At 55.1% G+C, this 70,105-nt stretch overlaps 3 protein-coding genes and 2 long non-coding RNA genes across 6 annotated transcripts in view; 4 read left to right on the forward strand and 1 right to left on the reverse strand.

Moving 5' to 3' along the window:
- Window positions 1–3,783, forward strand: part of DDX51 (DEAD-box helicase 51) — a 28,752-nt gene extending 24,969 nt beyond the window's left edge. The window contains exons 13-16 of the mRNA XM_078884223.1: window positions 394–495; window positions 1,025–1,088; window positions 2,397–2,531; window positions 2,958–3,783. Coding sequence (XP_078740349.1) covers window positions 394–495; window positions 1,025–1,088; window positions 2,397–2,531; window positions 2,958–2,987 — 331 coding nt within the window. The 3' untranslated portion in view covers window positions 2,988–3,783. The remainder of the gene's footprint in view (window positions 1–393; window positions 496–1,024; window positions 1,089–2,396; window positions 2,532–2,957) is intronic.
- Window positions 3,784–7,814: 4,031 nt separating this feature from the next.
- On the forward strand, window positions 7,815–29,870 carry LOC144953643 (uncharacterized). Of its 2 annotated transcripts, XR_013640868.1 has the most exons (4): window positions 7,815–8,583; window positions 9,447–9,523; window positions 11,071–11,134; window positions 27,783–29,870. It is a non-coding gene; the product is annotated as an uncharacterized LOC144953643 (long non-coding RNA). The 2 variants fall into 2 exon arrangements; XR_013640867.1 differs by lacking the exon at window positions 7,815–8,583 and having other exon boundaries at window positions 9,156–9,523.
- A 2,142-nt stretch (window positions 29,871–32,012) lies between these two features.
- On the reverse strand, window positions 32,013–47,797 carry RPL6 (ribosomal protein L6). Its single transcript, XM_078884231.1, has 7 exons — window positions 47,665–47,797; window positions 43,425–43,637; window positions 41,738–41,854; window positions 39,629–39,772; window positions 36,351–36,399; window positions 34,639–34,823; window positions 32,013–32,340 (listed from the first exon to the last, which is right to left on the reverse strand). Exons 2-7 carry the CDS (start codon window positions 43,629–43,631, stop codon window positions 32,188–32,190), a joined length of 855 nt encoding a protein of 284 aa, XP_078740357.1. The 5' UTR covers window positions 43,632–43,637; window positions 47,665–47,797; the 3' UTR covers window positions 32,013–32,187.
- A 4,151-nt stretch (window positions 47,798–51,948) lies between these two features.
- LOC144953636 (uncharacterized) lies at window positions 51,949–58,113 on the forward strand. Its single transcript, XM_078884225.1, has 3 exons — window positions 51,949–52,158; window positions 56,752–57,020; window positions 58,107–58,113. Exons 1-3 carry the CDS (start codon window positions 51,949–51,951, stop codon window positions 58,111–58,113), a joined length of 486 nt encoding a protein of 161 aa, XP_078740351.1.
- Window positions 58,114–65,680: 7,567 nt separating this feature from the next.
- On the forward strand, window positions 65,681–70,030 carry LOC144953620 (uncharacterized). The gene is made up of 3 exons (XR_013640862.1): window positions 65,681–65,788; window positions 68,256–68,288; window positions 69,937–70,030. It is a non-coding gene; the product is annotated as an uncharacterized LOC144953620 (long non-coding RNA).
- The last annotated feature ends 75 nt before the right edge of the window (window positions 70,031–70,105 follow it).

The raw sequence follows: 70,105 nt of genomic DNA on the forward strand, positions 1-70,105 counted from the left end.
GACGATGGTGGTGGTGGTGATGATGACGATGGTGGTGGTGGTGATGATGATGATGGTGGTGGTGATGATGATGGTGGTGATGATGATGGTGATGATGGTGGTGACGACGGTGGTGGTGACGACGGTGATGATGGTGATGGTGTTGATGATGATGTTGTTGATGTTGTTGATGTTGTTGTTGATGTTGTTGTCCACCACCAGGCTGGTGATGTTGTTGTTGATGATGTTGTTGATGTTGTTGATGTTGTTTATAATGTTGTTGATGATGTTGTTGATGTTGTTGTTGTTGTTGTTGTCCACCACCAGGCTGGTGATGTTGTTGTTGATGATGTTGTTGATGTTGTTTATAATGTTGTTGATGATGTTGTTGTTGATGTTGTTGTTGACCACCAGGCTGGTGAGCTCTGACGCTGCTGCTCGCGGCATCGACGTTCGCTCCGTCACCTGCGTCCTCAGCTACGACTGCCCCGACTTCATTCACAACTACGTCCATCGGTGTGAATCATTCACTCTGATTCATTCACTCTGATTCATTCACTCTGATTCATTCACTCTGATTCATTCACCTACTTCATTCACAACTACGTCCATCGGTGTGATTCATTCACTCTGATTCATTCACTCGCTTCATTCACTCACTTCATTCACAACTACGTCCATCGGTGTGATTCATTCACTCTGATTCATTCACTCGCTTCATTCACAACTACGTCCATCAGTGTGATTCATTCACTCTGATTCATTCCCCCGCTTCATTCCCTCTCACCCACCTCATTCTCTCACTTCATTCATTCACCCAGCTCATTCCCTCACTTCATTCATTCACCCACCTCATTCATTCACCCACCTCATTCTCTCACTTCATTCATTCACCCACCTCATTCCCTCACTTCATTCATTCACCCAGCTCATTCCCTCGCTCCCGACCCAGCCGACAGCACTTGCCCCCCCCCAGCGCGTGGCGTTGCGTGGAGCTACCTGGGTGTGTGACGGCCGCTTTGCCTCGCCGTGTTCCCACCCGCAGAGTGGGGCGGACCGCGCGGGCCGGAGCAGTGGGACTGGCTTACACCCTCGTGACGTCATCACAGGTGAGGGGGGGGGTGAGGGGGGTGGTGACGTCATCACATGTGAGGGGGGGTGAGGGGGGTGGTGACGTCATCACATGTGAGGGGGGGTGAGGGGGGTGGTGACGTCATCACATGTGAGGGGGGGGTGAGGGGGTGGTGACGTCATCACATGTGAGGGGGGGTGAGGGGGGTGGTGACGTCATCACAGGTGAGGGGGGGGTGAGGGGGGGCGACGTCATCACAGGTGAGGGGGGTGGTGAGGGGGGTGGTGACGTCATCACAGGTGAGGGGAGGGTGAGGGGGGTGGTGACGTCATCACAGGTGAGGGGGGTGGTGAGGGGGGTGGTGAGGGGGGTGATGACGTCATCACAGGTGAGGGGGGTGGTGAGGGGGGTGATGACGTCATCACAGGTGAGGGGGGTGGTGGTGGTGAGTGGGGTAGTGAGTGGGGTGGTGGTGGTGAGTGGGGTGGTGAGTGGGGGGTGGTGGTGGTGAGTGGGGTGGTGAGTGGGGTGGTGAGTGGGGTGGTGAGTGGGGGGTGGTGGTGGTGAGTGGGGTGGTGAGTGGGGGTGGTGGTGGTGAGTGGGGGTGGTGGTGGTGAGTGGGGGTAGTGGTGGTGAGTGGGGGTGGTGGTGGTGAGTGTGGTGGTGAGTGGGGTGGTGAGTGGGGTGGTGAGTGGGGTGGTGGTGAGTGGGGGTGGTGGTGGTGAGTGTGGTGGTGAGTGGGGTGGTGAGTGGGGTGGTGAGTGGGGTGGTGAGTGGGGGGTGGTGGTGGTGAGTGGGGTGGTGAGTGGGGTGGTGAGTGGGGTGGTGAGTGGGGTGGTGAGTGGGGGGTGGTGGTGGTGAGTGGGGTGGTGTGTGGGGTGGTGAGTGGGGGTGGTGGTGGTGAGTGGGGGTAGTGGTGGTGAGTGGGGGTGGTGGTGGTGAGTGTGGTGAGTGGGGTGGTGAGTGGGGTGGTGGTGAGTGGGGGTGGTGGTGGTGAGTGTGGTGAGTGAGCGTGGTGGTGAGTGGGGGTGGTGGTGAGTGGGAGGTGGTGGTGAGTGGGGGTGGTGGTGAGTGGGGGTGGTGGTGAGCGTGGTGGTGAGTGGGGGTGGTGAGTGGGGGTGGTGAGTGAGCGTGGTGGTGAGTGGTGGTGGTGAGCGTGGTGAGTGAGTGGTGGTGGTGAGTGGGGGGGCTGTGGCTCTGGATCTTGTCTACAACCGTGTCTCCATCTCTCCCCGTGTCTCCCTGCCTCTCCCAATGCCCCCTCCCCTCCACCTTCCCCGTGACCCCCCACGTGACCCCCCCCCACGTGCCCCCCCCCCCCCCCCCACGTGACCCCCCCCCCCAGGTGCCGGGCTTTGTGAAGATGCGGGTTGGTGCAGGACGCAGCTCCCTGCACTGCCACACGCTGGGAGCCTCCCGGCTGCAACAGCTGGTGCCCAGACTCCGCACGGCACTCACAGAGCTCAAGCAGCTGCTCAAGGTGGGGGGTGGTGGTGGGTGAGTGAGTGGGTGAGTAGGTGGGTGGGTGGGTGAGTGGGTGGGTGAGTAGGTGAGTGGCTGGGTGAGTGGCTGGGTGAGTGAGTGGGTGAGTGGGTGAGTGAGTGAGTGAGTGGGTGAGTGGGTGGGTGAGTAGGTGGGTGGGTGAGTGAGTGGGTGGGTGAGTGGGTGGGTGAGTAGGTGGGTGGGTGAGTGGGTGGGTGAGTGGGTAGGTGGCTGAGTAGGTGAGTGGGTGAGTGAGTGGCTGAGTGAGTGGCTGAGTAGGTGAGTGAGTAGGTGAGTGAGTGGCTGAGTAGGTGAGTGAGTAGGTGAGTGAGTGGCTGAGTAGGTGAGTGAGTGGCTGAGTGAGTGGCTGAGTAGGTGAGTGAGTAGGTGAGTGATACCATCTCAACCCCCCCTCCCCCAACAGGAAGAAGCTGAGACGAGGAGGACTCTGTGAAGGGTGAAGCCCACGTGGACGCTCGTGCCAGGCTAGGTGCACCCTTTGAGGCGGTCGCGTTCAGTGTGGAAGTGCTCGTAGGTGCAGGAGGTCACGTGACAGACCCAGCAGGTGTCGTGGGTTGACTGCTGTGCCAGGCTAGGTGCAGGAGGAGGTCACGTGACAGACCCAGCAGGTGCCGTGGGTTGACTGTCCCGTGACCTCCTCCTCCTGCACCTAGCCTGGCACAGCAGACCCAGCAGGTGCCATGGGTTGACTGCTGTGCCAGGCTAGGTGCAGGTGAAGGAGGTCACGGGACAGACCCAGCAGGTGCCATGGGTTGACTGCTGTGCCAGGCTAGGTGCAGGTGAAGGAGGTCACGGGACAGACCCAGCAGGTGCCATGGGTTGACTGCTGTGCCAGGCTAGGTGCAGGAGGAGGAGGTCACGGGACAGACCCAGCAGGTGCCATGGGTTGACTGCTGTGCCAGGCTAGGTGCAGGAGGAGGTCATGGGACAGACCCAGCAGGTGCCGTGGGTTGACTGCTGCTGTGCCAGGCTAGGTGCACGATGTCACGTTACTCTGGCAGGCAATCCCACGGTCTTTCAGTAACCAGTGTTGGTCGTCGTCACAAAGTGGTCCCTATTTTACCGGCCCCAGTGATGATGATGTCGGTGATGAATAAACCCCTCCAGCCCGCTTTTGAACTTTACTGCACTACATTATACACTACTACACTGTACACTACACTATACACTACTACACTATACGTTACACTATACACTACTACACTATACACTACTACACTATACGTTACACTACTACACTATACGTTACACTATACACTACTACACTATACGTTACACTATACACTACTACACTATACACTACTACTATACAATTTTGATTTAAAGCTTTCATGACTGCAGGGATTCATCTTCTTGGTTCTTTCGGTAAAGTCACGTAGAAGGGAAATAATAAAATAATAAAAATAAAACATAATAAAATTATTCTCACGACGTTTCGGCCACAACGCAAGCAGCCATCCTCAGGTAAAAACCAGGTCCGTCGAGGCGACAGAGTCTGAATGAAACAGCGCACGAGCTTGGAGCGTATATAAGCTGGGCGCCTTGACAAAGGAATTTGCATATCAAGAGGAATTTAGCATATTTATGGGAAATGCAGGAATGTGATTAGTACTACATATGCATGTGCATTATGCAGGATTAACAGCATCAAAGGGAGCTGCAGTTGCTGCTGCTGCTGCAGTTGCTGCTGCTGCAGTTGCTGCTGCTGCTGCAGTTGCTGCCTTATCCATTTTAATATAACACTATGTATTATTCTACCCACCCTAATGTGTATCACACTGCTATATATTTACTATACAATTACGACACCATACATTACTCTGCACACTGCACCATGCCAGTGAGTGGAACGCGGTCTGAAAGTCACCGTAAACGTGAACACAATCAGTTAAGATCCGAAATGGTTTATTACGTCCTTCCAATGGTTGCTAAGCCAGAATCCATCTTCTCGGTTGAAATTGTCTCTGTGTTTGTATATGTGGATCGCCTCATGAACGAATCTCTCATGATAGCCAGATGGCTTGCAGAGAACCTCTGTCTTGGAGAAGTCAATGTCATGTGAGCCCACTGAATTGTAACAGTGATCTGCCACGGCTGAGGTGTTTGTCCTACCGTGTTTCAGGTCAGCTTTATGTTCACGGATGCGGTCTGAGACATGTCGTTTGGTTTTTCCAATGTAACTGCTACCACAGAGGCAACTTAGTTTGTAGACGCCAGGGTACTGTATGTCTGGAACCACATCTTTTACAGACGGGACCAGATCACGGATTTTATGTACTGTGTTGAATCGGACCTGGATCTTGTGTTTAATCAGGATTTTGGAGATCTTTTTTTGTGACCCCAGCAATGTAGGGTAAGGTGATGGTCTTGAAAGGCTCCTCAACAGGATCCTTCTTGATGGTTGGAGTGATGGCCTTGCGGATTGTGTAGTCAGAGTAACCATTAGCCTTAAGAGCTTGGCGTATGTGTTTGAGTTCACTGCCAATGTGTTCCTGGTCGGAAATGCATTGGGCTCTATGGTATAGAGTCTTGATGAGGGAATTCTTCTGGGATGGATGGTGGTGGGAATCCGGTTTTAGGCAAGCAATCCGTATGGGTGGCTTTCCTGTAGACAGAGTGGCTCATTGAACCATCAGGTCTCCTTTTAATTAGGACATCCAAAAAGGGTAGCTTGCCATCTTTTTCGACTTCCATGGTGAATCTGATGGCTGGGTGTATGGAATTGATGTGGTCGAGAAATTGGTCTAGAGCATGCCGGCCATGTGGCCAGATGACAAAAGTGTCATCTACGTACCTCTTCCATAAGGTCGGGCGTAGAGTGGCAGTCTTGATGGCGTCAGTCTCAAATTTCTCCATGAAGATGTTGGCTACAACCGGAGATAGGGGGGGGGGGGCCATTGGGGTGCCCTCGGTTTGCTTGTAGAAAGTTCCATTCCAGGTGAAGTATGTATTGGTTAAGCAGTGTCTCACCAGGGGGGGTACCCCAGCATTCAGTCCTTGATGAACCAAGTCTTCAATGATTGCGATGGTGTCAGGTACAGGAACTTTGGTGAATAAGGAAACCACATCAAAACTGACAAGCAGGTCGTCTGGGGACAGGGCAATCCCCTTGATTGTCGATACCAGGTCAGTAGAGTTTAGTACCGCAGCGGTGGTTTTTCCAGTGAAAGGCCGTAAGATTTCAGACAAAAAACGAGCCAGTTTATAGGTGGGGGAGTTGATAGTAAAGACAATGGGACGAAGAGGTGTATCTTTATGTATCTTTGGCAAGCCGTATAATCTTGGTGGCCTGGCTGCACCACGACACTGTGCACCACGACACTGTGCACCACGACACTGTGCACCACGACACTGTGCACCACGACACTGTGCACCACGACACTGTGCACCACGACACTGTGCACCACGACACTGTGCACCACGACACTGTGCACCACGACACTGTGCACCACGACACTGTGCACCACGACACTGTGCACCACGACACTGTGCACCACGACACTGTGCACCACGACACTGTGCACCACGACACTGTGCACCACGACACTGTGCACCACGACACTGCACCACGACACTGTGCACCACGACACTGTGCACCACGACACTGTGCACCACGACACTGTGCACCACGACACTGTGCACCACGACACTGTGCACCACGACACTGTGCACCACGACACTGTGCACCACGACACTGTGCACCACGACACTGTGCACCACGACACTGTGCACCACGACACTGTGCACCACGACACTGTGCACCACGACACTGTGCACCACGACACTGTGCACCACGACACTGTGCACCACGACACTGTGCACCACGACACTGTGCACCACGACACTGTGCACCACGACACTGTGCACCACGACACTGTGCACCACGACACTGTGCACCACGACACTGTGCACCACGACACTGTGCACCACGACACTGTGCACCACGACACTGTGCACCACGACACTGTGCACCACGACACTGTGCACCACGACACTGTGCACCACGACACTGTGCACCACGACACTGTGCACCACGACACTGTGCACCACGACACTGTGCACCACGACACTGTGCACCACGACACTGTGCACCACGACACTGTGCACCACGACACTGTGCACCACGACACTGTGCACCACGACACTGTGCACCACGACACTGTGCACCACGACACTGTGCACCACGACACTGTGCACCACGACACTGTGCACCACGACACTGTGCACCACGACACTGTGCACCACGATGGTGAGTGAGGTGGGTGAGTGGGTGGCTGTGGGTGAGTGAGTGGTGGGTGAGTGAGTGATGTGGGTAAGTGAGAATGTGGTGAGTGGGTGAGTGAGTGGGTGAGTGAGTGGGTGAGTGAGTGGGTGAGTGAGTGGTAGTGGTGAGTGGTAGTGGTGAGTGATGTGGGTGAGTGTGTGGGTGAGTGAGTGGTAGTGGTGAGTGATGTGGGTGAGAATGTGGTGAGTGAGTGGTAGTGGTGAGCGAAAATGTGAGTGGTGAGTGAGTGGTAGTGGTGAGCGAAAATGTGGTGAGTGGTGAGTGAGAATGTGGTGAGTGGGTGAGAGTGGTAGTGGTGAGTGAGGTGAGTGAGTGAGAATGTGGTGAGTGAGTGGCTGCGGGTGAGTGAGTGGTAGTGGTGAGTGAGGTGAGTTAGTATGTAGTGAGTGGGTGAGTGAGTGAGTGGTACTGGTGAGTGAGGTGGGTGAGAATGTGGTGAGTGGTAGTGGTGAGGTGAGTGAGAATGTGGTGAGTGAGTGAGTGGCTGTGGGTGGGTGAGTGGTAGTGGTGAGTGGGTGAGTGAGTGGCTGTGGGTGGGTGAGTGGTATTGGTGAGGTGAGTGAGAATGTGGTGAGTGTGTGGCTGTGGGTGAGTGAGTGGTAGTGGTGAGTGATGTGGGTGAGTAGGAATGTGGTGAGTGAGTGGTAGTGGTGAGCGAAAATGTGGTGAGTGAGTGGCTGTAGGTGAGTGAGAATGTGGTGAGTGGGTGAGAGTTAGTGGTAGTGGTGAGTGAGAATGTGGTGAGTGAGGCGAGTGAGTATGTAGTGAGTGAGTGAGGTGGGTGGGTGAGTGAGAATGTGGTGAGTGGTGAGTGAGTGGCTGTGGGTGGGTGAGAATGTGGTGAGTGAGTGGCTGTGGGTGGGTGAGTGGTAGTGGTGAGGTGAGTGAGAATGTGGTGAGTGGGTGAGTGAGTGAGTGGCTGTGGGTGGGTGAGTGGTATTGGTGAGGTGAGTGAGAATGTGGTGAGTGGGTGAGTGAGTGAGGTGGGTGAGTGGTGAGTGAGTGGCTGTGGGTGGGTGAGTGGTATTGGTGAGGTGAGTGAGAATGTGGTGAGTGAGTGGCTGTGGGTGGGTGAGTGAGAATGTGGTGAGTGAGTGGTATTGATGAGGTGAGTGGCTGTGGGAGGGTGAGTGGTAGTGGTGAGGTGAGTGAGAATGTGGTGAGTGGTGAGGTGAGTGAGACTGTGGTGAGTGGTATTGGTGAGTGAGGGACAACTCCTTACTAACAACCTCTATCATGTTTCATTACCCGAGGGCGTTGCCTCCCGTTTCCTGTAAACCTGGCTTCGCCGATTCCCACTTCTATTCCCAGGTCACGTTAGGTCAACATCCTAACGTAACCCATCTCCCTACGCCAGCCCGAAGTGGTGACGTAGTGGCATCTCCAGGTTGGGAGCCACGGGGAAGGAGGAGCAGGAGGGGGGGGAGCGATGCACATTGAGTGATTATTGTCGTCAATTGGGAAGCATTCGACAACTTTTTGAAAGAGCCACCCCCACCCCTGTATTGATTCGTTCTCACATCCCACTAACCCATCACCCCACCCACCCATCGCCCCGCCCACAACCACACCTGTCCACCCCCACCACACCTATAACCACCCCCACAGCACCGATCACTACCCCAGAGCACTTATCACCACTTTATAGCGGACTTCACTCTCAACACGAGCGCACCCGTGTGGACGTCTGCTTCGCCACCTCGTGGGACTTAAAGAAAAAGTATTCGCAGGGCAAGCAAAGCAGGTGGGTGGGTGCCGAACGATCGATTTTTTTTTTCTGATAAAAAAAAAATTTTACGATTACAATCTTTTTAAAGACAAACTTCATTCATACTCTGTTTTTTATCGATAAAGTCACGTATCTATATAATTAAGTAAATCACGACGTCGCGATGTCTCTTATGTTCTACCTGCATGACTTAGTCCGAAAGAAGCAAAGAGTATGGATTCCTGCACTCACAATAACTTCAGATCAAGATTGAACTTCATGCAGTTCAATATTCGCTGCGTAATCGATTTAAAACGTGTAACGGAGCATTAGCACACGATACCATCAACATATGAAACTGCTCTACATGCATGGATGAGGACTTGCCAGAGATTAATTGCTTTCGACATGTACTTATTAAAATGCTTTAATTGAAATAGAACAATCAAACGTAGAACGGTTAAGTTAAATATATAAAGTTGAAAAAATAATGAAATAAATATAATGGCAACAATTAATTGGAAATTATAAAAACAAAAAATACATTTTAATTAAATAAAAATGAAATTATTGGCAAAATAAACTCGCTTTCTAGCAAAGGCGTAATAAAAAATGGCGACGTGGTGGCATCCCTTGGGCTTGAAATATTCTCCAGGTTGGTCGACGAGGAGGGGGGGGGTGCGCATTTCACGTGGTGATTGTTGTGAATTCTGAAGTATTCAACTGTTTTAAAGAGCCTCCCCCTGTATCATGGCGGTCTCGCATCGCACTAACCAATCACCCCGTCCACCATCTTGTCCACCACCATCCCACCTGCCCAACGACCACACCCAAACCCTCCCCCCACCCATCACCCCGTCCACCATCTCGTCCACCACCACCCCCCACAACCCCCACAGCGGACTTAACTCTTGACACGAGCGCACCCGTGTGGACGTTTCGCTTCGCTGCCTCGTCACAGGACCAAGCAAAGCAGGTGGGTGCCAAACCAACGATTTTTTTTTCTGATAAAAAAAAATTGCGATTACAAATGTTTTTTTTTTAAGACAAACTTCATTCGTACTAACACGTAGGCTTCCGCGACCAATGTTATTCATAATCAACGTTTTTGGGTTTAGATCGCGTTATTTATAAATGTGTCGTAACCCTCCACCATCCGACACGGCCAATCAGTAAAAAAGTGTCACGTTGACAAAGACAAATACTTCACTGCTTTAGCCCCATACCGGTGTGTTGAAGCCACAACATTTACAATTTGAGTAGCACGACGTTTCGCTGGTAATTGCATCCAGCATCATCGGGCAATTCGCCAGAATGGTGAGGCTCTGCTCTGTCTCCCGTTCTTATATAGAGCAGCAGCAGAGTGACGTCATCATTAACTCATTAACTCATCAGGTGCAAAGATTCAAGGGGGGAGTGATTGTAATTATATACTAGATTAGTAATCAGGCTATTGTTACGATGCGAGTTGTAGATTAGTAATCATTTGGAATGTGTTTTATTGTGATTATGCTACATTAGTAATCAGTTAGTGGTTGTTTCCCTTATAAGGAATTGTAATGTATCTTATTTAATAATACGCTTCCAGGCTGCACTAAGCCTGTAGCTGTCTGAGCGATTAAAGTTATTTCTGTTTCTCTCAATTTCAATCGATTCTCTAATTAGTCTTTGCCAGTAGTAACTAGTTTTACACAACACTTCCACGTTGTCAAAATCAATTGAGTGTCCCTGTTGGCATGCATGTTCTGCTTCTGCCGACAGTTGTGTTTGTGATAGTTTAATATTTCTCTGGTGTTCTTTTAGTCTTACACTAACGTTACGCCCTGTCTGTCCAATATAGCATCTGCCACATACACAATTAATCCGATATACACCTTCTGTTGATAATTTAGGTAATTCGTCTTCAGTGCACGTTACTAGTTGTTGAATTTTGTGTACTGTACCAAATCTTACTGTAATGTTTTGCTTTTGCAAAACACGGGCTAATTTATCAGTTACTCCTGAGATAAATGGTATTTTTATTGTTTTAATAATCTGATCGCTTTCAGCAGTGTTGCTTTGCGATTGTGATTTGGCTTTTTAGTGCTCTGTTAATTTGAGCATTATTGTAGCCATTCTGTCTTAGTGCTTCTTTAACATGTTTAATCTCTCTCACTAGACTTTCACCATCTGACACTGTTTTAGCCCGATGTATGAGCGTCTTGATAAGAGAGGATTTCTGAGCTGGGTGATGATGCGAATCTGCATTCAGATAGGCATCCGTGTGCGTTTGCTTTCTGTAAACGCTGTGTGTTATTTTACCATTTAGGCCGTGCCCAAGTAAAATATCCAGGAATGGGAGTGTGTTATTCACCTCCATTTCCATGGTGAACTGAATGGCCGGGTTTTGTGCATTGAGATGATTTAGAAAATCGTTAAGTGTATCTTTACCATGTGGCCAGACAACCAAAGTGGATGGTTTTAATGTGCTCGAGGCAAGTGCTCTGGTTTCAAAGTTTTCCATGTACAAATTTGCTATTGCAGGAGATAAAGGAGAGCCCATTGCTGCTCCCTCCCTTTGTTTAAAGAATTCGCCTCTCCATAAGAAGTAAGTGTTATTTAAACAATGGTCTGCGAGTTTCGGAATATCTTTTGGTAAACCTGTATTCTTTACCAGTGTATCAAGTAATTTAAGCGACTCGCTCACTGGAACCTTAGTGAATAGCGAAATCACATCAAAACTCACCAAAATATCATTAGGGTTAAGTTTAATATCTTTGATCATATTCACAAGATGTTCTGAATTTCTTATGAATGATGATGTCCTACCCATGTAAGGCTGTATTTGTTTAGTTACATATTTTGCTAATTTATGTGGCAGAGCCAATTGTACTGACTATAGGTCGTAAAGGGATGCCGACTTTATGGATCTTTGGTAGCCCATACAGTCTAGGTGGTTTTGAAGCCCTTGGCTTAATTAGGAATTGCTCATTTTTGGGGATTAATGAATTTGCAATGATTGCAGTAGTCTTACGTTCCAAAGTATTAGTTGGGTCTCGTTTAATTTTAATGTAGGTACTTTCCTCTAATAAATCTTTAATTTTATTATCATAATCGGCTCGTGACATCACTAATGTAGTGCGGCCCTTGTCAGCTGCTAGGATTTGAATATCTTTGTTTAGGCGAAGCTCTCTTAAGGCTTTTGCCTCGTTCGAGCTAATATTTACTTTAGGTACTTTACTATTCTCAATAATTTTGGCAACCTCGTGTCTAGTCATCTCTGCCTCATTATGTGGAAGGAGTCTTACTGCTGATTCTACCTCAGCAATTATCTCATCCACTGGAATTGTGCGTAGGGTAACGGCAAAGTTAAGGCCTTTAGAAAGGACAGAAATCATGTCAGTGGTTAAATCAGTGTTAGTCAAGTTCATTACGGTTTTGTTTTTAAATTGTTCGTTTTTAAATAGGGATTTGTTTATTGTAAAGTCTAGAAAATTTGTTAATTTGGTTAGCATTTGTTAGATTAAACACATTATCAGCCGATTGTTGTGTTATAGTATCGATTATATTCCAATCATGCATGGACACACTTGCTTATATTTAAATGCTTTAGCGATTCAGAAATGTTGGATAATTCACTCCTGTTGTGTTGTATTCTCTCTATTAATAATAATTCGCTAGCTTTGTGTAGTATTTTTTTGTTAGCCTTAGAAGACTTTATGTGATGTGTTATTTTAACTGCGTTTGGTATTACCTTCGAATCTCTGCACCTTTTGAGGAACGCCAATGAAGATATCAATTTCATCCGCTTAATGTGGAGCTTCTCCAATTTTCTGGTTTTAAGAAAAGGATCCTCCCCAGAGGTTAGTCAGTTTAACACGTAGGCTTTGGCGACCAATGTTATTCATAATCAACGTTTTTGGGTTTAGATCGCGTTATTTATAAATGTGTCGTAACCCTCCACCACCCGACACGGCCAATCAGTAAAAATGTGTCACGTTGACAAAGACAAATAGTTCACTGCTTTAGCCCACCGGTGTGTTGAAGCCACAACATTTACAATTTGAGTAGCACGACGTTTCGCTGGTAATTGCGATTTAAGGTTTTTATTTCCTTCCAGCCAAAATAACAGCAAAAGACCGGAAAAACCACATGAACGTAACGGGAACAGGGGATCCTTTTTACAGCCGATGCACCGAGTACGCCGCGATAGAGTTTCCCTCTTTCACACCCTTTACTCAAAAAACAAGAAGTCACCGTCGCAACGGAGGAAGGGGGGGGTACGTTCATCCACCCATTCTCGTCGAAGGGGGGGGGGGGGGTCGTTTCGAATTCAGCCTATCCCGCACTTGGGTGGCGGCCATCGCCACTTCGCGTTTGTGGCTGCTCTGCCCGTTGTCGCCCGCTCCACCCGTTGTCGCCCGCTCCACCCGTTGTCGCCCGCTCCACCTCCACCACCCTCTCCAACAGCCCCCTGGCCAGTCGGCACACCTCGGGAGGCGACATATAGGCGCCCTTAATCAGCTTCTGGCGCGCCGTCCACAGGGCCTCTTTTACGGCACCTATGACGGCCCATGCCTGAGCCCAGACCCCACCCGCTCTCTGCCTGAACATCCCCCAAATCATATTAGGCGCTGTGGCCTTTACGGGGCAAAAATGGGACAGCAGGGGTCGGCTTAACTCCCACACCTCCTGGGCAAATGGGCACTGTACGAGGGCATGAGCAGCGCTCTCTCCCAGGCCGCAGCCTCTCGGGCAATCAGGTGAGCGGGCCAATCTGCGGGAGCACATAAATAGCCTGCACTCCAGCCTGTCCCATGCGGCCAGCCAGGATAAGTCCCGCTGCCTTTTCGTCAGGGCTGCCGATGCTACGTTTTCCCAAATTTGTCGTGCCCGGGTACCCCGAGCACCTGGCACCTCTGTGCAGACCTCCTTTTTCGACATTTCCGCCAGGACTTCCCTGGGAACCCACGACCCCCGTGCGGTCCGGCTCGTACTTCGTGATGTATTCATTTACCGCGGTGCACAACCACCCCTGAGGCCAAGCCAGGGGGGTGCCGCGCGGCAACGCCGCCATGCTTTGCCGTCTCAGGAGCCACGCCAGTCTGTACAGAACATAATACGAGGCTTTCACCTCGAGCCCGTTGGAGAAATATAGTCACAGCGTATTACAGACAAAAATCGTGTCGAGGATGCACGCGACATTCGGGGCCCCCCTCCCACCGTTCTAGGCACGTTTGTACATTGTTTCTCTCTTCACTCGGTCCATCCCTCCCCCCCCAGATGAACTTGAAGAACAGGCGCTCCAACCTTTTTGCCATTTGCGCCCCCGGCGGAAACACGTAGGCCAGGTAGATAAGCACCGGGAGGATTTCCACCCTCAAGACCAACATTCTACCTTCCATTGAAAGGCACCTGTCTGCCCAACCAGCCAGCCTGCCTCTCACCATGCACTCTTTTCCCCGCCAATTCTTAGCCGCAGAGTCCTCCCTGTAGAACGCGACTCCTAAGATTTGAATCCCCTCCACCAGGACCGTTATACCTGGCGGGCGGCCCTCAAATAACCTGGGGTCACCGAATATCAGCAGCTCACTTTTTCTTACATTCACCTTTAATCCTGAGGCCAAAAATAATCTATCCGCAAGTCTTAGGGCCTCCCATACTGAAGCAACATTCCCACATAAAATGACAACATCGTCCATATACGTTGCAATTTTTGCTGGTTCTGCACACCCTGGGCATGCTCACCCCTCTAATCAGCCGGCTTCCCCTGACAGCCTGGGCAAAAGGCTCCATGCACATTATGAATAACACCGGCGACATCGGGCACCCCTGCCGCACACCGGACCCAATTGGAAACCCTTCCGAGAGGACACCATTTATTAGCAGGCTACCTGTGAGCTTATGATATAGCTTCCCCATCCAGTCTATAAGCTGTTTCCCCACCCCCATTTGCCTCAAAACCGCGAACAAATAATCGTGCGAGATGCTATCAAATGCCTTCTCCTGATCCAAACTGAGTAGTCCCAATGAATTACCCCTCTCCACAGTGGTTTCCACCACCTCCCTCAACAGAACGAGGTTATCGGATATCCGCCTGCCCGGAACCGCACACTTCTGGTCAGACCCCACCACCTCCCCCACCACCTTCCCCAGTCGCGCCGCGATAACTTTGGCCAGGATTTTATAATCGGTGTTCAGCAGGGTGATCGGGCGCCAGCTCCCGAGGTCACTGCGCTGCCCCTTCCCCTTGTATACAAGGGTTATGACCCCTCTTGTCATTGAATCTGGCACAGGGCCTTCCTCCGTAATTTCCTTATACATCTGCCACATGTCGTCTCTGACGGTATCCCAAAACGTAACATAGAATTCAGCCGGTATCCCATCTAAACCTGGTGCACTGTGCCGACGTAATCCCCCCACCACCTCATCCAATTCTGCCCTCTGGATATGCTTGTTCATCTCCTCTGGAGTCCCAATAACCCTATCTACCCCCCCTAGCAGTGTGCGCCGCGCCCCTTCGTCTGACGGCCTACTCCTGTACAATTCCTTGAAGTAACCCCTGGCAGCCTCCGTTATCTCCTCTTTGTGCTTGAGTCTACCTAACCTGGGACATACCAATTCTCGGATTGTGTTGTCCGCTTTCCTGCATTTCTTAAAGAAAAAACGCGTGCAACGCTCACCCTCCTCGACCGCCTTCACCCGAGCCCTGAATGCAAGTTGCGCGGCCTGCTTCTCCCACACCGCAGAGATCCTATCTTTTAGTTGCTTTATTTCTCCCATGACGGGGAATCCCAGTTCCATCAGTTTATATGCTCCCTCCAATCTCTCATTCAATCCCCGCAACACAACCCCTACGCTCCTCCTTCTACTCTGGGACTGGAAAAAGGACTTAATTCGCCCCTTCACCATTCCCCACCATTCAGCTATCGTGCCAAAGCAGCACCGCAGGCTCCTCCATTCCTCGTACTGCCTGACAAATTCCTCCACCACCTTTTTGTCCTCCAGCAGTCCCGAGTTCATGCGCCAGATTCCCCTTCCCAACCTCAGCCCATCTGGGATTCTGAGCCCCCCAGCTATCATCTTATGGTCGGAAAAAGAGAAAGGTTCGTTTTCCACCCTCTCCACCTTAACCTTGGCAGAGACAAAGAGGAAATCAATCCTCGAGTGTGAGGTTCCCAAACAACTCGACCACGTGAACCCTGGTCGCTTTGGGTGTAACGACCGGTAAGAATCAATCAAAATCTTCAACCAAAGCCCCCAGCCTCCTAGAGGAGGGGTCCAACTTTCGACATCCGGCGACTGGCAGTGTGTCCGCCGGGGTTAGAGGGCAATTAAAATCACCCCCCATGACGATGTGTCTTCGTGTTAGCAGCAAGGCTGCCACGTTCTCTAGCAACTCCACACGTTCCGGAGAGCCTGTGGGGGCGTACACATTGATCAGCCGGACCGCCGCCCCACCATATGCAACATCGACATAGTGGAGTCGTCCCGGGACCACTTCTCGGGCCTCCTGCACCACTATGTTCTTTCTACCTAGGAGGATAACCACTCCTGAGCACCTATTAACATTGCTTCCGGACCAGAATCAGTGTCCCTCCCAGTCCCTAGCCAGATCCTCTCGACCAAGGGAGTATGGCAAGTGGCACTCCTGTAAAAAGTAAACGTCCTTTTTCAGGGACCGTAGGAAATGTAGAATGGCCCCCCCTCCTAGCCCTGCCCCACATTCCCCTCACGTTTACCGATGCTACCGTGAGGTCCATACCCAGAATTGCCTCTCCCTACCCAGGCTCGTCGTCCAATAGTTCGTACAGGTTTGTGTCAGCCAATCCCTGCAACTGTTCCGCTCTCCTAGGCTCCTTGGGCAGCCCTCTTCCCTGGTTGGCCTTAGCCACCACGGCACCATCTTCCGACGACCTCGCGTCCATCGAGGAGTCTGTTGCCTCCAGGTCCCGTTTGCGGGTCGTCCTCGCTGGGCCACGCAGCGCTTTCTGCTTCCTTTTCACCACCCTCTTGAATTTCTCCCTCCTGGTGCTCTCCCTCTGCTGCTCCTCTCCGTCCTCCCCCGCCTCCACCGCCTCCGCCCAGTCAACCATCGTTGGGTCGGGGGGGGTTTTCCCACGGGCTCCTCGTCCCCGGGGTGCTCCACCTGCCGGCCCGTGGGATCCGCGTCTTCCTCCGACGTCATCTCCCCCTCCTCCCTCCCGTCCTGCAGTGGCGTACCCCGCCTGCCCACCTCTCCACCCCCGTCCTCCATCTTCCCGCCGGGCTGCGTTGGCTTCAGCCCGTCCTCGGCCACCTCCCCTTCTCCATCCGCCACCCTGCTCCTATGTGCGCGGACCTTGTTTGCGTACGACAGCGGGCAGTCCCTGTACAGGTGGTCTTTAGTCCCGCATAGGTTGCACAATGCCAGGGCACAGCATTCTGTCACAACATGGTCCCGTGCCTTGCATCGGAAACATATCCGTGCCTTGCACGCTGCAGCCAGATGGCCGCTTCCCCCACATCGCCTGCAGAGCTTCGGCTGCCCCGCATACACCACGTAGCCCCTATTGCCACCAATGTTCAGGGCGCTCGGGATGTGTTGCAGAGCCCCTTCTGCCGTTCTCAACCTCACTCGCCATTGTCTGGTGCCCGTCCAGATCCCTAAAGAGTCTTGGACCCGTTTACTGTCCGAAAGCACCAGGCAGTGCTGCCTCAGCCACACCTCGACGTCGTGGTCTGGCAGAGTCTCATTATACAAAAACACGGTGACAATTTTTGTGTCTAGCTCGGAGAGCAGTTGGAGCTTAAGCAGTGACAGTGGCCTCTCCCCCGCCTTCTCCTCGAACAAAGTCATAAAGCGTTGCAGCAAGTTACTTGTCTTGAAGCTCACGTCAAAAGCCCGGCCACCTGGCAGGGCAATCAAACAAAACAGATCCGCAGGATCCACTCGCAGAGTTTCTATCATCACAGACCACACGAACCTCGGTCTGTCGATAGTGACTTCCTCTGGCACGTCCTCTTTGAAGGACATCCGTACACAATTGTGCCGCTTGGCGTGTATCGGGGTGAAGTTCCCCCCCGATCCTCCGCGCCACCGCCCTGCGCGCTCCTGGGGCCGCCCTGCCCCCACAGGTCCAGGACTTGCCTGGACAGCGTCGCTTTGGGCACCTTGCGCCTGTAGGCCCACCGAGCTCGGTGCTTCCTCCGCCTCCTCTCCTGGGCTGGCCGACACCATTCCACTCCTCGTCGGCTCCTCTCCCTTCCTCGCCCGCTGCCACCAGGCGTCCTCCTCCGCTCGCCTCGAGGTAGGCGCGCGCCTCGTCCCTCTCTTCTGCGGGTCTCCCTCCTCCAGGCAGTCCCACCTCACCATCCTCCGCCTCTGCAGCAGCCAACCCGGCCCGCTCACCTTGGCTCACCACCCCAGAGCGCTTGGTCGCCATGCCCCCGAGGGCCTGCGAGGCTGCTACTGGCCAGGCAGCCAGGGAGCCGAGACTTGGCACAACACCAGCAGAGATACAGAGGCACCACACCACCAACCCCCCCCCTCCTCATCGGGCAATTCGCCAGAATGGTGAGGCTCTGCTGTGTCTCCCGTTCTTATATAGAGCAGCAGCAGAGTGACGTCATCATTAACTCATCAGGTGCAAAGATTCAAGGGGGGAGTGATTGTAATTATATACTAGATTAGTAATCAGGCTATTGTTACGATGCGAGTTGTAGATTAGTAATCATTTGGAATGTGTTTTATTGTGATTATGCTACATTAGTCATCAGTTAGTGGTTGTTTCCCTTATAAGGAATTGTAATGTATCTTATTTAATAATACGCTTCCAGGCTGCACTAAGCCTGTAGCTGTCTGACACTTTGGTTGTCTGGCCACATGGTAAAGATACACTTAACGATTTTCTAAATCATCTCAATGCACAAAACCCGGCCATTCAGTTCACCATGGAAATGGAGGTGAATAACACACTCCCATTCCTGGATATTTTACTTGGGCATGGCCTAGATGGTAAAATAACACACAGCGTTTACAGAAAGCAAACGCACACGGATGCCTATCTGAATGCAGATTCGCATCATCACCCAGCTCAGAAATCCTCTCTTATCAAGACGCTCATACATCGGGCTAAAACAGTGTCAGATGGTGAAAGTCTAGTGAGAGAGATTAAACATGTTAAAGAAGCACTAAGACAGAATGGCTACAATAATGCTCAAATTAACAGAGCACTAAAAGCCAACTTACAATCGCAAGGCAACACTGCTGAAAGCGATCAGATTATTAAAACAATAAAAATACCATTTATCTCAGGAGTAACTGATAAATTAGCCCGTGTTTTGCAAAAGCAAAACATTACAGTAAGATTTGGTACAGTACACAAAATTCAACAACTAGTAACGTGCACTGAAGACGAATTACCTAAATTATCAACAGAAGGTGTATATCGGATTAATTGTGTATGTGGCAGATGCTATATTGGACAGACAGGGCGTAACGTTAGTGTAAGACTAAAAGAACACCAGAGAAATATTAAACTATCACAAACACAACTGTCGGCAGTAGCAGAACATGCATGCCAACAGGGACACTCAATTGATTTTGACAACGTGGAAGTGTTGTGTAAAACTAGTTACTACTGGCAAAGACTAATTAGAGAATAGATTGAAATTGAGAGAAACAGAAATAACTTTAATCGCTCAGACAGCTACAGGCTTAGTGCAGCCTGGAAGCGTATTATTAAATAAGATACATTACAATTCCTTATAAGGGAAACAACCACTAACTGATTACTAATGTAGCATAATCACAATAAAACACATTCCAAATGATTACTAATCTACAACTCGCATCGTAACAATAGCCTGATTACTAATCTAGTATATAATTACAATCACTCCCCCCTTGAATCTTTGCACCTGATGAGTTAATGAGTTAATGATGACGTCACTCTGCTGCTGCTCTATATAAGTGTAGTAATTACTCAGGAGGCTTGACGACGGGATCGGAGGCACACTTATTTATTAACACAACTTGTATACAGTTAGCGAGTATACACAGGACCTAAGGGGTAACGTCCCCTTACTCGGCTAACAGGGAGACACAACATCTAAGCCCCGCTAACCTAAGCCCAAGTCCTCCACTAGGGAGCTAGGGGAGGCTACCTGTCCCAGCCCTGGTCAAGCTGGGATCCGACCCCCTGAGTTCCCAGACCTGCTCGTCAGTCTGGGCTCTCGGGGCCACGCCACCGGCTTGCCCTGGTCGGCCCTGCTAAGGACAGCGAGCCAGGGGAGCTCCGGGGCCTATTCTAGCTGGTCTTCCGTCTTCGCTGGTTAAAGCTGATACCTCGACCTCGAGCCCTCCGGCTCACCCCCTCTTATAGTCCGCGGCCCCCCCGGGAGGGGCCCGTGGGGGATGCAGGTGCGGACGTCGGTGTGGCCACCTCCTATGTGTACGGCCCTAACCACGCCCCTTGTGTTTGTTTGCCATCCGCTCCCATACACAATTACACCTCTACATCACCCCCCCCCCGTACAGCTCGCAGCCGTCCCCGGCTGCAACAAAACCAGAATAAAGGTGCATGCCTCCCCAAAACCGTGTGTGCCTCGCGTAAATTTAACAAGAACGATAACAGTCATAACAACAACAACAGGAACAGGTAGAAGAAGAAAGAGAAAAAAATAACCCGGCGCACCCTCCCGAATAAATACCCCATTCCGCAAACCCAACATATATACACGCGCTCCGGATGCCCCTCCCCCACTGTCCGCAAGGGCCCCCCAACGGCCGACCTCACAATAGTCTGCGCGTTTTGGCGCGCGTTCTCGCGGCGGGCCCGTCACAAGGGCTCGACCCGGCACGCTCAGTGGTGGTTGGTGACGGTCCGGGTGCAAGAGAGTCTGGCGTCGCTGCCGAGTGACCCCCGACCCCTCCGGGAGGGGTTGGCGGGCGTGGACCCGTCACTCCTGTTGCACCTGGAGATGGAACAGTTGATGTCATGTTAGGCGAGAGCAGCGACGTCGGGGAGTCGGCGGACCCCTCACACGTTTGGCCATGCGTGTGTGTGTGTGAACCACGGGCCGGCGCAATGAACGGTTTCAACCTTGAGGGGTGCACGTACCACCGACGCCTCCCCCATTTGACGCGAACACATTGCGGCCGTAAGACCTGTACGACCTCCACTGGCCCCCGCCACGGCCGTACCAACTTTGACGAGGTTGCCAGTGGCACCTGGGGACAGTGCAACCATGCCCTGTCCCCTGGTTTCCATTTGAACACATGTACCCGCCCCAGCCGAAGCCTCTCGTTCGCCTTCTGGCGGAGTTCAGAATTTTGCACGGCCGCTTCCCGCGCCTCAGACAATTTGCTGATGTTAAATTTAACGTGTTCGGACAAGGTAGACTTCGCCTGAGGCGCCGAGAGCTTCAGCTGGGTCGTCACAGGGGGGTTAGCCTCGCGGCCATACATTAAAAAGAAAGGGGAAAATCCGGTGGCCGCATGGGGAGCCATCCTGTAGGCCTGCAACACACCGGCTATGCGAAGGTCCCAATCTGTCTGGGATTCGGACACCTGTTGGGACAGCATAGATGTGATGGTCCGATGTAGCCGTTCCACCATCCCGTCAGTTTGAGGGTGATACGGGGAGGTCCGAATTTTCTCCGTACCCAAGAGGTCGCACACCTCGCGGAGGAGTTTTCCCGAAAAATTCTTACCCTGGTCAGTAAGCAGCCGTTCCGGAGCACCTTTGTCGAGGACATAGCCCTGGACAAAGGCCTCCGCGATGGCTGCTGCCGACTGGTTGGCCAGGGGCCAGGCCATAGGCCATCTCGTGAAGTATTCGACCCCTGTCAATAAATACCTATTCCCCCTGGGTGTAGCGGGAAATGGCCCGAGTATGTCTAGCGCAACGAGCTCGTTAACCCGGGAAACCTTTATGGACTGCAGCGGAGGGTTGGACCCCCTAGCTGGTGGCTTTCGCTGCGCGCATTGCGTGCACGACCCCAGGAGATCCCCCACGTCCTTTGCCATGCCCGGCCAGAAGAAATCGAGCTGGAGCGTGGCAAAGGTCTTGTGAACCCCCAAGTGCAGAAGCCGCTCATGAACAGCCCATACCACCTTACCCCTCAATGCTGCAGGCACCACGAGCTGCTGGCGGCGGGTTTTTCCGTCCCAGTGCATTAAAAGACCCTGGAACAACCCCCACGAGTCAATGTTCGCCACCCCCTGCCCAACCCCCCCTGCGCGACGGCGCAGAGCGAGGAGGGAGGTGTCCTCCATTTGGAGGCGTCCCCATTCCGCGACCGACAACCCCAGCAACGAATCCCTCCCTTCTTGCTCGATAGGACCCGAAGCCAAAGGCGCATCGGCGGCGGCCACGAGGACCGAATCGGTGGTGACGTTCGGGGGCCTACAACGCCCCGAACCCAGGAGGCAAGCGCACTCCGAAGTGGGTGGCAACCGTGACAGGGCGTCAGCGTTCGTGTGGCGGACGCCCTTACGATATGTGGTGACAAAGTCGTAGTCCTGGAGAATCTCCAACCATCGAGACAACTGGCCCGATGGTTGTTGAACCCGCAGAGCGTACTGTAGGGCCGCATGATCTGTACGGACGGTGAAACGCCGACCGTACAGATATGGGCGGTACTGCTGAATGAAATAAACAATTGCCAATAATTCCCGACGGGTAACGCAGTACCGTTGTTCCGCTGGAGACAGTACCCGACTACCGTAAGCCACCACATGCTCTACGCCCCCAATGAGTTGGGACAGCACGCCCCCGATGCCCGTGTTACTTGCATCTGTATCGAGCAAGAAGGGTTGTGAGAAGTCGGGGTAATTCAACGGCGGAGCCCCCACCAGGGCATTCCGGAGGGCGTGAAAAGCAGCCTCCTCCTCCAGCCCCCAATGAAACCTGACTCCCTTGGACGTCAAGGCATGCAATGGTTTCGCGATCGTAGCGAAGTCAGCCACAAACCGTCGATAGTACGACGCGAACCCAATGAAACTCCTGACCTCTCCCACCGAGGTGGGAGTCGGCCAGGAGCTGACGCATTCCGTTTTGGCGGGATCAGTGGATATCCCCGAGCGCCCAACAATGTGACCCAAATACCGCACCGATTCGCGGAGCAAATGGCACTTCTGCGGTTTAAATTTTAAATTGGCAGCCCGCATTTTGAGAAAAACAGCACGCAGCCTCTGGAGGTGTTCCTCGAAGGATTTGCTAAAGACGATGACATCGTCCAAGTAAATTAAACACGAATCCCATTGCAAGCCTGCCAAGACCAGTTCCATTAACCGCTGAAAAGTTGCCGGCGCAGAATGTAAGCCCATCGGCAAGCGGTTAAATTGGAAGAGACCTTGCGGTGTCCGAAAAGCAGTTTTAGGTTTTGATTCGTCATCCAGAGGAAGCTGCCAGAATCCAGATAGTAAATCGAGGGTGGAAAAGAATCGCGCCCCCGCCAAGGCATCGAGCGACTCATCCATTCGAGGAAGCGGGTACGCATCTGCCACAGAAATTTTGTTCAATCGCCGAAAGTCGACACAAAACCGCAGTGAGCCGTCGTGTTTTTTCACCAAAACGATCGGTGCGCCCCACGGGCTGTTGGAAGGGGAAATGATATCGGCGGCTAGCATGTCATCAACAGCCGATTTGACATGATCCTTTTCGGCGGGACTGAGCCGAAAGAGATTTTGGCGGATTGGCGCGCTGTCACCCGTGTCAATATGGTGTCGCAGCAATTTAGTACAACCAATATCAAATTTGTGTTTACTAAAAACGTCGGCAAATTCTTTCAGGAGAACTCGCAGCTGCGCACGCTGCGTGTCGGACAGATCCACAGATCCCGCGCAAAGTGCATCCAGCCATCCGTCATCACAGTCCGAATGCGGTCGCGACGGAGGATCGGTGGTTACCTGACCCACGAGTGGTTCCTCATAGGGCGCCGGCGTTGCGTGTGCAAGCACGGTCCCTTGAGGAACCACGGCCGTTCGCGATCCTACATTAAGGACTGCAATGAAGGGGTCCCCATCCCCTTTCACCATGGTCTGAGCCGCTAGCAAATCGGGTCCATTGACCCCGGCCCGAGATGGTCCCAACAAGACCCCCCGATCCGCAACCCCTTTAGCAAACGGCCGACGCAACCTAAGAGGGACGAGCATCTGAGCCCCCGGGGGTACGCGCACAGTTTTTGTCACGAGCGCCTGCACGGTGGCAAACGCCCGACGCTCCGTGGTGGGGGAAGACAAAAATGTAACACGTCGGCCCGATGGGAGCTCGATGCACCCCTGGTCAATCAAGATACGGATGGGCATTTTGGCCAAGAAATCCGTCCCCAACAGGCACGGAACCGCGAGTGAGGAGGAAACCAAAACAGGCCCGGATAATTTAATGTCTCCAATGCAAATTTTGGCGCGGATTTGCCCAATAATGCCCAGCGAGCCCCCGTTAGCAGCATAGCATGGCACGTCAACAGGGAGCAAGGGACGACTTTGAACGGGAAGGATGTTATAAATCAAATCAGATATAATGGTCGCCGATGCCCCTGTGTCAATTAAAATCCGCACCTCTACCCCATCAATATGACCGACCACAACCGATGATCCCGCCGACGCAGCAACGACACGATGGGCGAGCTCCGACCACTGACCCGGTTGGAGCGCTCGCCGCATTTCAGAACAATCGCGCGCGATGGGCGGCGATTTTCGAACCCTGTTCAGTTGAGCGCGTGAGTGTGTGTCGGATGTGTGCATGGGCCAAACGTGTGAGGTGCCACGACTCGCCGTATTTCTCTGCTGGAGCTTGGGTGGAGACGGCGTGGCGTCCTGACGAGGTGTCGCTCCGCGCTGACGGGGAGCCCGGCATCCTGACGCAACGTGGCCTTGCAGGCCACAGTTGTAGCAGCGTGTGAGCGCCCCAGATGGCCTGGGCTGCTCCTGGCGGCTCGGTCCATTCCGAGCCTGCGGTGCCGCCGATCTCCATTCCCCCCGCCGCTCCACCCCGCAGACCTCCTCTGATGGGAGGGCGGTGGCCGCCATGGCATGGCCGGCCACCCCCTTGGCAGCCTTGCGACGCAGGGACCGCAAGCCCCCGTGGATGTGCCGCGCGACCAGCAGGGACGACATCTCTCCGTCGTCTTGAGCCAAGACGGCGATGTCCAGCTCATCGGCGAGTAGCAGCAGCTTTTCAGCCACCATGGCGTCCACTCCCTCCTCGTCCATCCGCGGGAAAGCTGCCTTTGCCAGGGCCAGGAGAGCCGTTCGGAAGGCCAGGGGCGATTCGTTGGCGCCCCGATGCCGATCGTGGAACAGCTGCCTGCAGTCCGAAGGCGGCCCATAGACGGCTGACAGCAGCTGCAGCGCCAGGTGCAGCGTGGCGCGCTTTTCCTTAGGCGCCGAGGTGAGGGTAGCCAGGGCGTCGTCGTCCAGCATCGCCGGCAGCGCGCATAGTGCCTCGGCGTCCGTCCAGTTCGCCATCTCTTGATGAGCGATGAACCGCCTTTTGAAGCCGCCCCAATCTCCAGCCGCTCCCACGAACTCCTTGAGAGGCGGCAGTCGCTGTTGTAAGGCGACGTCCGTGGCTGCGGATCTCGCTCCCTCGTTCCCAGCCGACGTTACAGTGTGGGCGGGCTGTGAGCATGGCATCGCCGGTCGCTCCGTTGTTGACGCGCTGGCCGGCGTTGATGATGTCACGGCTCGTGCTTGGCCCTCAGCAGTCACCTGACGCAGGCCGGCCCCGCCCTCTGCTCGCACTGTAGTGATGGCGGGAAATTTAACCGCGAGCCGCGTCGGGGTGGCGGGAAATGCCGGCGTGCGTCGGCTGCTGCCGTCTTCCCGCGCAGCCCCTCCAGCTCCCAGCCGCGTGATCTCCTCCAACACGGCGGCCGCGGCGTAGAGCAGCTCCGCCAGGCGGGAGTGAGCCAGCCGAAGTCCCTCGGCCGACGCATCCCCCCCCTCCTGTCGTAGCGGCGCGGGTGTACTTGGCCCCGGCTGCTCCGATCCGACCTCGGCCATCTCTGGTGGTGATTCGGCCGCGGTGTCCTCCCTCTCCGACTCCCTGGTACGTGTCGTCCCTCGTGTGTCCATCTTTGGACGTTTTACTTCTGACACCAGATGTAGTAATTACTCAGGAGGCTTGACGACGGGATCGGAGGCACACTTATTTATTAACACAACTTGTATACAGTTAGCGAGTATACACAGGACCTAAGGGGTAACGTCCCCTTACTCGGCTAACAGGGAGACACAACATCTAAGCCCCGCTAACCTAAGCCCAAGTCCTCCACTAGGGAGCTAGGGGAGGCTACCTGTCCCAGCCCTGGTCAAGCTGGGATCCGACCCCCTGAGTTCCCAGACCTGCTCGTCAGTCTGGGCTCTCGGGGCCACGCCACCGGCTTGCCCTGGTCGGCCCTGCTAAGGACAGCGAGCCAGGGGAGCTCCGGGGCCTATTCTAGCTGGTCTTCCGTCTTCGCTGGTTAAAGCTGATACCTCGACCTCGAGCCCTCCGGCTCACCCCCTCTTATAGTCCGCGGCCCCCCCGGGAGGGGCCCGTGGGGGATGCAGGTGCGGACGTCGGTGTGGCCACCTCCTATGTGTACGGCCCTAACCACGCCCCTTGTGTTTGTTTGCCATCCGCTCCCATACACAATTACACCTCTACATAAGAACGGGAGACAGAGCAGAGCCTCACCATTCTGGCGAATTGCCCGATGATGCTGGATGCAATTACCAGCGAAACGTCGTGCTACTCAAATTGTAAATGTTGTGGCTTCAACACACCGGTATGGGGCTAAAGCAGTGAACTATTTGTCTTTGTCAACGTGACACATTTTTACTGATTGGCCGTGTCGGATGGTGGAGGGTTACGACACATTTATAAATAACGCGATCTAAACCCAAAAACGTTGATTATGAATTCATTCGTACTCTCTGTTTTTTTTTCGCTAAAGTAACGTAGGTATCTAATTAAATAAAGCACGACGTCGCGATTTATTTTATGTTCTACCTGCATGACCATCTCACTCACCATCTCACTCTCTCACCATCTCACTCTCTCACCATCTCACTCACCATCTCACTCACCATCTCACTCACCATCTCACTCACCATCTCACTCTCTCACCATCTCACTCTCTCACCATCTCACTCACCATCTCACTCACCATCTCACTCACCATCTCACTCACCATCTCACTCTCTCACCATCTCACTCACCATCTCACTCACCATCTCACTCACCATCTCACTCACCATCTCACTCACCATCTCACCCACCCACCATCTCACCCACCCACCATCTCACCATCTCACTCACTCACCATCTCACTCACCATCTCACCCACCATCTCACTCACCATCTCACCATCTCACTCACTCACCATCTCACTCACCATCTCACTCACCATCTCACTCACCATCTCACCCACCCACCATCTCACCCACCCACCATCTCACCATCTCACTCACTCACCATCTCACTCACCATCTCACCCACCATCTCACTCACCATCTCACCATCTCACTCACTCACCATCTCACTCACCATCTCACTCACCCACCATCTCACCATCTCACTCTCTCACCATCTCACTCACCCACCATCTCACTCACCATCTCACTCACCCACCATCTCACTCACCATCTCACTCACCCACCATCTCACTCACCATCTCACTCACCCACCATCTCACTCACCATCTCACTCACCCACCATCTCACTCACCATCTCACCCACCATCTCACTCACCATCTCACTCACCATCTCACTCACCATCTCACTCACCCACCATCTCACCATCTCACCCACCCACCATCTCACTCACCATCTCACCCACCCACCATCTCACCCACCCACCATCTCACTCACTCACCATCTCACCCACCATCTCACCCAACATCTCACTCACCATCTCACCCACCATCTCACTCACCATCTCACTCACTCACCATCTCACTCACCATCTCACTCACCCACCATCTCACTCACCATCTCACCATCTCACTCACCATCTCACTCACCCACCATCTCACTCACCATCTCACTCACCATCTCACCATCTCACCCACCCACCATCTCACTCATCATCTCACTCACCCACCATCTCACTCACCATCTCGCTCAATCACCTACTCACCCACCATCTCACTCACCATCTCGCTCACCGATCCAAACGAGAGACGCCCTATCCCCCCCACCGCTCCCCCCCCACCTCCCCTCACCACAACCCCCCTCACCACCACCGCCCCCACCCTACTCTCACCCCCTCCCCATCAACAGAAGTACGAGCTGCCAAAGCAACACAAGCAAGACCAGAAGCTGGTGAACGCTGCTGCTGCTGCTGTCTGGTTCATCTGAGAATCTCTGATTATCATAATGGATATCTCTCTGTCTCGAATGCGTGTCTCTCTCGCTCCTATGGGTCTCTCCCTGTTTATCATGAGGGGTGACCTTTTCGCTCGTATATTTGTCTCTCTCGCTCATATACGTGTCTCTCTGTTTATCATGAGGGGTGACGATCTGGCTTATATAGATGTCTCTCTCGCTCATCAGTGTGCCTCTCTGTGTATCATGAGGGGTGACGATCTGGCTTATATAGATGTCTCTCTCGCTCATCAGCGTGCCTCTCTGTGTATCATGAGGGGTGACGATCTGGCTTGTATAGATGTCTCTCTCGCTCATCAGCGTGCCTCTCTGTGTATCATGAGGGGTGACGATCTGGCTTGTATAGATGTCTCTCTCGCTCATCAGCGTGCCTCTCTGTGTATCATGAGGGGTGACGATCTGGCTTATATAGATGCCTCTCTCGCTCATCAGCGTGCCTCTCTGTGTATCATGAGGGGTGACGATCTGGCTTATATAGATGCCTCTCTCGCTCATCAGCGTGCCTCTCTGTGTATCATGAGGGGTGACGATCTGGCTTGTATAGATGTCTCTCTCGCTCATCAGCGTGCCTCTCTGTGTATCATGAGGGGTGACGATCTGGCTTATATAGATGTCTCTCTCGCTTATCAGCGTGCCTCTCTGTGTATCATGAGGGGTGACGATCTGGCTTGTATAGATGTCTCTCTCGCTCATCAGCGTGCCTCTCTGTGTATCATGAGGGGTGACGATCTGGCTTGTATAGATGTCTCTCTCGCTCATCAGCGTGCCTCTCTGTGTATCATGAGGGGTGACGATCTGGCTTATATAGATGTCTCTCTCGCTCATCAGCGTGCCTCTCTGTGTATCATGAGGGGTGACGATCTGGCTTGTATAGATGTCTCTCTCGCTCATCAGCGTGCCTCTCTGTGTATCATGAGGGGTGACGATCTGGCTTATATAGATGTCTCTCTCGCTCATCAGCGTGCCTCTCTGTGTATCATGAGGGGTGACGATATGGCTTATATAGATGTCTCTCTCGCTCATCAGCGTGCCTCTCTGTGTATCATGAGGGGTGACGATCTGGCTTATATAGATGTCTCTCTCGCTCATCAGCGTGCCTCTCTGTTTATCATGAGGGGTGACGATCTGACTCGTATAAATGTCTCCCTCGTTCAACTGGGTGTCTTTCTGGCAATCATCAGGGGTGTCTATATGGTGGCTGCGTGTCACTTGGGCTAGCATCAGGGGTGTCTATCTGGCTACTCTGCGTGTCTCTCTGGGAAACATGAGGAGTGTCTATCTGGCGACTCTGCGTGTCTCTTGTCCGAGCATCAGGGATGTCTCAGCCTCGTCTGACTTTGTGTCTCGCCTGGGCGTCTCGCTGGTGAGCACGAGGGGTTTCTGTTTAACCTGGTCAAGCAGAGAGACCTGCAGTCTCACTGGCTAGCATGTGAATGATGATGGTTACAAACTGAGTAATCATTGGAAAGATGTGATTAACCATGCAAAAAAAGATTTAACTACACTTATTTGGCCAATCTTATTTGACAGACAACTATTACAGTTTATTGATAGACAGCCAGGCTTGTTTTACCATGTTTAGTTGTTTCTTTTTTCACACTTGTTATGTAGGTCAGGCTTAATCACAAACCGTACCTCTCCATAACAAAGGCTCACCCTCTTAAGCCTCACCTTACCATATGAATAAAAAGTGTGCTGTACTTGGCCCTTCCACCCTCTCCAACCATTATATATAAACGGAGTGGTAGCTCCTGAAATCTCTCATTTACTTGACACAGCTGTCGTGGCTGTGACGGTTCCACCTGAAGACGGAAGCTTGTGTTGCCTCCGAAACGTCGTGATTTTTATTTTATTTTACTTTTATTAATTGTAATGTTTTACCTACGTGACTTTACCGAAAAAACCTAAGAATATGAATCCTTGCAGTCACGAAAGCTTCAAATCTAGAATTAATGTGAAGTGGTCTCTGTGGCTCGCCGGGGCTTGACATGGAAATAAAGGCACACGAAATGTAGTGGTGTTGTGGGTGACTGCGTGCGGTGAGTGGTGTGGTTGGTGAGGTGGTTGAGTGGTGAGTGGGTGGGTGAGCGGGTGAGTGGTGTGGCTGTGGTTGAGTGGGGTGGAAGGTGCGTGAGCGGGTGGGTGAGTGGGGTGAGTGGTGTGGTTGGTGAGTGAGGTGGATGAGTGAAAATGTGGTTGAGTGGTGGGTGGGTGAGTGGGATGAATGGTGTGGGTGGTGAGTGAGAATGTGGTTGAGTGGTGAGTGGGTGAGTGGGGTGAGTGGTCGTGGTGAGGTGAGTGAGAATGTGGTGAGTGGTGAGTGAGTGGTAGTGGGTGGGTGAGTGGTAGTGGTGAGGTGAGTGAGAATGTGGTGAGTGGGTGGGTGAGTGGGGTGAGTGGTGTGGGTGGTGAGCGAGGTGGATGAGTGAGAATTTGGTTGAGTGGTGGGTGGGTGAGTGGTGTGGTTGAGTGGGGTGGAAGGTGGGTGAGTGGTGAGTGGGATGAGTGGTGTGGGTGGTGAGTGAGAATGTGGGTGAGTGGGGTGAGTGGAGTGGGGTGAGTGGAGTGGGGTGAGTGGTGTTGCTGTGGGTGAGTGGTGAGTGGGGTGAGTGGTGAGTGGGGTGAGTGGTGTGGGTGAGTGACACGGGCTGGAGAAGAGATTGATGCTGCACAGGAGCGTGTGCAGCTGAGTGGACTTGCCAACTGGGCAGTGCCAGGCTAGGTGCACGTTGAAGCTACCTGGGCAGTTGGAGGCAGTCGCCCTCCAGCAATGTGACATCGTGCACCTAGCCTGGCACAGCAGTCAACCCATGGCACCTGCTGGGTCTGACCCGTGACCTCCTCCTCCTGCACCTAGCCTGGCACAGCAGCAGTCAACCCATGGCACCTGCTGGGTCTGCTGTGCCAGGCTAGGTGCAGGAGGAGGAGGTCACGTGACAGACCCTGCAGGTGCCATGGGTTGACTGCTGCTGTGCCAGGCTAGGTGCAGGTCACGGGACAGACCTAGCATGTGCCATGGGTTGACTGCTGTGCCAGGCTAGGTGCAGGTCGAGGTCACGGGACAGACCCTGCAGGTGCCATGGGTTGACTGCTGTGCCAGGCTAGGTGCAGGAGGAGGTCACGGGACAGACCCTGCAGGTGCCATGGGTTGACTGCTGTGCCAGGCTAGGTGCAGGTCACGGGACAGACCCTGAAGGTGCCATGGGTTGACTGCTGCTGTGCCAGGCTAGGTGCAGGAGGAGGTCACGGGACAGACCCTGAAGGTGCCATGGGTTGACTGCTGCTGTGCCAGGCTAGGTGCACGATGTCATGTTACTCTGGCAGGCAATCCCACGGTCTTTCAGTAACCAGTGTTGGTCGTCGTCACAAAGTGGTCCCTATTTTACTGGCCCCAGTGATGATGATGTCGGTGATGAATAAACCCCTCCAGCCCGCTTTTGAACTTGAGTGCGTTTGTCTGTCTGTGTACTACACTACACACTACTACTATACACTACTACACTATAATATTACACTATACACTACTACTATACACTACTACACTATAATATTACACTATACACTACTACTATACACTACTACACTATAATATTACACTATACACTACTACTATACACTACTACACTATATTACACTATACACTACTACTATACACTACTACACTATAATATTACACTATACACTACTACACTATATTACACTATACACTACTACACACTACAGGTGGTTGTCAGCAGGCAGACCCTGCAGGTGCCATGGGTTGACTGCTGTGCCAGGCTAGGTGCACGATGTCACATTGCTTGAGGGCGACTGCCTCCACTCTTCACCACTCACCCACCCCACTCACCATTGATCCACTCACCCACACTCACCCACCCCCTCTCACCACTCACCCACCCCCTCTCACCACTCACCCACCCCCTCTCACCACTCACCCACCCCCTCTCACCACTCACCCACCCCCTCTCACCACTCACCCACCCCCTCTCACCACTCACCCACCCCCTCTCACCACTCACCCACCCCCTCTCACCACTCACCCACCCCCTCTCACCACTCGCCCACACCATTCACCGCACTCACTCGCCCACCCACCCACAGTAACCCACAACAGCACGCGCCATATCTTGTTTTTGTGCCTTTATTTCCAAGACAAGCCCAGGCTACCCAGAGAGACCCCCCACCCTAGGCTAACGAGAGAGAGAGACCCGCTCACGCTCGCCAGAGTAGACCCCCCGTGGTTAACCAGACACCACCCTCCTCACGCTAGCCGGTGTCACCCTGTCACCCCTCCCGCGCCTCAGAAGACGAGCTTGTGGGGGTAGACCCCCGAGCCGAGAGAAAAGCGGGAGCGCAGATACCCGCGCAGCTGCGGCACCGCCTTCAGCTGGGGCAGCAGCAGCCCGTCCACCAGCTTCTGGTCCTGCTTGCGCTGCTCCGACAGCTCGTACTTCTGGTGGGGGGGAGAGAGGGGCGGTGGGGGGGGTGAGATGGTGGGTGGGCGAGATGGTGGGTGGGTGGGTGAGATGGTGGGCGAGTGAGATGGTGGGCGGGCGAGATGGTGGGTGGGCGGGTGAGATGGTGGGTGGGTGAGATGGTGGGTGGGTGAGATGGTGTGTGGGTGGGTGAGATGGTGTGTGGGTGGGTGAGATGGTGTGTGGGTGGGTGAGATGGTGGGTGGGCGGGTGAGTGAGATGGTGGGTGGGTGGGCGAGATGGTGGGTGGGCGGGCGAGATGGTGGGTGGGTGAGATGGTGGGTGGGTGGGTGAGATGGTGGGTGGGTGAGATGGTGGGTGGGTGAGATGGTGGGTGAGTGAGATGGTGGGTGGGTGAGTGAGATGGTGGGTGGGTGAGTGAGCGAGACGGTGGGTGGGCGGGCGAGATGGAGGGTGGGCGAGATGGTGGGTGGGTGAGATGGTGGGTGGGCGGGTGAGTGAGATGGTGGATGGGTGGGCGAGTGAGATGGTGGGTGGGTGAGATGGTGGGGGGGTGAGATGGTGGGTGGGCGAGATGGTGGGGGGGTGAGTGAGATGGTGGGTGGGTGAGATGGTGGGTGGGTGAGATGGTGGGTGGGTGAGTGAGATGGTGGGTGGGTGAGTGAGCGAGACGGTGGGTGGGCGGGCGAGATGGAGGGTGGGCGAGATGGTGGGTGGGCGGGTGAGTGAGATGGTGGATGGGTGGGCAAGTGAGATGGTGGGTGGGTGAGATGGTGGGTGGGTGAGATGGTGGGTGGGTGAGATGGTGGGTGGGTGAGATGGTGGGTGGGCGAGTGAGCGAGACGGTGGGTGGGCGGGCGAGATGGTGGGTGGGTGAGATGGTGGGCGGGTGAGTGAGACGGTGGGTGGGTGAGATGGTGGGTGGGCGAGATGGTGGGGGGGTGAGATGGTGGGTGGGTGAGATGGTGGGTGAGTGAGATGGTGGGTGGGCGAGTGAGATGGTGGGTGGGTGAGTGAGCGAGACGGTGGGTGGGCGGGCGAGATGGAGGGTGGGCGAGATGGTGGGTGGGTGGGTGAGATGGTGGGTGGGTGAGATGGTGGGTGAGTGAGTGAGATGGTGGGTGGGTGAGTGAGATGGTGGGTGGGTGAGTGAGATGGTGGGTGGGTGAGTGAGCGAGACGGTGGGTGGGCGGGCGAGATGGAGGGTGGGCGAGATGGTGGGTGGGCAAGATGGTGGGTGGGTGAGATGGTGGGTGGGTGAGACGGTGGGTGGGCGGGTGAGTGAGATGGTGGATGGGTGGGCGAGTGAGATGGTGGGTGGGTGAGATGGTGGGGGGGTGAGATGGTGGGTGGGCGAGATGGTGGGGGGTGAGTGAGATGGTGGGTGGGTGAGATGGTGGGTGGGTGAGATGGTGGGTGGGTGAGATGGTGGGTGGGTGAGATGGTGGGTGGGTGAGTGAGATGGTGGGTGGGTGAGTGAGCGAGACGGTGGGTGGGCGGGCGAGATGGAGGGTGGGCGAGATGGTGGGTGGGCGGGTGAGTGAGATGGTGGATGGGTGGGCGAGTGAGATGGTGGGTGGGTGAGATGGTGGGGGGGTGAAATGGTGGGGTGAGATGGTGGGTGGGTGAGTGAGATGGTGGGTGGGTGAGATGGTGGGTGGGTGAGATGGTGGGTGGGCGAGTGAGCGAGACGGTGGGTGGGCTGGCGAGATGGTGGGTGGGTGAGATGGTGGGCGGGTGAGTGAGACGGTGGGTGGGTGAGATGGTGGGTGGGCGAGATGGTGGGGGGGTGAGATGGTGGGTGGGTGAGATGGTGGGTGAGTGAGATGGTGGGTGGGCGAGTGAGATGGTGGGTGGGTGAGTGAGCGAGACGGTGGGTGGGCGGGCGAGATGGAGGGTGGGCGAGATGGTGGTTGGGTGTGACGGTGGGCCAGCGAGTAGTAGTAGCAGTGAGGCGTGGTGGTGGTGGTGGCAGCGGTGACGACGGTGGTGGTGACAGTGGTGACGGTGGTGCCGGTTGTGGTGATGACAGTGACGACGGTGGTGGTGATGGTTGTGGTGGCGGCGGTGGTGACGGTTGTGGTGGTGGCGATGGTGGTGACGGTGATGGTGACGACGGTGATGGTTGTGATGGTGGTGACGGTGGTGGTTGTGGTGGTGGCGATAGTGGTGACGGTGATGGTGGTGGTAACGACGGTGACGGTTGTGGTGGTGGTGACGGTGGTGGTTGTGATGGTGGTGATGATGACGGTGGCGATGACGATGGTGGTAACAACGACGCTGCCAGCGGTCGCCCTCCGCCCCTTCCCCCGCACCTCCTTCTTGGTGTCGAAGATCTCTCCCTCCTGATGCTTGGGCCTGCGCAGACGCTTCTTCTTGAAGTAGGCGTCCGTGAGGTGACGGGGCAGCGACAGCGGAGACAGGTCCACGCGCGTGCTCGTGGCGATCACAAACTTCTGGTGGGCGCGGCGAAGGGGCACGCGGTTCACACGGAACGGACCTAGGGGGGGGGAGAGGGGCGGGGAGGAGGTTGAGGTGGTGTCGAGAGCCAAGTACGGGGTGGGTGGGTGGGTGGTGGGGTGAGGTGGGTGGTGTGGTGGGTGAGTGAGGTGGTGAGTGAGGTGGGTGGTAAGGTGGGGTGGGTGGTGTGGTGGATGAGATGGGTGGGTGGTGGGTGAGGTGGGTGGTGAGTGAGATGGGTAGGTGGGCGAGGTGGATGGGTGGGTGGTGGGGTGAGGTGGGTGGTGTGGTGGGTGAGTGAGGTGGTGAGTGAGGTGGGTGGTAAGGTGGGTGGGTAGTGGGGTGGGTGGTGTGGTGAGTGAGGTAGGTGGGTGGTGAGGTGGGTGGGTGAGGTGGGTGGGTGAGTGAGATGGGTGGGTGGTGGGTGAGGTGGGTGGTGGGTGAGGTGGGTGGTGTGGTCGATGGGTGGGTGGTGTGGTGAGTGAGGTGGGTGGGTAGTGGGGTGGGTGGTGTGGTGAGGTGGTGGGTGAGGTAGGTGGTGAGGTGGGTGGTGAGGTGGGTGGGTGGTGGGTGAGGTGGATGGGTGGGTAGTGAGGTGGGTGGTGAGTGAGGTGGTGGGTGAGGTGGGTGGTGAGGTGGGTGGTGGGTGAGGTGGATGGGTAGTGGGGTGGGTGGTGTGGTGAGGTGGGTGGTGAGGTGGGTGGTTGGTGGTGAGGTGGGTAGTGGGGTGGGTGGTATGGTGGGTGAGGTGGGTGGTGAGGTGGTTGGTGAGTGAGATGGGTGGGTGGTGGGTGAGGTGGATGGGTGGGTGGTGAGGTGGGTGGTGAGTGAGGTGGTGGGTGAGGTGGGTGGTGAGGTGGGTGGTGGGTGAGGTGGTGGGTGGTGTGGTGAGTGAGGTGGGTAGTGTGGTGGGTGGTGAGTGAGGTGGTTGGTGAGGTGGGTGGTGTGGTGGGTGGTGTGGTGGGTGGTGAGTGAGGTGGGTAGTGTGGTGGGTGGTGAGTGAGGTGGTTGGTGAGGTGGGTGGTGTGGTGAGTGAGGTGGGTAGTGGGGTGGGTGGTGTGGTGGGTGGTGAGTGAGTGAGGTGGTTGGTGAGGTGGGTGGTGTGGTGGGTGAGGTGGGTGGTGAGTGAGTGGTGTGGTGGGTGGTGAGTGAGGTGGTTGGTGAGGTGGGTGGTGTGGTGGGTGGTGAGTGAGGTGGTTGGTGAGGTGGGTGAGGTGGGTAGTGGGGTGGATGGTGGGTGAGGTGGATGGGTAGTGGGGTGGGTGGTGTGGTGAGGTGGTTGGTGAGTGAGGTGGTGGGTGAGGTGGGTGGTGAGGTGGGTGGTGGGTGGTGTGGTGAGGTGGGCGAGGGGTTTGGGTGGGTGAGTGAGGTGGTGGGGTGGATGGAATTGTGGTAGTTGGTGTTAGTTGGTGTTAGTTGGTGGTAGTTGTGGTGGTAGTGTTAGTGGTAGTGTTGGTTGTAGTTATAGTGGTAGTGTTAGTGGTAGTGTTAGTGGTAGTTATAGTGATAGTTAGTGTTGGTGATAGTGTTGTAGGCTCATGGCCGGCAGGCACTCTCCCTCCCTCACCTGTGACGAGCAGCAGCCCCGATGCCAACTGCTTCAGGAACACCACTCGCTACACAACAACAACACACACAACACAAACCATCAACACAAACAACAACACACAGCATAAACCATCAACACAAACAACAACACACAGCATAAACCATCAACACAAACAACAACACACAGCATAAACCATCAACACAAACAACAACACACAGCATAAACCATCAACACAAACAACAACACACAGCATAAACCATCAACACTAACAACAACACACAGCATAAACCATCAACACAAACTACAACACACAGCATAAACCATCAACACAAGCAACAACTACACACAGCATAAACCATCAACACAAGCAACAACTACACACAGCATAAACCATCAACACAAACAACAACACACAGCATAAACCATCAACACAAACAACAACACACAGCATAAACCATCAACACAAACAACAACACACAGCATAAACCATCAACACAAACAACAACACACAGCATAAACCATCAACACTAACAACAACACACAGCATAAACCATCAACACAAACAACAACACACAGCATAAACCATCAACACAAACAACAACACACAGCATAAACCATCAACACAAACAACAACACACAGCATAAACCATCAACACAAACAACAACACACAGCATAAACCATCAACACAAACAACAACACACAGCATAAACCATCAACACAAACAACAACACACAGCATAAACCATCAACACAAACTACAACACACAGCATAAACCATCAACACAAACAACAACACACAGCATAAACCATCAACACAAACAACAACACACAGCATAAACCATCAACACAACACACAGCATAAACCATCAACACAACACACAGCATAAGCCATCAACAAACAACAACACACAGCATAAGCAATCAACAAACAACAACACACAGCATAAGCCATCAACAAACAACAACACACAGCATAAACCATCAACAAACAACAACACACAGCATAAACCATCAACACAAACTACAACACACAGCATAAACCATCAACACAAGCAACAACTACACACAGCATAAACCATCAACACAACACACAGCATAAACCATCAACACAACACACAGCATAAGCCATCAACAAACAACACACAGCATAAGCCATCAACAAACAACAACACACAGCATAAACCATCAACAAACAACAACACACAGCATAAACCATCAACACAAACTACAACACACAGCATAAACCATCAACACAAGCAACAACTACACACAGCATAAACCATCAACACAACACACAGCATAAACCATCAACACAACACACAGCATAAGCCATCAACAAACAACAACACACAGCATAAGCCATCAACAAACAACAACACACAGCATAAACCATCAACAAACAACACACACAGCATAAGCCATCAACAAACAACAACACACAGCATAAGCCATCAACAAACAACAACACACAGCATAAACCATCAACAAACAACACACACACAGCATAAACCATCAACACAAATCACGGGTGGGTGAGTGATTAGGGTGCGCGTGCGAGTGGGCTTTGTGTGCGTGTGCCTGTGTGTGTAGCTGTGTGTGTGTGTGTGTAGCTGTGTGTGTGTGTAGCTGTGTGTGTGTGTGTGTAGCTGTGTGTGTGTGTGTAGCTGTGTGTGTGTGTAGCTGTGTGTGTGTGTAGCTGTGTGTGTGTGTAGCTGTGTGTGTGTGTAGCTGTGTGTGTGTGTAGCTGTGTGTGTGTGTAGCTGTGTGTGTGTGTAGCTGTGTGTGTGTGTAGCTGTGTGTGTGTGTAGCTGTGTGTGTGTGTAGCTGTGTGTGTGTGTAGCTGTGTGTGTGTGCGTGTGTACCTGTGTGTGTGGAGTGGTAGTGTAGCGGTTAGCGCCCAAGTGAATGTCCGTGTGCGTGAATGTGTGTACGTGAATGTGTGCACGTGAATGTCTGTGTACGTGTGTACGTGAATGTGTGTGCGTGAATGTGTGCGCGTGAATGTGTGCGCGTGAATGTCTGTGTACGTGTGTACGTGAATGTGTGTACGTGAATGTGTGCGCGTGAATGTCTGTGTACGTGTGTACGTGAATGTGTGTGCGTGAATGTGTGCGCGTGAATGTGTGCGCGTGAATGTCTGTGTACGTGTGTACGTGAATGTGTGTACGTGAATGTGTGCGCGTGAATGTGTGCGCGTGAATGTGTGCGCGTGAATGTGTGCACGTGAATGTCTGTGTGCGTGAATGTGTGCGCGTGAATGTCTGTGCGTGAATGTCTGTGTGCGTGAATGTGTGCGCGTGAATGTCTGTGCGTGAATGTCTGTGTGCGTGAATGTGTGCACGTGAATGTGTGCACGTGAATGTGTGTATGTGAATGTGTGCGCGTGAATGTCTGTGTACGTGAATGTGTGCGCGTGAATGTGTGCGCGTGAATGTCTGTGTGCGTGAATGTGTGCGCGTGAATGTGTGCACGTGAATGTGTGCGCGTGAATGTGTGCGCGTGAATGTCTGTGTACGTGAATGTGTGCGCGTGAATGTGTGTGCGTGAATGTGTGCGCGTGAATGTGTGCGCGTGAATGTCTGTGTACGTGAATGTGTGCGCGTGAATGTGTGCGCGTGAATGTCTGTGTGCGTGAATGTGTGCGCGTGAATGTGTGCTCGTGAATGTGTGCGCGTGAATGTGTGCGCGTGAATGTCTGTGTACGTGAATGTGTGCGCGTGAATGTGTGCGCGTGAATGTGTGCGCGTGAATGTGTGCACGTGAATGTGTGCACGTGAATGTGTGCGCGTGAATGTGTGTGCACGTGAATGTGTGCGCGTGAATGTGTGCGCGTGAATGTGTGCGCGTGAATGTGTGTACGTGAATGTGTGTACGTGAATGTGTGTACGTGAATGTGTGCGCGTGAATGTGTGCACGTGAATGTGTGTACGTGAATGTGTGTACGTGAATGTGTGTACGTGAATGTGTGCGCGTGAATGTCTGTGTACATGAATGTGTGTACGTGAATGTGTGTACGTGAATGTGTGCATGTGAATGTGTGCGCGTGAATGTGCGCGTTAATGTGTGCGTTAATGTGTGTACGTGAATGTCTGTGTACGTGTGTACGCGAGTACGTGAATGTGTGTGCGTGAATGTCTGTACGTGAATGTGTACGTGAATGTGTACGTGAATGTGTACGTCAATGTGTGTATGTCAATGTCCGTGTGTGCGACACTTGGGGGGGGGAGACAAAGGCGGCATGGAGTGGTGCTGCTGTGTGGAGCACTGGCGAGACCGCCGCGTGGTGGACAGAGTACCTTGCCACGATGCCTGCCCGTCAGCAGGATGAGCACGGTGCCGGGCACGATGGAGGAGCGGAGGGAGCGCTTGTGCTTGCTGAACGGCTTCTTGCCGTGGGACAGCAGCTTGCGAGGGACGTCCTCGGTTGGGTAGAAGCGCGGCTGGGGGGGGTGGTCGTGGGGGGACGAGAAGGGGGGGGGGAGAGACGCGGGGTGAGGAGACGTGGGGGAGAGGGAGAGAGACAGACGAGGGAGGAGACGCGGAGAGATGAGGGAGACACGGAGAGACGTGGGGGGAGAGACGCGGGGGGAGAGACGCGGGGAGGGTGAGGAGACGTGGGGAGAGGGAGAGAGACACACGAGGGAGGAGACGCGGAGACACGCGGAGAGACGAGGGAGACACGCGGAGAGACGCGGGGGGGGCAGGAGACGTGGGGAGAGAGACAGATGAGGGAGGGGACACGCGGAGAGACGAGGGAGACACGGAGAGACGCGGGGGGAGAGACGCGGGGAGAGAGACGCGGGGAGAGAGACGCGGGGAGAGAGACGCGGGGAGAGAGACGCGGGGAGAGAGACGCGGGGAGAGAGACGCGGGGAGAGAGACGCGGGGAGAGAGACGCGGGGAGAGAGACGCGGGGAGAGAGACGCGGGGAGAGAGAGACGCGGGGGGAGAGAGACGCGGGGGGAGAGAGACGCGGGGAGAGAGACGCGGGGAGAGAGACGCGGGGAGAGAGACGCGGGGAGAGAGACGCGGGGAGAGAGACGCGGGGAGAGAGACGCGGGGAGAGAGACGCGGGGAGAGAGACGCGGGGAGAGAGACGCGGGGAGAGAGACGCGGGGAGAGAGACGCGGGGAGCGAGACGCGGGGAGCGAGACGCGGGGAGAGAGACGCGGGGAGAGAGACGCGGGGAGAGAGACGCGGGGAGAGAGACGCGGGGAGAGTGACGCGGGGAGAGAGACGCGGGGAGAGAGACGCGGGGAGAGAGACGCGGGGAGAGAGACGCGGGGAGAGAGACGCGGGGAGAGAGACGCGGGGAGAGAGACGCGGGGAGAGAGACGCGGGGAGAGAGACGCGGGGAGAGAGACGCGGGGAGAGAGACGCGGGGAGAGAGACGCGGGGAGAGAGACGCGGGGAGAGAGACGCGGGGAGAGAGACGCGGGGAGCGAGACGCGGGTAGAGAGACGCGGGTAGAGAGACGCGGGGAGAGAGACGCGGGGAGAGACGCGGGGAGAGAGACGCGGGGAGAGTGACGCGGGGAGAGAGACGCGGGGAGAAAGACGCGGGGAGAAAGACGCGGGGAGAGAGACGCGGGGAGAGAGACGCGGGGAGAGAGACGCGGGGAGAGAGACGCGGGGAGAGAGACGCGGGGAGAGAGACGCGGGGGGGGGGGAGGAAACGTGAGGAGGGGGGTGAGGAGACGTGGGGAGAGGGAGAGAGACAGACGAGGGAGGAGACGCGGAGACACGAGGGAGACACGGAGAGACGCGGGGGGAGAGAGACAGATGAGGGAGGAGACACGCGGAGAGACGTGGGGGGAGACGCGGAGAGACGGGGTAGAAGAACGAGACACTGGGAGGAGGGAGACGCGGGGGGGAGATGTGGAGAGAGACACGGAGGGAGACACGGAGGGGAGATGTGGAGAGAGACACGGAGGGAGACACTGGGTGGAAGAACGAGACACTGGGAGGAGGGAGACGCGGGGGGGGGGGGAGATGTGGAGAGACACACGGAGGGGGAGACACACGGAGGGGGAGACACACACGGAGGGGGAGACACACACGGAGGGGGAGACACACACGGAGGGGGAGACACACACGGAGGGGGAGACACACACGGAGGGGGAGACACACACGGAGGGGGAGACACACACGGAGGGAGACACACACGGAGGGAGATGTAGAGAGACGCGGGGGGGGGGGAGATGTGGAGAGAGACGCGGGGGGAGACACGGAGGGAGACACGGAGGGAGACACGGGGTGGAAGAACGAGACACTGGGAGGAGGGAGACGCGGGGCGCAGGAGGGGGGTAATGAGGAGGGGGGGGGGTAACGAGAAGGGGGGGGTAACGAGAAGGGGGGGGGTAACAACGAGAAGGGGGGGGGTAACGATGAGGAGGAGGAGCTCACCATCTTGCGCAGCTTGACTTTGCGCGTGCCGCCGTTCTTGTCGCCGCCGATGGGCTTCACCACGACGGCCTCCACACGCTTCTTCTGCGGCCGCTCGCTCGACAGCTTCTTCTCGGCCTGGGGGGAGACGCGGCGCGGTGAGGAGAGCACGGAGCAGAGGTCGCAACCGGGTACACGATACCCGTAGCCTACCCGATACCCGGCAACCCGTACCCGGCCGGGTACGGGTTGCCGTTTGCGACCCTGGTGCGGCCGGGTACGGGTAGGCCGTGAGTCACTGGTGAGTCACCGTTTGTCACTCATTTTCCCAACGTCTTGTCTCTTCTCACAATTCAAGTTCCTGGAATCAACCCACCCGCGCCTGCAACGTGACTTCATCCCAGAGGTCGCAATCGGGTACCCGGGCGAGTGGCTGGGCGAGTGGCTGGGCGAGTGGCTGGGCGAGTGGCTGGGCGAGTGGCTGGGCGAGTGGCTGGGCGAGTGGCTGGGCGAGTGGCTGGGCGAGTGGCTGGGCGAGTGGCTGGGCGAGTGGCTGGGCGAGTGGCTGGGCGAGTGGCTGGGCAAGTGGCTGGGCGAGTGGCTGGGCGAGTGGCTGGGCGAGTGGCTGGGCGAGTGGCTCATTTTCCCAACGTCTTGTCTCTTCTCACAATTCAAGTTCCTGGAATCAACCCACCCGCGCCTGCAACGTGGCTTCATCCCAGAGGTCGCAATCAGGTACCCGATACCCGGCCGGGTACGGCTGGGTACGGGTACCCGTTTGCGACCCTGGTGCGGCCGGGTACGGGTAAGGAATCAAAACTCGTTTGCGACCTCTGGCACGGAGACAGCACGGTCTTGACGATGTGGACTCCCTCTTGTACACGGCCTTCCCCTACCTCTCCCCCCCATCTCCCGACCCCCCCCCCCCCCCCTCTTGTACACTGCCTTCCTCTCTCAGTGTGCCGATCTTCAAGGTGCATTGAAAAATTATAATACTCCGATTGATGCTCCTGCTGTTGTGGAGTGACTCATGCAGCCAGCTATGGCTGCAGGGTTTTGGTGGTACATGTTGTTTATGCCGTTTATTGTGAAAATTCCATCACAGTTCCTATGATCGCTTTTTCATTGCTTTCACGGCTTTATTTTGGTGATTTCAAAAAGTGTATTGGGTTTGGCCATGTTTGTGTTGTTGTAGTACGAAGTAAGACTGATGGCCTTAATCTAAGTTGTCTTGTGGTTGTTGTTGTTGTTGTTTGACTTGCATCCCACTGGGATTTTTGCACACAGCGTTGGTGTAACGGTGCTTTTTCTGCAATATTTTGCTGTCTTTTCTTGGATTTTCTGTTTGCACTCAGGCACATATATTCACTACAAGATGTTTTTTGTTCGTGTTTTTTGTTTGTTGCGGTTGCACCCGATTCAAGGGCTAGACCTAATACATGAACTTGAACTCTCTCCACCCCATCACCCCCCCGACCTCTCCCCCCTACCTCCCCCCCCCATCACTCCCCCCATACCTCTCCCCCCCATCTCCCCCCCTACCTCTCCCTCCCCCCATCTCCCCCCACCGCTCACCTTGGTCCTAACGCTGTGCATCTTCCTCTTGTACACGGCCTTCCTCTCCGCCACCCCATCTCCCCCCCCCCCCCATCTCCCCCCCTACATCTCCCCCCCTACCTCTCCCCCCCCATCTCCCCCCACCTCTCACCTTGGTCCTGACGCTGTGCATCTTCCTCTTGTACACGGCCTTCCTCTCCGCCATGGCCGTGCGCGAGTATCTGCCGATGCCTCGCGCCAGCTCGGGGTTGCGGCTGCAGTGGCGACGCTTCTTGGTGCCGGTGCCAGGGGCGGTGCCGGCGGGCGCCGCGGCGGCAGCGCCGCCGGTGGCAGCAGCCGGGGATTTGGCGTCTGACATCGCTACCTGGATGGGAGGGGAACACGCGGTGAGACGCGGTGAGACACGGTGGGACACTGTGAGATGAGACACGGTGAGACGCGGTGGGATGAGACACGGTAGGATGAGACACGGTGGGACGCGGTGAAACACGGTGGGACACGGTGAGAAACGGTGGGACACGGTGAGAAACGGTGGGACACGGTGGGACACGGAGAGACGAGACACACAGTGAGACGCGGTGGGACGCGGTGGGACACGGTGGGACACAGTGAGACACGGTGGGACACGGTGGGACATGACACACGGTGGGATAAGACACACGGTGGGATAAGACACACGGTGGGACGGTGGGGGGAGGTTTGAGACACAGTGGGATGAGACAAGGTGAGACGGGGGGGGGTGAGAGACACGGGAAGACGGGGGGAGGCGGGGGGGGGGGAGTGAGAGACACGAGGAGAGAGACACGTGGACGAGTGTAGAGGGAGACACGTGGGGAGACAACCACGTGGGAGACACAAGGCACGTAGAGGGGGTATAGGGGGAGACACAAGACACGTTGACGGAGTGTAGGGGGAGACACGCGGGGAGACAGACATGTTGACGGAGTGTAGAGGGAGACACGTGGGGAGACAACCACGTGGAGGGGGTGTAGGGGGAGACACGTGGTGAGTGGTGTTGGGGAGCTTCCGCGTGAATCGAGTCCCGAAAACCCGGCGGAGCAGGGATACCCCTAGGTCCGTTCGGTGTCAAATATAGTGAACACAGTGCACTACTATACACGTTAAACCCGCCACGGTCAATTTGGTAAGGTTTAGTGTCATGCTAACAGAACGTGGCCAATTCGTTACTAGTACAACACTAGTGTATAGTCTAGTGTATAGTAGTGGTGTAGTGGAAAGTAGTGGTGTAATGTATAGTCTAGTGTATAGTAGTGGTGTAGTGTATAGTAGTGTAGTGTATAGTAGTGTATAGTAGTAGTGTAGTGTATAGTCTAGTGTATAGTAGTGGTGTAGTGGAAAGTAGTGGTGTAGTGTATAGTCTAGTGTATAGTAGTGGTGTAGTGGAAAGTAGTGGTGTAGTGTATAGTCTAGTGTATAGTAGTGGTGTAGTGTATAGTAGTGTAGTGTATAGTAGTGTATAGTAGTGGTGTAGTGTATAGTCTAGTGTATAGTAGTGGTGTAGTGCAAAGTAGTGGTGTAGTGTATAGTCTAGTGTATAGTAGTGGTGTAGTGCAAAGTAGTGGTGTAGTGTATAGTCTAGTGTATAGCAGTGGTGTAGTGTATAGTAGTAGTGTAGTGTATAGTAGTGTATAGTAGTAGTGTAGTGTATAGTCTAGTGTATAGTCTAGTGTATAGTAGTGGTGTAGTGGAAAGTAGTGGTGTAGTGTATAGTCTAGTGTATAGTAGTGGTGTAGTGGAAAGTAGTGGTGTAGTGTATAGTGTAGTGTATAGTAGTGGTGTAGTGGTGTAGTGTATAGTCTAGTGTATAGTAGTGGTGTAGTGGAAAGTAGTGGTGTAGTGTATAGTGTAGTGTATAGTAGTGGTGTAGTGGTGTAGTGTATAGTCTAGTGTATAGTAGTGGTGTAGTGGTGTAGTGTATAGTCTAGTGACTAGACTATACACTACACCACTACTTTCCACTACACCGCTACACCACTACTATACACTAGACTATACACTACACCACTACTTTACACTGCACCACTACTTTACACTAGACTCTAGTGTATCGTAGTGGTGCAGTGTAAAGTAGTGGTGTAGTGTATAGTCTAGTGTATAGTAGTGGTGTAGTGTATCGTAGTGGTGTAGTGGAAAGTAGTCTAGTGTATAGTAGTGGTGCAGTGTAAAGTAGTGGTGTAGTGTATAGTCTAGTGTATAGTAGTGGTGTAGTGTATCGTAGTGGTGTAGTGTATAGTGTAGTGTATAGTAGTGGTGTAGTGGAAAGTAGTGTAGTGTATAGTCTAGTGTATAGTAGTGGTGCAGTGGAAAAGTGTATAGTGTAGTGTATAGTAGTGGTGTAGTGGAAAGTAGTGTAGTGTATAGTGTAGTGTATAGTAGTGGTGTAGTGCAAAGTAGTGGTGTAGTGTATAGTGTAGTGTATAGTAGTGGTGCAGTGTAAAGTAGTGGTGTAGTGTATAGTGTAGTGTATAGTAGTGGTGTAGTGGAAAGTAGTGTAGTGTATAGTCTAGTGTATAGTAGTGGTGCAGTGGAAAGTAGTGGTGTAGTGTAAAGAAGTGGTGTAGTGTATAGTCTAGTGTATAGTAGTGGTGTAGTGGAAAGTAGTGGTGTAGTGTATAGTCTAGTGTATAGTAGTGGTGTAGTGGAAAGTAGTGGTGTAGTGTATAGTAGTGTATAGTAGTGTATAGTAGTAGTGTAGTGTATAGTCTAGTGTATAGTAGTGGTGCAGTGTAAAGTAGTGGTGTAGTGTATAGTCTAGTGTATAGTAGTGGTGTAGTGGAAAGTAGTGGTGTAGTGTATAGTCTAGTGTATAGTAGTGGTGTAGTGGAAAGTAGTGGTGTAGTGTATAGTCTAGTGTATAGTAGTGGTGTAGTGGAAAGTAGTGGTGTAGTGTATAGTCTAGTGTATAGTAGTGGTGTAGTGGAAAGTAGTGGTGTAGTGTATAGTAGTGTATAGTAGTAGTGTAGTGTATAGTCTAGTGTATAGTAGTGGTGTAGTGGAAAGTAGTGGTGTAGTGTATAGTCTAGTGTATAGTAGTGGTGTAGTGGAAAGTAGTGGTGTAGTGTATAGTCTAGTGTATAGTAGTGGTGCAGTGTAAAGTAGTGGTGTATAGTCTAGTGTATAGTAGTGGTGTATAGTCTAGTGTATAGTAGTGGTGTAGTGTATAGTAGTAGTGTAGTGTATAGTAGTGGTGGTGTAAAGTAGTGGTGTAGTGTATAGTCTAGTGTATAGTAGTGGTGTAGTGTATAGTAGTGGTGTAGTGGAAAGTAGTGGTGTAGTGGAAAGTAGTGGTGTAGTGGAAAGTAGTGGTGTAGTGGAAAGTAGTGGTGTTTTTATAGTTTTATTTTTCTACCTACGTGACTTTACCGAAAGAACCAAAGAGTATGGATTCCGGCAGTCACGAAAGCTTCAAATCAAGATATAGTAGTGGTGTAGTGTATAGTGTAGTAGTGTATAATAGTGCAGTATAGTAGTGTATAGTAGTGGTGTAGTAAATAGTAGTGGAGTAGTGAATAGTGTAGTGTATAGTAGTGTAGTGTATAGTAGTGGTGTATAGTAGTTCAGTGTATTGTAGTGGTGTAGTGTATAGTAGTGCAGTATAATAGTATAGTGTATAGTAGTGCAGTGTATAGTAGTGCAGTGTATCGTAGTGTAATGTATCATAGTGCAGTGTATCAGTGTAGTGTATAGTAGTGCAGTGTATAGTAGTGCAGTATAGAGTAGTGGTGTATAGTAGTGCAGTATATAGTAGTGCAGTGTATAGTAGTGTAGTGCAGTATAATAGTGTAGTGTATCATAGTGTAGTGTATCATAGTGCAGTGTATCATAGTGCAGTGTATCATAGTGCAGTATAATAGTGCAGTATAATAGTGCAGTATAATAGTGTAATGTATCATAGTGCAGTGTTTAGTGTAGAACAGCACCAGTAGTGTTGTTGGGAAAAGCCAAATCCACGCAACATTTGACACCCGAGTCACTGACCACGCTTGCAACCATCACCAGGCGAAGGCCTTTCCTTAACGACGCTTTTATATATTTATACGCCATCTAACCACCCCTCAAACACTTATACTATCGATATTTGCTCGAGAAAGCCCCCACTACTAACGCGTTAAAAACTCGTCAAACCATCGCGCAATTAAGGCGGAGGGAGCGATTTTATCAACCGCGCGAGAGAGAGACGCGGACAAGGCCCCGACCCTAACGCCGCCTCACGAAATTTTCGAAACGTTTTATCTTAAAAACAAATCGCCCCGTAAACCTTTTTTCCACCCTCATCTACTCGCCCGAAGTGTCGGCTCGCCATCGATAGAGACCTTCGGGCTCGATGGCCGCGACTTCACCGTCGATGGAAGTAGATTGTCGGCGCTTACCCGGTGAGAGACGGACGCCAAAGCAATGGCGACCTCGGCCTCGGCGGGAAAAGGGAGAGGGAGGGAGGGGTGCCGCGGTGACGTCAATTTTCACGCGGTGGCCACGTGACGTCATGTCGTCCTCCACACCCCGTTGGTCAGTTGTCATCTCGGGCATGGCACCAAGGGGGAGGTAGGGAGGGGTGCCGCGGTGACGTCATTTTCACGCGGTGGCCGCGTGACGTCATGTCGTCCTCCACACCCCGTTGGTCAGTTGTCATCTCGGGCATGGCACCAAGAGGGTGGGGTACCGCGGTGACGTCAATTTTCACGCGGTGGCCGCATGACGTCATGTCGTCCTCCACACCCTGTTGGCCAGTTGTCATCTCAGGCATGGCACCGCCGTGGGGGCGTGGGGTGGAGGACGATATGACGTCAGGTGGCAGCAGCCGCCGCGTGACGTCATGTCGTCCTCCACATCCCCCGGCCAGTAGTTCATCTCGGTCTGAGTGAGTGGGTGAGTGACAGGGTGAGTGGGTTAGTGAGTGATTGGATGGGGTGAGTGGGTGGGTGAGTGGGTTAGTGAGTGATTGGATGGGGTGAGTGGGTGGGTGAGTGGGTGAGTGACTCGGTGAGTGATTTGGGGAGTGAGTGAGTGTATGGGTGAGTGGGTGAGTGGATGGGTGAGTGAGTAGATGAGTGAGTGGATGGGTGAATGAGTGGGTGAGTGAGTGAGTGAGTGGGTGAGTGGATGGGTGAGTGAGTGGGTGAGTAGATGAGTGGGTGAGTGAGTGGATGGGTGAGTGAGTGAGTAGATGAGTGGGTGAGTGGATGGGTGAGTGAGTGGGTGAGTAGATGAGTGGGTGAGTGAGTGGATGGGTGAGTGAGTGAGTGGGTGAGTGGGTGGGTGGGTGAGTCAGTGAGTAGATGATTGGGTGAGTGAGTGAGTAGATGAGTGAGTAGATGAGTGGGTGAGTGAGTGGATGGGTGAGTGAGTGGATGGGTGAGTGAGTGGGTGAGTGGGTGGGTGGGTGGGTGAGTGAGTGAGTAGATGAGTGGGTGAGTGGATGGGTGAGTGAGTGGGTGAGTAGATGAGTGGGTGAGTGAGTGGATGGGTGAGTGAGTGAGTGGGTGAGTGGGTGGGTGGGTGAGTGAGTGAGTAGATGAGTGGGTGAGTGAGTGAGTAGATGAGTGGGTGAGTGTGTGGGTGAGTGAGTGGATGGGTGAGTGAGTGGGTGAGTGAGTGAGTGGGTGAGTGGATGGGTGAGTGAGTGGGTGAGTAGATGAGTGAGTGAGTGAGTGAGTGGGTGAGTGAGTGAGTAGATGAGTGAGTAGATGAGTGGGTGAGTGAGTGGGTGAGTGAGTGGATGGGTGAGTGAGTGAGTAGATGAGTGGGTGAGTGAGTGAGTGGGTGAGTGGATGGGTGAGTGAGTAGATGAGTGGGTGAGTGAGTGGGTGAGTAGATGGGTGAGTGAGGGGATGGGTGAGTGAGTGAGTAGATGAGTGAGTGGATGGGTGAGTGAGTGGGTGAGTGGATGGGTGAGTGAGTGGGTGAGTGAGTGGGTGAGTAGATGAGTGGGTGAGTGAGTGGGTGAGTAGGTGGGTGAGTGAGTGGGTGGGTGGGTGAGTGAGTGAGTAGATGAGTGGGTGAGTGGATGGGTGAGTGAGTGAGTAGATGAGTGAGTGGATGGGTGAGTGAGTGGGTGAGTGAGTGGGTGAGTGGATGTGGTGAGTGAGTGAGTGAGTGAGTGGATGGGTGAGTGAGTGGGTGAGTGAGTGGGTGAGTGGATGGGTGAGTGGATGGGTGAGTGAGTGGGTGAGTGGATGGGTGAGTGGATGGGTGAGTGAGTGAGTAGATGAGTGAGTGGATGGGTGAGTGAGTGGGTGGGTGAGTCAGTGAGTAGATGATTGGGTGAGTGAGTGAGTAGATGAGTGAGTAGATGAGTGGGTGAGTGAGTGGATGGGTGAGTGAGTGGATGGGTGAGTGAGTGGGTGAGTGGGTGGGTGGGTGAGTGAGTGAGTAGATGAGTGGGTGAGTGGATGGGTGAGTGAGTGGGTGAGTAGATGAGTGGGTGAGTGAGTGGATGGGTGAGTGAGTGAGTGGGTGAGTGGGTGGGTGGGTGAGTGAGTGAGTAGATGAGTGGGTGAGTGAGTGAGTAGATGAGTGAGTAGATGAGTGGGTGAGTGTGTGGGTGAGTGAGTGGATGGGTGAGTGAGTGGGTGAGTGAGTGAGTGGGTGAGTGGATGGGTGAGTGAGTGGGTGAGTAGATGAGTGAGTGAGTGAGTGGGTGAGTGAGTGAGTAGATGAGTGAGTAGATGAGTGGGTGAGTGAGTGGGTGAGTGAGTGGATGGGTGAGTGAGTGAGTAGATGAGTGGGTGAGTGAGTGAGTGGGTGAGTGGATGGGTGAGTGAGTAGATGAGTGGGTGAGTGAGTGGGTGAGTAGATGGGTGAGTGAGGGGATGGGTGAGTGAGTGAGTAGATGAGTGAGTGGATGGGTGAGTGAGTGGGTGAGTGGATGGGTGAGTGAGTGGGTGAGTGAGTGGGTGAGTAGATGAGTGGGTGAGTGAGTGGGTGAGTAGGTGGGTGAGTGAGTGGGTGGGTGGGTGAGTGAGTGAGTAGATGAGTGGGTGAGTGGATGGGTGAGTGAGTGAGTAGATGAGTGAGTGGATGGGTGAGTGAGTGGGTGAGTGAGTGGGTGAGTGGATGGGTGAGTGAGTGAGTGAGTGGATGGGTGAGTGAGTGGGTGAGTGAGTGAGTGGGTGAGTGGATGGGTGAGTGGATGGGTGAGTGAGTGGGTGAGTGGATGGGTGAGTGGATGGGTGAGTGAGTGAGTAGATGAGTGAGTGGATGGGTGAGTGAGTGGGTGAGTGAGTGAGTGAGTGGATGGGTGAGTGGGTGAGTGAGTGAGTGGGTGAGTGGATGGGTGAGTGAGTGGGTGAGTGGATGAGTGAGTGAGTGGGTGAGTGAGTGGGTGAGTGAGTGGATGGGTGAGTGAGTGGGTGAGTGGATGGGTGAGTGAGTGGGTGAGTGAGTGGGTGAGTGGATGGGTGAGTGAGTGGGTGAGTGGATGGGTGAGTGGGTGAGTGAGTGGGTGGGTGAGTAAGTGGGTGAGTGGGTGAGTGGATGGGTGAGTGAGTGAGTGGGTGAGTGGATGGGTGAGTGAGTGGGTGAGTGAGTGGGTGAGTGGGTGAGTGAGTGGGTGAGTAGATGAGTGGGTAAGTGAGTGGATGATATCGCCCTCTGTGGAAGCCACCACCACGTGACATACCTGCCACAAAACACGTGGCATTTAATTACAAATCGCGGATCGATCCATACCGCTATCAACACCCCGCACATAGAATCGATTACCTTCTTCCATCCACCGCATTGTAAAAACACATCGATTCCTCAAATCTACAAACACACCCCCGTTCTTCGGATCGATTCCTTCATCCACCGCAATGTAAAACGTATCGATTCCTTAATTTTGACCACACAAAGACAATCGATTCCACACTCCAGGGGGTGCGGCTCAAGTGCGCGCATGCGCAGTCGAGCCCCCGCCTCCACCCCCTCCCCCGCCCCCATCCCCCATGATCTCGCGATCCAAAACCGAAGGAATCGATCGATTCCTCTCCGCCTCCCTCCCCGTTCGCCGCAATGATAAAAAAATCGATTCCGGTTGTTGTCAGTTGCAAACGAAACATTTAGACGGATCGATTCCTCTCCACAGAGCCCCTCCCCGCACAGAGCCCCCACCTCCCCCACCACAGAGCTTCTCCCACAGAGCCCCTCCCCGCACAGAGCCCCCACCTCCCCCACCACAGAGCCCCTCCCACAGAGCCCCCCCCTCCCACAGAGCCCCTCCCCCCCGCTACACAGAGACACTCCCCTCCCACAGAGCCCCCACCTCCCCCACCACAGAGCCCCTCCCCCCCTACAGAGCCCCTCCCACAAAACCCACTCCCCCCTACAGAGCCCCTTCCACAGAGCCCCCCCCTCATCCACCACAGAGCCCCTCCCACAGAGCCCCTCCCCCACCACAGAGCCCCTCCCCTCCACACAGAGCCCCCCCCCCTCTCACAAAGCCCCTCCCACAGAGCCCCTCCCCCACCACAGAGCCCCTCCCCTCCACACAGAGCCCCTCCCCCCCCCCTCTCACAGAGCCCCTCCCCCCCACACAGAGCCCCTCCCCCCCCCTCTCACAGAGCCCCTCCCCCCCACACAGAGCCCCTCCCCCCCCCTCTCACAGAGCCCCTCCCCCACCCCCCCCACCGTGGTAACCATGGGGAAGCAATGGCGGGCAATGGCGCCGTTTTCAAATGGCCAAGCGAGGCGGCGATGGTTCTGTTCGAGATGGCGGAGCGGCCCCGCGGCCCCCGAGCGGCCGACGCCGTCGGAGGCGAGCGGCGCGTGGGGGAGCCGCGGGGGGAGCCGCGGGGGGAGCCGAGGGGGGGAGGATGGCGACGGATGGTGGAGGGGAGTCGTCGGAGGCGATGGAAAGGGCAATGGCGGCCGCCGTGTTGGTGGAGGTGTGTGTTGTTGGTGGGGAGTGTGTGTGTAGCTGTGTGTAGCTGTGCGTGCGTGTGTAGCTGTGTGTAGCTGTGTGTGTGTGTCTGTGTACGTGTGTGTCTGTGTACCTGTGTGTCTGTGTACCTGTGTGTCTGTGTACGTGTGTGTCTGTGTACCTGTGTGTCTGTGTACCTGTGTGTCTGTGTACCTGTGTGTCTGTGTACCTGTGTGTCTGTGTACCTGTGTGTGTATCTTTGTGAGTAACTGTGTGTACCCGTGTGTGTGTGTACCCGTGTGTGTGTGTAGCCGTGTGTGTGTAGCCGTGTGTGTGTACCCGTGTGTGTGTAGCCGTGTGTGTGTAGCCGTGTGTGTGTGTGTAGCCGTGTGTGTGTGTGTGTAGCCGTGTGTGTGTGTGTACCCGTGTGTGTGTGTGTACCCGTGTGTGTGTGTGTGTACCCGTGTGTGTGTGTGTGTACCCGTGTGTGTGTAGCCGTGTGTGTGTAGCCGTGTGTGTGTAGCCGTGTGTGTGTACCCGTGTGTGTGTGTACCCGTGTGTGTGTGTGTGTACCCGTGTGTGTGTGTGTGTACCCGTGTGTGTGTAGCCGTGTGTGTGTAGCCGTGTGTGTGTAGCCGTGTGTGTGTACCCGTGTGTGTGTGTACCCGTGTGTGTGTGTGTACCCGTGTGTGTGTGTGTACCCGTGTGTGTGTACCCGTGTGTGTGTACCCGTGTGTACCCGTGTGTGTGTAGCCGTGTGTGTGTGTAGCCGTGTGTGTGTGTGTACCCGTGTGTGTGTGTGTACCCGTGTGTGTGTACCCGTGTGTGTGTACCCGTGTGTACCCGTGTGTGTGTAGCCGTGTGTGTGTGTATACCCGCGTGTGTGTGTGTGTGTGTACCCGCGTGTGTGTGTGTGTGTACCCGTGTGTGTGTACCCGTGTGTACCCGTGTGTGTGTAGCCGTGTGTGTGTGTGTGTGTACCCGCGCGTGTGTGTGTGTGTACCCGCGTGTGTGTGTGTACCCGCGTGTGTGTGTGTACCCGCGTGTGTGTGTGTGTACCCGCGTGTGTGTGTACCCGCGTGTGTGTGTGTGTACCCGCGTGTGTGTGTGTACCCGCGTGTGTGTGTGTGTGTGTACCCGCGTGTGTGTGTGTACCCGCGTGTGTGTGTGTACCCGCGTGTGTGTGTGTACCCGCGTGTGTGTGTGTGTACCCGCGTGTGTGTGTGTGTGTGTGTACCCGTGTGTGTGTGTGTACCCGTGTGTGTGTGTGTGTACGCGTGTGTGTCTGTGTGTACCCGCGTGTGTGTGTGTGTGTGTACCCGTGTGTGTGTGTGTACCCGTGTGTGTGTGTGTGTACCCGCGTGTGTGTGTGTGTACCCGTGTGTGTGTGTAACTGTGTGTACCCGTGTGTGTGTGTAACTGTGTGTACCCGTGTGTGTGTGTAACTGTGTGTGTGTACCCGTGTGTACCCGTGTGTGTGTAGCCGTGTGTGTGTGTGTGTGTACCCGCGCGTGTGTGTGTGTGTACCCGCGTGTGTGTGTGTACCCGCGTGTGTGTGTGTGTACCCGCGTGTGTGTGTACCCGCGTGTGTGTGTGTGTACCCGCGTGTGTGTGTGTACCCGCGTGTGTGTGTGTGTGTGTGTACCCGCGTGTGTGTGTGTACCCGCGTGTGTGTGTGTACCCGCGTGTGTGTGTGTACCCGCGTGTGTGTGTGTGTACCCGCGTGTGTGTGTGTGTGTGTACCCGCGTGTGTGTGTGTGTGTACCCGTGTGTGTGTGTGTACCCGTGTGTGTGTGTGTGTGTACGCGTGTGTGTCTGTGTGTACCCGCGTGTGTGTGTGTGTGTGTACCCGTGTGTGTGTGTGTGTGTGTACCCGTGTGTGTGTGTGTGTGTACCCGCGTGTGTGTGTGTGTACCCGTGTGTGTGTGTAACTGTGTGTACCCGTGTGTGTGTGTAACTGTGTGTACCCGTGTGTGTGTGTAACTGTGTGTTCCTGTGTGTGTGTGTAACTGTGTGTACCCGTGTGTGTGTGTACCTGTGGGTTCCTGTGTGTGTGTACCTGTGTGTTCCCGTGTGTGTGTGTAACTGTGTGTACCCGTGTGTGTGTGTAACTGTGTGTACCCGTGTGTGTGTGTAACTGTGTGTACCCGTGTGTGTGTGTAACTGTGTGTACCCGTGTGTGTGTAACTGTGTGTTCCTGTGTGTGTGTGTACCTGTGTGTTCCTGTGTGTGTGTACCTGTGTGTTCCTGTGTGTGTGTGTAACTGTGTGTACCCGTGTGTGTGTGTAACTGTGTGTACCCGTGTGTGTGTGTAACTGTGTGTTCCTGTGTGTGTGTGTACCTGTGTGTTCCTGTGTGTGTGTACCTGTGTGTTCCCGTGTGTGTGTGTAACTGTGTGTACCCGTGTGTGTGTACCTGTGTGTACCCGTGTGTGTGTGTAACTGTGTGTTCCTGTGTGTGTGTGTAACTGTGTGTACCCGTGTGTGTGTGTAACTGTGTGTTCCTGTGTGTGTGTGTACCTGTGTGTACCTGTGTGTTCCTGTGTGTGTGTACCTGTGTGTGTGTAACTGTGTGAGTTTGTATCTGTGTGTGTGTGTGTGGGGAGCGGTGGTGTAGCGGTTAGCGCTACGCTGCGCTACGAACCCGGCGACCCGAGTTCGATTCCCGCTCACGGCAACCAGTGATAGCGATTATCTGAACCGGTCCTGGGCCTCCCCTAGGTCGACTCAGCCTCAAATGAGTTACCTGGTGTAGCTGTGTAGTAAACATCGCCACTGGGGAGACAAAGGCGGCCGGGCGTGGTGGTGCTGGCCACCCACCCCCTCGTGTGCCATGCTGGCCTTCATAGGCCCCGCTCGCTAACAGCACTTGCCCCTACAGCCTGCTACAGGCTACACGGGGGAGCTTTGTCCTGAGGCACTCCCCTCCCCTAGGTCGACTCGGCCTCAAATGAGGACCTGGTGCGGTGTGTAAACATCACCACTGGGTAGACAAAGGCGGCCGGGCGTGGTGTTGGCCACTCACCCCCCTCAGTTTGCGACAGTGGCAGCCTTCATAGACGCTGCTGCTGCTACTACTTGCTACAGCACTGTGTGGACTCACACAGAGACCCATATACTCACACAGAGACCCACAGAATCACTCGCACAGACCCACAGACTCACACAGAGACCCACTCACTCACTCACTCACACAGAGACCCATAGACTCACTCGCACAGAGTCCCATAGACTCACTCGCACAGAGACCCATAGACTCACTCGCACAGAGACCCATAGACTCACACAAGAGACCCATAGACTCACTCGCACAGAGACCCATAGACTCACACAGAGACCCACAGACTCGCTCACACAGACCCATAGATTCACTCACACAAAGACCCCATAGACTCACTCACACAGAGACCCATAGACTCAACCACACAGAGACCCATAGACTCAATCACACAGAGACCCATAGACTCACTCACACAGACCCACAGACTCACACAGAGACCCACACACTCACTCACACAGAGACCCATAGACTCACTCGCACAGAGACCCATAGACTCACTCGCACAGAGACCCATAGACTCACTCGCACAGAAACCCATAGACTCACTCACACAAAGACCCCATAGATTCACTCACACAGAGACCCATAGTCTCGCTCACACAGAGAGCCATAGGCTCACTCGCACAGAGACCCATAGACTCACTCGCACAGAGACCCATAGACTCACACAAGAGACCCATAGACTCACTCACACAGAGACCCATAGACTCACACAGAGACCCATAGACTCACTCGCACAGAGACCCATAGACTCACTCGCACAGAGACCCATAGACTCACACAGAGACCCACAGACTCGCTCACAGAGACCCATAGATTCACTCACACAAAGACCCCATAGACTCACTCACACAAAGACCCATAGACTCACTCATACAGAGACCCACAGACTCGCCACACAGACCCATAGACTCACACACACAGAGACCCATAGACCCAATCACACAGAGACCCATAGACTCGCTCACACAGAGACCCATAGACTCAACCACACAGAGACCCATAGACTCACTCGCACAGAGACCCATAGACTCACACAAGAGACCCATAGACTCACTCGCACAGAGACCCATAGACTCACTCGCACAGAGACCCATAGACTCACACAAGAGACCCATAGACTCACTCGCACAGAGACCCATAGACTCACTCACACAGAGACCCATAGACTCACTCACACAGAGACCCATAGACTCACTCACATAGATAGCCATAAACTCACCCACACAGAGACCCACAGACTCACTCACACAGACCCAAAGACTCAGTCAGGGTCAGTGATGGGTCAGGGTCACTGTTAGGTCAGGGTGAGTGTGAGGTCAGTGTTGGGTCAGAGTCACTGTTAGGTCAGGGTGAGTGTAAGGACAGGGTCAGTGTTGGGTCAGAGTCACTGTTAGTTCGGGGTGAGTGTAAAGACAGGGTCAGTGATGGGTCAGGGTCACTGTTAGGTCAGTGTGAGTGTAAGGTCAGGGTCAGTGTTGGGTCAGTGTTAGGCGATGTGAGCATGTTCAGGGTCAAGATAGTGACGCTTTTGTGACCCCCGCCCACACGACCCCAGTTCTCCTACACCATCGTCGACTTCAGCTTCCGGCAGATGCCCCCACCGCCACCGCCGCCCACGGGACATTCCTGGGCCGAGGCCAGTCCATCCGCCAGTGGGGGCCGCCGGGGTCACGACAGCCTCAGCCGAACCCCGGAGGGGTCATCGCCATCGTCGTCATCTCCGTCTGGACGCGACAACGACCGGCCACTCCGGGAGGGCGGCTCGCGATCGTCGCCATCGCCACGACGACGACGAAGAGGCGGCGATGGAGGCGCCCGTCGCTCGTCCGGTAACTCGCCCGGTACGCAGGAGGCCGTGGGTTCGATCCCGGACCCTGACGGGAGATGTTGACTACCTCGCCCGGTACGCAGGAGGTCGTGGGTTCGATCCCGGACCCTGACGGGAGATGTTGACTACCTCGCCCGGTACGCAGGAGGTCGTGGGTTCGATCCCGGACCCTGACGGGAGATGTTGACTACCTCGCCCGGTACGCAGGAGGTCGTGGGTTCGATCCCGGACCCTGACGGGAGATGTTGACTACCTCGCCCGGTACGCAGGAGGTCGTGGGTTCGATCCCGGACCCTGAAGGGAGATGTTGACTACCTCGCCCGGTATGCAGGAGGTCGTGGGTTCGATCCCGGACCCTGACGGGAGATGTTGACTACCTCGCCTGGTACGCAGGAGGTCGTGGGTTCGATCCCGACCCTGACAATGCCTGCTGCTGCTGCTGTGTATCTGGAGTCTGCGTCTCTCTCTCCCCGTGGTAGTTGCTGCTGTTTTACCCCTCCACGTTTAGAATCAACGTCGCTGGACTTTGTTGGTTTCTATGGTTCTATACGAGTCTCTATGGGTCTCCATGTGTCTCTCTGCGTCTCTGTCTCTGTGTCTGTTTGTGTCTCTATGGGTCTCTGTGTCTCTCCGTCTCTGTGGGTCTCTCTGTGTCTCTCTGTGTCTCTCTGTGTCTCCATGTGTCTCTCTGCATCTCTGTGCGTCTCTGTCTCTGGGTCTGTCTGTGTCTCTATGGGTCTCCATGCGTCTCTGTGCGTCTCTCTGCATCTCTGTGCGTCTCTGTCTCTGTGTCTCTCTGTGTCTCTATGGGTCTCTGTGTCTCTGCGTCTCTGTGGGTCTCTCTGTGTCTCTCTACGTCTCTGTGTCTCTCTCTGTCTGTGTCTCTCTGTGTCTCCATGTGTCTCTGTGTCTCTCTGCATCTCTGTGCATTTCTATGTGTCTTTGTGTATCTCTGTGTCTCTCTGTGTCTCTATGGGTCTCTATGCATCTCTGTGTCTCTCTGCTTCTCTGTGTCTCTGTATCGCTATGGGTCTCTCTGCGTCTCTGTCTCTGCGTCTCTATTTGTCTCTATGCGTTTGGAGTATTTGACTGCTGCTATAAATCTACACGTGGTGGTGGTGATGATGATGATGATGGTGGTGATGACGATGGTGGTGATGGTGATGGTGGTGATGATGATGATGGCGGTGGTGATGATGATGATGGTGGTGATGGTGGTGATGATGATGGTGGTGATGGTGGTGATGATGATGGTGATGATGATGATGATGATGGTGGTGATGGTGATGGTGATGATGGTGATGGTGATGATGATGATGATGGTGGTGGCGGTGGTGATGATGATGGTGGTGGTGGTGGTGGTGATGATGGTGATGGTGGTGGTGATGATGGTGATGGTGGTGGTGATGATGGTGGTGATGATGATGGTGGTGGTGGTGATGGTGGTGATGGTGGTGGTGAGATATCAGCCACTTGGTTGAGCTGCTGTCACCTCCCCTCCCTACCCCCCTCCCCTCTCCCCCTTCGCCCTACCTCCCTCTCCCGACCGACGGCGTTGGTGAAGTTGGCGACGTTGGTGGCGGTGGCGGTGACGGTGACGGTGTTGCCGGCGTTGGTGAAGTTGGCGACGTTGGTGGCGGTGGCGGTGACGGTGACGGTGTTTCCGGCGTTGGTGAAGTTGGCGACGTTGGTGACGGTGGCGGTGACGGTGTTGCCGGCGTTGGTGAAGTTGGCGACGTTGGTGACGGTGGCGGTGACGGTGTTGCCGGTGTTGGTGAAGTTGGCGACGTTGGTGGCGGTGACGGTGACGGTGTTGCCGGCGTTGGTGAAGTTGGCGACGTTGGTGACGGTGGCGGTGACGGTGTTTCCGGCGTTGGTGAAGTTGGCGACGTTGGTGGCGGTGGCGGTGACGGTGTTGCCGGCGTTGGTGAAGTTGGCGACGTTGGTGAAGTTGGCGACGACGGTGATGGTGGCGGTGTTGCCGGCGTTGGTGAAGTTGGTGAAGTTGGCGACGTTGGTGGCGGTGACGGTGGCGGTGTTGCCGGCGTTGGTGAAGTTGGCGACGTTGGTGACGGTGGCGGTGACGGTGTTTCCGGCGTTGGTGAAGTTGGCGACGTTGGTGAAGTTGGCGACGACGGTGATGGTGGCGGTGTTGCCGGCGTTGGTGAAGTTGGTGAAGTTGGCGACGTTGGTGAAGTTGGCGGTGGCGGTGACGGTGACGGTGTTGCCGGCGTTGGTGAAGTTGGTGAAGTTGGCGACGACGGTGGCGGTGACGGTGTTGCCGGCGTTGGTGAAGTTGGTGAAGTTGGCGACGTTGGTGGCGGTGGCGGTGACGGTGTTGCCGGCGTTGGTGAAGTTGGTGAAGTTGGCGACGTTGGTGACGGTGGCGGTGACGGTGTTGCCGGCGTTGGTGAAGTTGGTGAAGTTGGCGACGTTGGTGACGGTGGCGGTGACGGTGTTGCCGGCGTTGGTGAAGTTGGTGAAGTTGGCGACGTTGGTGGCGGTGGCGGTGACGGTGTTGCCGGCGTTGGTGAAGTTGGTGAAGTTGGCGACGTTGGTGGCGGTGGCGGTGACGGTGTTGCCGGCGTTGGTGAAGTTGGCGACGTTGGTGGCGGCGACGATGGCGGTAGCGATGACGGCAGGAACAGAAACGGCCTCTCCACCTCATCGCCCACCCCCCCCTCCTCCTCATCGCCCACCCCCCCCTCCACCTCCACCTCATCGCCCCCTTCCTCATGCTCCACCTCATCCACCTCAGCATCCACCACCTCATCATCCTCCACCTCATCATCCACCTCCATCGCCTCATCATCCACCACCTCATCATCATCCACCACCTCATCATCCACCACCTCGGCGCCACCACCGCCCCCTCAGCCCAACGGGGTCTGCGTGCCCAATGTCTGCGGAGCGCCGGTTGCTGTTGCCATGGCACCGAAAGCTGTTGTTGCCATGGCACCCGTGGTGCCGGCGGCTGCTGTTACCATGGCACCGAAAGCTGTTGTTGCCGTGGCGCCCGTGGTGCCGGCTGCTGCTGTTACCATGGCACCGAAAGCTGCTGTTGCCACGGCACCGAAAGCTGCTGTTGCCATGGCACCGAAAGCTGCTGTTGCCATGGCACCGAAAGCTGTTGTTGCCACGGCGCCAGCGCCTGCTGCTGTTACCATGGCGCCGAAAGCTGTTGTTGCCGCGGCGCCGGCGCCTGCTGCTGTTACCATGGCACCGAAAGCTGCTGTTACCATGGCGTCGAAAGCTGTTGTTGCCGCGGCACCGGCGCCTGCTGCTGCTGTTGCCGTGCGTTGCCGACGCTCCAGGGCTGTCGCCAACGGCTGGGCCTCACCGCCGTCCGTCGGCGGGGTCGTTGCCGGGGTCGTTGCCGGGGCGGAGGTCGGACCGGGATCCGGATCCGTGTCGGGGTCGAGATCCGGGCCGGGTCTTGCGTTGCCCGGGTCAGGACCGGCTGTGGCCGCTGGGTCCGGGCCCGGATCAAACTCCGGGTGTAGTTTCGGATCGGGATTGTCATCGTCATCGTCGTCTGCTGCTGCTGCTGCTGCTGCTCCAACCGGAGTGGACTCAAACTCCGGATCGGGATCGGGATCCCCCATAGGTTTGGCCGGCTCCGGCTCCAGATTTAACGGCTCCGGATCGAACTCCGGATCCAGGTTAAACTCCGGATCGAACTCCGGCTCCGGATCGAACTCCGGATCCAGGTTAAACTCCGGATCGAATTCTGGCTCCGGATTGAAGTCCGGCTCCAGGTCAAATTCCAGGTCGAACTCCGGCTACGGATTCAAGTCCGGCTCCAGGTCAAACTCCGGATCGAACTCCGGCTCCGGGTTCAAGTCTGGCTCCAGGTCAAACTCCGGATCGAACTCCGGCTCCAGGTCAAATTCCAGGTCGAACTCCGGCTCCGGGTTCAAGTCCGGCTCCAGGTCAAACTTCGGACCGAACTCCGGCTCCGGATTGAGCAACTCCGGTTCGGGGCCGCCTGTCAACTCGAGGTGCTCGAGCTCCGGGTGCGGACCGGCACCTCCTCCTCTTCCTACCACCACGACCACCACCACCGCCACGCGTCGTACCGGAACGAACTGCGGCTCCGGTGGTGGTGGTATCAGTGGTTGTACCGGTACTGGTCGTGGTGGTGGTATCGGTGGTTGTACCGCTGGTGGTGATATCGGTGGTTGTACCGGTACTGTTCGTGGTGGTGGTATCGGTAGCGGTACCGGTAGTTGCACCAGCGGTACTTGTCGTGGTGGTTGTACCGGTACTGTTCGTGGTGGTGGTGGTATCGGTAGCGGTACTGGTGGCTGCACCAACGGTACTTGCATTAACGGCGGTAGTGGCGTTGCCGGTAGCACCGGCACCGGCGTGGTGGTGGTGGAGGATGCGGCCTGGCTGCTGTTCAAGCCGCCGCCGCCTTTCCCCGTCAGCAGCAGCAGCGCTCGCACCGTGCCACGCGTCACCTACGCCAGCAAAGTGAAGCAGAACTTGCAGCAGCATGTGCAGCAGCAAGTGCAGCACAATCAGCCGCCACTGCAGCGGGTGCAGCTAGTGCAGCAGCAACTCCCGCAGCAGCAGCAAGTTCACCAGCAAGTGCAGCAGCAGCTCAACCTGCAGCAGCAAGTGCAGCAGCAGAAACTGCAACAGCAGCAGCAGCAGCACAATCAGCCGCAACAGCAGCTAGTGCAGCGGCAACTTCCGCAGCATCAGCAGCAGCAAGTGCAGCAGCAGCACCACCTGCAGCAGCACCATCTTCTACAGCAGCAGCAGCACATGCAGCAGCACAATCAGCCGCCACTGCAGCGGGTGCAGCTAGTGCAGCGGCAACTTCCGCAGCAGCAGCAAGTTCACCAGCAGCAGCAAGTGCAGCAGCAGCTCAACCTGCAGCAGCAAGTGCAGCAGCAAGTGCCGCAGCAGCAACAAGTTCACCAGCAAGTGCAGCAGCAGCTCAACCTGCAGCAGCAAGTGCAGCAGCACCACCTGCAGAAGCAGAAACTGCAACAGCAGCAGCACGTGCAGCAGCAGCACAATCAGCCGCATCAGCAGCTAGTGCAGCGGCAACTGCAGCAGCAGCACCACCTGCAACAGCAGCAAGTGCAGCCGCAACTGCAGCAGCAGCACCACCTGCAACAGCAGCACGTGCAGCCGCAACTGCAGCAGCAGCACCACCTGCAACAGCAGCAAGTGCAGCCGCAACTGCAGCAGCAGCACCACCTGCAACAGCAGCACGTGCAGCAGCAGAAACTGCAACAGCAGCAGCAGCACAATCAGCCGCAACTTCCTCAGCAGCAGCTAGTGCAGCAGCAACTTCCTCAGCAGCAGCAAGTGCAGCAGCAACACCACCTGCAGCAGCACCAACTGCAGCAGCAACAACTTCAGCAGCTGGTTCAGCAGCAGCTGGTGCAGCAGCAACTTCCTCAGCAGCAGCAAGTGCAGCAGCAGCAACACCACCTGCAGCAGCACCAACTGCAGCAGCAACAACTTCAGCAGCTGGTTCAGCAGCAGCTGGTGCAGCAGCAGCTCATGCAGCAGCAGCAGCTCGTGCAGCAGCAGCACCTGCAGCAGCAGCAGCATCTGCAGCAGCAGCACGTGCAGCAGCAGCAGCAGCTGCAGCAGCACCAACTGGAGCAGCTGCAACAGCAGCAGCTACTGCAGAAGCAGCAACAGCAGCTGCAGCAGAAGCACGTGCGGCATGAGCATCTGCAGCTGCACCTGCAGCAGCACTTGCAGCAGCAGGGACGGCTGCCAACGCCACCCGCAGGTCTAGCGACCACCATGGCCTCGTCGTCGTTGACGATGACGACGACGATGACGACGACGTCGATGGCGACGTCGTCGATGGCGGCGCCGTCGATGACGCCACTGTTGGCGGTGCCGTTGACGGCGTCATTGATGATGTCATCGATGACGACGTCGATGACGTTGCCGACGGCTACACCACTGGCGTTGCCAACGACGACGTTGATGGCGTTGCCAACGACGTCGATGGCTTTGCCGACGACGACGTCGCTGGCGTTGCCGACGACGACGTCGATGGCTTTGCCGACGACGACGTCGCTGGCGTTGCCGACGACGACGTCGATGGCGTTGCCGACGACGACGTCGATGGCGTTGCCGACGACGACGTCGATGGCGTTGCCGACGACGACGTCGATGGCGTTGCCGACGACGACGTCGATGGCGTTGCCGACGACGACGTCGATGGCGTTGCCGACGACGACGTCGATGGCGTTGCCGACGACGACGTCGATGGCGTTGCCGACGACGACGTCGATGGCGTTGCCGACGACGACGTCGATGGCGTTGCCGACGACGACGTCGATGGCGTTGCCGACGACGACGTCGATGGCGTTGCCGACGACGACGTCGATGGCGTTGCCGACGACGACGTCGATGGCGTTGCCGACGACGACGTCGATGGCGTTGCCGACGACGACGTCGATGGCGTTGCCGACGACGACGTCGATGGCGTTGCCGACGACGACGTCGATGGCGTTGCCGACGACGACGTCGATGGCGTTGCCGACGACGACGTCGATGGCGTTGCCGACGACGACGTCGATGGCGTTGCCGACGACGACGTCGATGGCGTTGCCGACGACGACGTCGATGGCGTTGCCGACGACGACGTCGATGGCGTTGCCGACGACGACGTCGATGGCGTTGCCGACGACGACGTCGATGGCGTTGCCGACGACGACGTCGATGGCGTTGCCGACGACGACGTCGATGGCGTTGCCGACGACGACGTCGATGGCGTTGCCGACGACGACGTCGATGGCGTTGCCGACGACGACGTCGATGGCGTTGCCGACGACGACGTCGATGGCGTTGCCGACGACGACGTCGATGGCGTTGCCGACGACGACGTCGATGGCGTTGCCGACGACGACGTCGATGGCGTTGCCGACGACGACGTCGATGGCGTTGCCGACGACGACGTCGATGGCGTTGCCGACGACGACGTCGATGGCGTTGCCGACGACGACGTCGATGGCGTTGCCGACGACGACGTCGATGGCGTTGCCGACGACGACGTCGATGGCGTTGCCGACGACGACGTCGATGGCGTTGCCGACGACGACGTCGATGGCGTTGCCGACGACGACGTCGATGGCGTTGCCGACGACGACGTCGATGGCGTTGCCGACGACGACGTCGATGGCGTTGCCGACGACGACGTCGATGGCGTTGCCGACGACGACGTCGATGGCGTTGCCGACGACGACGTCGATGGCGTTGCCGACGACGACGTCGATGGCGTTGCCGACGACGACGTCGATGGCGTTGCCGACGACGACGTCGATGGCGTTGCCGACGACGACGTCGATGGCGTTGCCGACGACGACGTCGATGGCGTTGCCGACGACGACGTCGATGGCGTTGCCGACGACGACGTCGATGGCGTTGCCGACGACGACGTCGATGGCGTTGCCGACGACGACGTCGATGGCGTTGCCGACGACGACGTCGATGGCGTTGCCGACGACGACGTCGATGGCGTTGCCGACGACGACGTCGATGGCGTTGCCGACGACGACGTCGATGGCGTTGCCGACGACGACGTCGATGGCGTTGCCGACGACGACGTCGATGGCGTTGCCGACGACGACGTCGATGGCGTTGCCGACGACGACGTCGATGGCGTTGCCGACGACGACGTCGATGGCGTTGCCGACGACGACGTCGATGGCGTTGCCGACGACGACGTCGATGGCGTTGCCGACGACGACGTCGATGGCGTTGCCGACGACGACGTCGATGGCGTTGCCGACGACGACGTCGATGGCGTTGCCGACGACGACGTCGATGGCGTTGCCGACGACGACGTCGATGGCGTTGCCGACGACGACGTCGATGGCGTTGCCGACGACGACGTCGATGGCGTTGCCGACGACGACGTCACTCGCGTTGCCAACGACGACGTCGATGGTGTCGCCATCGCGTAACCTCGGCAGTCGCATCGCCACCACCGCCACCACCAACGTCGCCACCACCGCCACCACCGCCACCACCGCGCCGCATCCGGCAACGCCGCCGTCTCCTCCTCCGTCGTCTACGTGCGCGGAGGTGGATGATGACGATGATGACGATGATGACGATGATGACGATGATGACGATGATGACGACGATGATGACGACGATGATGATGACGACGATGATGATGAGGAGGAGGCTGCGAGGATGAGGAGGAGGGTGGCTCCGCCCCAGCGCGTCATCGAGGAGATCTTCAGCAACGAGTGGGGCCTCTCCTTCTTGGACTGTCGCTCGCCGGCACCACCACCACCCCACGGCGGCGGTGGTGCAGCCGGTGGTGGTGGTGGCCACGGTGGTGGTGGTGGCCACGGTGACGGTGGTGGTGGCGGTGGTACCAGTGCCACGCACGGCTCCTCTGGCGGTGCCTCTGCCCATTCGGCCGCGGCTGCTGCTGCTGCTGTCAATGGCGGCGTCGGCACGGGGACGTCAGTGTCGTCTGCGCCGGAGGTGGAGGTGGTGGAGGAGGTGGTGGAGGTGGTGGAGGAGGTGGTGGTGGTGGTGGTGGTGCAGGAGGAGGTGAAGGACGTGGTGCAGGAGGAGGATGTGGTCCAGGAGGAGGTGGAGGTGGTTGAGGAGGAGGTGGAGCAGGAGGAGGTGGTGGACGTGGTGCAGGAGGAGGAGGTGGTGCAGGAGGTGGTGCAGGAGGTGGTGGACGTGGTGCAGGAGGAGGATGCGGCGATGGCGGGCAGCTTTGACGCACACGCCGCAATGGCCTACCACATGAGAGGTAGCGCAGCTGCTGGTCCTGATGGTGGTGGTGGTGACGGTGGTGGTGATGGTGGTGGTGATGGTGGTGGTGGTGAGGGTGATGATGATGATGGTGATGGTTGTGATGATGATGATGATGGTCGTTGTCGTTGTGATGGTGGTGGTGGTGGTGATGGTGGTGGTGGTGAGGGTGATGATGATGGTGATGGTTGTGATGATGATGATGGTCGTTGTCGTTGTGATGGTGGTGATGGTGGTGGTGGTGATGGTGGTGATGGTGGGAGGGTTGATGGTGGTGTTTGGTAGTGATGGTGGTGATGAGGGTGGTGGTGATGGTGGAAATAGTGGTGATGGTTGTGGTGGTGAGGGTGATGATGGTGGTGGTTGTGATGGTGGTGGTTGTGATGGTGGTGGTTGTGATGGTGGTGGTGGTGATGGTGGTGTGATGGTGGTGGTGAGAGGGCGATGATGTTGATGATGGTGGTTGTGATGGCGGTGATGGTGGTTGTGAGCGTGATGATGATGATTATAGGGGTGGTTGTGATGGTGGTGGTGATGGTGGTAGTGAGGGTGATGGTGGTAATGGTGGTGGTGAGCGTGATGATGATGGTGGTTGTGATGGTGGTGGTGGTGAGCGTGATGATGATGATGGTCGTTTTGATGGTGATGGTGGCAGTGGGTCTGGCAAAACAACCCCCTACCTCATCGTTGGTGCCGGACGGTAATGCTGTGATGAGCGGTGCGATGAAAAATGTAACTAATAAGCTTGTGCCGGAGGCCCTGGGGGGACAGGCGTCTATGACGTCTCTTGGCCAAACCCCATTTGGCGGAGCCAGAAGACTGAATCTTTACCCTCGGGGCTCCTCCAGAAACAACAAAAAGCCACTTCGTGTGGCCACGTGGAATGTTCGAACGCTCACTGAGGAGGAGAGGCTGCCACTCCTCTGTCGGGAGCTGGACCGGTACCGCCTGGATCTCTGTGGCATTCAGGAGGTCCGGTGGACCGGCTCTGGCTCCTGCCACCATGAGGGGTGGACAGTCCTCTCCTCGGGGCAGGGGACAGCTAAACAACAGGGAGTGGCTCTTCTTCTGAATAAAATAATGAAGAGTGCATGGGAGCGTGGCGGTGAGGTGTGGGGAGCTTTAAGCCCCAGGCTACTTTGGACTCGCCTTCCCGTCAACTGGAGGCGACGAGTGGTGGTCGTGGTTAGTTATGCCCCCACCGAAGATGAACATCCGTGGAGGGATGCAGGCAAGGTCGATGAGTCAGATGCCTTCTATGACCTGTCACAGGTGCTGGCTAAAGTGGACCCTTGAGATAGAGTCATCCCATTGGGGGACTTTAATGCCCGAGTTGGTCATGATGCTGACACGTCACGTGGCCTCAATGTGCACCTAAGTTGGCACAGTAGTGGGCACAGGTGGTGCATCAGCCAGTCGTCTCAGTCAGTCGACCCGTGGCACCTGGGTCAGTTTAACAGCAGAGGTCTCAGTCGAGCGGCAATATCTTTTCATCGGTTGCGTAACGCTGTGTGGAAGCTACCTGGTCTGTCGCTCCGCACGAAGCTTCAGGTCTTCTCGGCCACAGTCATTCCCTCCCTTCTCTATGCTTGCGAAATGTGGACCCCCCTAATGGAACATTAAGGCTGGCCTGCCTACGATCCATCCTGGGTTTAACCAGGCTGGATTGTGTGAGGAGCTCACAAATTCTTGAAAGATCTGGGCAAAGTCCCATCGGAGAGCTCCTCCGGCAGGCAAGGCTGCGTTGGCTGGGTCATGTAGCCCGCATGCCCAGCTACCGCATACCTAAACAGCTTTTGTTCGGCCGGATCGAGGGGGCTAAACGGGCGCGGCACGGGCTAGAGAAGAGATAAAGTGATGTGGTACAGGAGGACGTGGAGCTGAGTGGACTTGCCGATGACTGGTACCAGCGGTGTCAAGATCGGCCTCAGTGGAGGAGGCTCGTGAAGGACGCTACTGAGCAGTTGGAGGCAGTCGCCCTCCAACAACAATGGAGGGCGGAGGAGCGACGCTCACAACAACGAGCGGAGCGCCGGGTGGCTAAAGCACAGCAAGTTGGCACAGTAGGGGACACAGGTGGTGCATCAGCCAGTCATCTCGGTCATCTCGGTCAGTCGACCCGTGGCACCTGCTGGGTCTGCCCCGTGACCTCCTGCCAGCGGGCGTTCGACACTTCAAGTGGTAGCCTCAAGGTGCACTTGGCCTGGCACAAGCGTCGTGGTGACGTCACCGCCACTTAGTGACGAATGGCGGTTGTTGTTGTTGTGTCTCTGTGTCTCTGTGTGTGTATCTCTGTGTCTCTGTGTGTGTGTGTGTGTCTCTGTGTGTGTCTGTGTGTGTCTCTGTGTGTGTCTCTGTGTGTGTGTCTCTGTGTGTGTGTGTGTCTCTGTGTGTGTGTGTCTCTGTGTCTCTGTGTGTGTCTGTGTGTGTCTGCTGCTGACCGTGTCCTCACTGTTCTCTTTCAGAGTGGAGCGTCGCGACGAGCTACTTGAAGCAAGGTGAGGACCACACAAACAAAGCTCCCCCAGGTAGCCTCTAACATTGCTGTAGGGGCAAGTGCTGTCAGTAGTAGTAGTAGCAGCAGCATCTATGAAGGCTGCCACTGACCACACACAGAGGGGGTGGGTGGCCAGCACCACGCCCGGCCGCCTTTGTCTCTCTCTCAGTGGCGATGTTTACTATACCACCACCACCACAGCACCAGGTACTGTACTCGTTTGAGGCCGAGTCGACCTAGGGGTCGTGAGCGGGAATCGAACTCTTGTCGCCAGGTTCGTAGCGATCAGCGTAGCGCTACCCGCTACACTACCGCTCCCCACCAGGTAGAGACACGCACAGACACACACGCACACACGCACAGACACACACGCACAGATACACGCACAGACACACACGCACAGATACACGCACAGATACACGCACAGATACACGCACAGATACACGCACAGATACACGCACAGATACACGCACAGACAGACAGACACACAGACAGACACACAGACAGACACACAGACAGACACACAGACAGACACACAGACAGACACACAGACATACACACACAGACATACAGACACATGCACAGACACACGCACAGACAGACACACAGACATACAGACACACAGACATACAGACACACGCACAGACATACACAGACACACACGCACGGACAGACACACGGACAGACACACGGACAGACACACACGCAGACACACACGCAGACACACACGCAGACACACACAGAGACAGATACACACACACGCACAGACACACACGCACAAACACACACATAGACACAGACAGACACACACATAGACACCCACCTCGTGTACCGTTCCAGCCTTCGTAGGTGCTCGCCAACAGCACTTACCCCTATAGTCTGTTAAGGCTATATGGGGGATCTTTGTGTGTGTATCTGTCTGTGTGTGTGTGTGTATTTGTCTCTGTGTGTGTCTGTGCGTGTGTGTGTGTATCTGTCTCTGTGTGAGTGTGTGTCTGTGCTTGTGTGTCTGTGCATGTGTGTATCTATGTGTATCTGTCTGTGTGTCTGTGTGTGTGTATCTGTCTCTGTGTGTATCTGTCTTTGTGTGTGTATGTGTCTGTGTGTGTCTGTGTGTGTGTATCTGTCTCTGTGTGTGTGTATGTATCTCTGTGTGTGTGTATGTATCTCTGTGTGTGTGTGTGTCTCTGTGTGTGTGTATCTGTGTGTGTGTATCTGTCTCTGTGTGTGTGTGTATCTGTCTTTGTGTGTGTATGTGTGTATGTGTGTATGTGTCTGTGTGTGTGTGTATCTGTGTGTATCTGTCTCTGTATGTGTATCTGTGTGTGTGTGGTTGTGTATGTGTGTGTGTATCTGTGTGTATCTGTCTCTGTATGTGTCTCTGTGTGTGTATGTGTGTATGTGTCTGTGTGTATCTGTGTGTGTGTGTATCTGTCTCTGTATGTGTATCTGTGTGTGTGTGGTTGTGTATGTGTGTGTATGTGTGTATCTGTCTCTGTGTGTGTGTGTGTGTATCTGTGTGTGTGTGTGTGTGTATCTGTCTCTGTGTGTGTATGTGTGTGTGTATCTGTGTGTGTATGTGTGTATCTGTGTGTGTATGTGTGTATCTGTATCTGTGTGTGTATGTGTGTGTGTATCTGTCTCTGTAGGCGTGCAATGCGTCCGTCTGTATTGCGAGGAGCCGGGGGTCAGGGGAGACTGCTAGCGTCCCTCCTCCACCTCCTCCACATCCACCACCACATCCACCACATCCACCACATCCACCACCACCACATCCACCTCCACCACGTCCTCCACATCCACCACTACCACCTCCAC

This window comes from Lampetra fluviatilis, chromosome 79 (assembly GCF_964198595.1).
Source record: "Lampetra fluviatilis chromosome 79, kcLamFluv1.1, whole genome shotgun sequence".
Classification (NCBI taxonomy): Eukaryota; Metazoa; Chordata; class Hyperoartia; order Petromyzontiformes; family Petromyzontidae; genus Lampetra; species Lampetra fluviatilis.

What these genes read in the sequence shown, in the direction of transcription:
- RPL6 (XM_078884231.1), bottom strand. Translation starts at nt 43,631, where the DNA reads ATGTCAGACGCCAAATCCCCGGCTGCTGCCACCGGCGGCGCTGCCGCC. An exon ending in TGCACAGCGTCAGGACCAAG is followed by an intron (nt 41,855 to 43,424) that starts GTGAGAGGTGGG and finishes GTCTCCCCCCAG; the next exon opens with GCCGAGAAGAAGCTGTCGAG. An exon ending in CGGGCAGGCATCGTGGCAAG is followed by an intron (nt 36,400 to 39,628) that starts GTACTCTGTCCA and finishes GTTGTTGTGTAG; the next exon opens with CGAGTGGTGTTCCTGAAGCA.
- LOC144953636 (XM_078884225.1), top strand. Translation starts at nt 51,949, where the DNA reads ATGGCCAAGCGAGGCGGCGATGGTTCTGTTCGAGATGGCGGAGCGGCC. An exon ending in CGGCCGCCGTGTTGGTGGAG is followed by an intron (nt 52,159 to 56,751) that starts GTGTGTGTTGTT and finishes ACACGACCCCAG; the next exon opens with TTCTCCTACACCATCGTCGA.